At 38.6% G+C, this 72,089-nt stretch overlaps 1 protein-coding gene across 1 annotated transcript; it reads left to right on the top strand.

The window, feature by feature from the left end:
- Nucleotides 1-15,887: 15,887 nt before the first annotated feature.
- Nucleotides 15,888-59,568, top strand: LOC140240008 (uncharacterized). Its single transcript, XM_072319818.1, has 14 exons — nt 15,888-16,236; nt 23,975-24,179; nt 25,402-25,524; nt 28,295-28,414; nt 28,775-28,897; nt 29,483-29,605; nt 30,485-30,693; nt 39,973-40,018; nt 49,498-49,631; nt 50,516-50,641; nt 51,055-51,169; nt 52,605-52,739; nt 56,667-56,792; nt 59,300-59,568. The coding sequence occupies exons 2-14, from the start codon at nt 24,029-24,031 to the stop codon at nt 59,422-59,424; spliced, it is 1,656 nt and encodes a 551-aa protein (XP_072175919.1). The 5' UTR covers nt 15,888-16,236; nt 23,975-24,028; the 3' UTR covers nt 59,425-59,568.
- Nucleotides 59,569-72,089: the final 12,521 nt, after the last annotated feature.

Genomic DNA, 72,089 nt, shown 5'->3' on the forward strand with positions numbered 1-72,089 from the left:
TTGGCTAGTGCTGATGAAATGCATAGAGCTCAGAGAATGTACCCGGTATCTCACTTTCATTATTCATTAATGCTTTTGTGGAAATTTGAAGTTTGAGTTTGAATGTTTGAGTGTATTAGGGTTAGTGATATTCTAAGTATTCTTCAAAGAGAATGCATACATTTCAGATCATTAATATGTTACCAAGGTGATCATATCAATTAAAAAGATATGTGACCCGCTACAACAAAATGATCCTAAAGTCGGGCGAGGTCGATTATTTGAAAATTGAATGACACAATTCCCTATTCTTTCTGCTTTAAATTGATATATAACACATCTTATAAAAATAATCGGCTGCGGAGATATCGATGTTTAAAAGAGAGCATGTCAAGACGTCTGGGAAATCACTGTTTCGAGAAAAGCGCCCTAAAAGTTTTCCTTGCGACGCAATTACGATCAAGGGACACGCAAGTCAGTATTCACCTCCGAACAATAGAAGGTAAGCCCTAGCAACCCCCGAAATGCTCATTCAAACACAGCGTCGGCGGTCTCCTCACCAACCAATCAGTGACCAGGATGTGAGAAGCGGCTGGGCAAAGCGCACCCCGCCAGCACGCACCAGTCGACTAGGCAGTGTGCGAGCTTCACGCTTCGGTTAGCGGCAAGCAGCAAACTGACCAATGAGATCACTCTGGTCGTTGTTAGGGGTGGAGCCTATCTGTGGCGCTCAATCCAAATGTTCGAATCAGTTTCTGCTTCCTTGGAACGCCAAAAAACATGGCCCAGAAAAACGCTATATTTTGGTCTTTCCTTTCATCATTTTGCTTCAAAATTTCGACAGATGATAGAAGACATGTCATACTCTAATAATATGTCAAATTCAGAAAATCGTAAGTTTTGACCAATTTTGATGCTCTGACTTCAAACTCGATTTTCACAGCTTCGACCGTGCGCGACTTTAGGACCATTTTGTTGTAGCAGGTCACATATAACACCAATAATAAGTTCTGGAGTACAACTGGAGCTTTTAACAACAGAAAAAAATATGATAGATGAATAACTGTGGACACACAGATTTACAATAGCATTGTACTGGTTCACAATGTATTATGCACAACGTACGAGTATCGTATACTCACATCAACAACATGCAGTCTATTTGCAGATATATGGTGAGCATCATGTTTCACAAATCTAGGGTTTGTATGACATTGGGATGAGCAGTTTGATTTGTGATCAAGATACGACAGCAATGGATTAAAAATGAAGTATTACATTATACAGCTGTATTGCTATTGAAATGAAAAGTTTGGTGAATTCCTTCATTCTAAGTGGAGATTAGTATTGTAACTACATGTAGTAGTCTCTTTACAGGAGGCAATATTTTGGCAACACTTCAGGCCCATTCTCAGTAAAAGCGTTCAAATACGGAATTTTGGTGTCGCTGACATTCCATGACAGTTTGCGGTTCCCTGAAACCTATTAGATACTATGTTTATAATATATCACGAGGACCTTATTTGTTAAAAATAAACACGATCAAATGCGGTTGTCTGCCTTTTTGTATAAAATTTTGCTGTTAAACTTCGTTAAGACCCCCAAAACGCAGTGTCGCCGGCTATTTTAGAATTATGTTATATTGCTCCTCTCCGTCCACAAACACACTTTCCAATAAATGTCATTTTCATGGACGATGAGCATATCATATGTGCTAATCACAATACTCGAAAAGTTCCAAAATTTTTATTGACTTCTTTTTTATAGCCTTTTGAAACCTGTCGCCAAGTTCACCGCCAGATACGTTACCAGTTTCTTTAGTGTTACAGCATTGCGAAAATAACAAGACTATGCAATGACCCTGTGTATATGAAACCCTGAGGATATACTTCGTACATTGCAAGTACTTGGATTTTTTGTGCAACAGCTATTTATTGAGAATATGGTACAATGTTTGAAATATCGGTTTTCTACATTTTTATTTGGACAGATACGTTACATACATTTCACGCCACCCACTGCGACAGATATTGCAATGTCAGACAAATTGTATGTTATGCATTACTCCTCGGAATGACGCATCGATTCAACATTAAAGTTTAGTACAAGTGAGAAATATTTGGTAGATATCGCTCTCATAATAACATGATCGACCATATACGTTACCACAGATACGTTACCGCAGATACGTGACCGAATTTTGCTCATTGGTCTTGTGCTTTCAGGGGATCAAATCTGGTCAAAATTCATCCTTACACATTACATGCTTCGTTTTTGTTGGACCTCAGGATTATATTCTTACACCAAAAGGACAGAGAGGTGAAAAAGAGCAACGCTTCCACATGATTTTTCTTTCTGCGTCAGTGTCTCACAACTTTGTCAGTGTCTCACAACTTTGTCAGTGTCTCACAACAATGCCAAGTTTTCCGACAGATACGTTACCACATAATCAAAATGCTGAAAAAAAATTGTAAATGTTTTGACAAACAAATCGTTGTGTGCTCACAAACTCAAAAGTTCTATTCTATAAAACCCAGCCACTTTCATATTCTATGCAACAACTTTGAACGTTTATTTTACAAGACGAAGCTATGATTCAGCATATCAGTTTTTTGCTTTTCAGATTTAGCAGATACTTGTACGTTACGTATAATTCAGGGCACCCACGGTGACAAATAATGTTATGTAAAACAACGTGTTCATAAAACAATTCTGCATAGAATGACACTTCCATAAAAAAAATAAAGTTATGTTCAAATGAAGAATATTCAGTAGAAATTGCTCTGTAACTTCACCGACAGATTCATTTACGATACGCCAGATACGTTACCAAACTTTGAAAGAGTAAAAAGTAGTTTATGAAAAGCTTCTGAGAAAATTTTCAGCGTTCTGTTGCATATTTATTCTAGTGTTTTTCAACATATAAAGAACTACTCAAGATTCATTGATAAGTTGAACAATTATTTATTCATTTTCATTAAAAGGGGTGAGCCAAATACGTTACTATAGGCCAAACAACTTTTTAGTATATCGAGTTCATAGAGACTGTACACGTACCTACTTCCTTCTAAGTGCCTGCAAAAATATATTTTTTAAACCTTGTTTGCATTATCCATCAAAACTTAATGAATATTTATAGTCAGATGGATAAATACACAGACGTAAGATGAGAATATTCTGTGAATGAAGAACTCAGCTTTCACATTTAGGCCTCTTTTCCACTACATTTCATAGTTTAAATATTACGTACAATGTTTGAAATGGTTAATTTGGGCTTACATCATTCATTTTTACATCAATTCATAAGGTAAATAATTAAACAGGTGATATTTATTAATTCATACACAACTAAAATTATTACTTATATTTTACCAGATACGTTACCAAAGGCGATTCAATGTTTTTCAATAGTTATTTCCACAGGAAAGTAATTCATATTTGTTTCCTGTGGAAATTCCAGATCGGATCGTTCCCTTTACATGATTTGTGGGATTCGAAACTTAATTTGTAAGCGAAATTTGTTAAAAATACAAAGTGAATCTTAAGATTATATTTCATTTCAGCAAAAAACATATTTCAACCTTCCACATAGAAATGATTTCTACCAATTAGCAAGGGATGACAACATCTTTACCTCTTGAAAAATCCCAATATCTTTAGGGGGGACAGATGTCTTTTCCTGAACAGAAACTGGATCAAAACAATAAATTTAATTCAAACTTAGGAGTCCATTACAACATGTAAATTTGCGGTAACGTATCTGCTTGGTGATCAAGTGGTAGTATATGATGCTCTATTTCAATTCATTTTTACTCAATGAATGGCCATCATTTAACATGTTCCACTTTTTGTTTCGTATTTGACCGGTTTTGAAGTTACCGAAAACACATCTTTGAATGTATTACTTTGTGGTTGATTTTTCGGTTTTACTCACATGGAATTGAACACTTAATCTGAGAATGGCCCTTCAATCTTGCAAATATCAGTTGACTTTACATGTTGTGTACACAGTATGCAATGTAATGCACATTTATTTAGGAAGTATAGACAACTACATGGTTCACTACATTTCAGTTTTTAGTGCTCAGTTTACAATGTGAATTACATCAGTGGAAGATGTGTAAGTACTGTGTAGCTAGTGCCAAGTTTTTTGTGTTACAAACTCACTGATGCATGCAAGTCCAGTGGCAAAGAAATTATATTGCATTTTAATTACCCAATTCTTTTGCACTAGTTTTAGCCATTTTTTCTGCTTTCTTTACACAATATGTGCAATTATTGAAGTATCTTGTGTTCATGTGCTTATAAATATGGGTGGATCACACCAACAGCATTTTATAATGTAACATGAGTTCTGTACTTAAGATGTCATGTTGAAGGCATTAAATAGGAGATATTTCACCTGCTCTTCCAAATGAGTACTCAATCTCAAACATTGGTCCCATTAATGTAGGGAAAGTGGTTATATTCATGATACTTGCCCAGTAATGAAATCTTATTGCCCCTGGCTAGGGGGCTCATGGGTTTTTGCCCCTACCTACTCTGTAAGGCCTACTATTACTCTGAATGTCTCGATCTTGCCAGGTATTTGTGAAAGTGACCTAGAGTTTTGTGTTTAAAAAATGAATAAAAAGTATGTTGGAAGCAAAGAAAGTCTCCCATTGGCATAAATGTTCAGATTGAATGATTTGCCCATTGTATGTTAAAATATGATGCACCAGCTTTGAAAATGTAGGCACGGTATCTTACACTGTACAATATTCAAATCTTCATTGCCTTCTCATGGCACTGCCACAGATCAGTAGTGCAGTTCACATGCACGCATTTCTTTTCCTGGAAACACTTGGTTGAGGTTGTATTGGAAAATCTGATTTCAAAAGTCTTGAAATACACCCGAGGCATAATTTCAGGGATTAATGTATTCTGGATATTCCCAAAGATCTGCAGAGTACAAGGATATACACTGTAACAGTGTTTTAACATCTGTACAGAAACACTGTGTGTATATGAGTGTGTGTATTTCCAATAAGTGTGCATGTACTTGTGAGACAAAGGAGAGAGAGTGAGAGAGAATAGGCAAGGAGCTACAACCTGTATAGTCCCGTAGGGGCGCGTTTAACTCGTCATCCTTCATCTTGCAGTACATCTCATAAGCGTCGCTTCCATAATACGGAACAGTGTGTGCACACACGTAACTTGGGGGATGATGTGAGCGAGTGTATAAATCAGCCAGTGCTAGCTGTGTGTGTGGCCGATGTGTAATACGTAATTGACATTGCATACATGTAGGAGCGTTTGGTCGAAATGTCGCCGCGCCGAACAAAGGCAGCGTGTGGGTGGCATCCGGCAATAGAATGTCCTCATTTACTGGGCCAAGTGCATTGTGTTGCAGTTTGTAAACAAAAGCGTTCCGCTGGCCTGTCTCCGGCAATCGACTTGCACGATGCACGCCTGCAAACTCCACTGAAGTGGAGATGCTGAGGTCCCGTGAATATTAATGATTCTAGGAGATTGTGATGCAGGATTCTAGTGTTAATGATGGCTTCAATGGCTTTATGTGCTGCTGTGCATGCATCATGTGAGTACCACGTACATTATAGACCTGCCTCGTGGTTTTCATTGGTAAATATCATACTTTTCCACCATGCCGCAGTGCTGAAAGCACTTATTAACATGATTTTGTAGACCTTATGGCCTGAATTCACGAAGGCGGTTTAGATTCAGACCATGGTTTATGCAATTTTTTTTTTTTGTGCGTAAATAGCACTGACAGATTGCGTACCCCAAAGACGTCCAATAACCATTACGTGTTAGCACATGTCACTACACCTATTTCAGGCTCATTTTAGACCATGGTACAAGTTTAACCCATGGTCTTAATCTAAACCATTCGGGCTGAAGTGTATGTGAGACGTTCCATGTATAGTGATGGATATTGTGCTGTTCATTATTCAGGAAGAAAATTCAGCTTGCAGTAATAAGCTCTCATATGATACAGGTACACCCATCACAACCTATGGGATAGTGAGATAGCAACATAAAAAGAAGCAGCACTTAAAGGGAAGGTAAACCCAAAGAGCAATGTGGATTGAGTGCAAGCAGCAACATTAGTAGAACACATCAGTGAAAGTTTGAGAAAAATCGGACAATCGATGCAAAAGTTATGAATTTTTAAAGTTTTGGTGTTGGAACCGCTGGATGAGGAGACTACTAGAGGATATGACGTATGAGAGGACAACAATACAAAGAAAATATAAAGGATATTCAACAAAAATTCACTTTTCTAGAATTATGAAAGAGCAGTGGACCAACCGCTTTCAGAAAGCAGGGGGAATAATTGCTACCCTTAACATATGTCAATATCAAGTTGATGGAATTTGTCATTTTCATGAAAAATGGATTTTTGTAGTATTTTCTTTATATTTTCTTGATATTGTAGTCCACTCATACGTCATAACCTCTAGTAGTCTCCTCATCCAGTGGTTCCAACATCAAAACTTTAAAAATTCATAACTTTTGCATCGATTGTCCGATTTTCTTCAAACTTTCACTGATGTGTTCTACTAATGTTGCTGCTTTCACTCAATCCACATTGTTTTTGGGGTTTATCTTCCCCTTAACACTGAACTTGCGTAACTTGAGGTGTCTTTTGAACAATCTATTTCAGATAATTTTCTGACTTCAACACTTTGGGAACCACAGAGGGTGGTGTGAGAGGGAGTTTCATAATTAATGCCATAATTTGCTTTTGTGGCTGAATGGCAATGACAAATAAAATCAAACAGAGATAATGTAGTATCCATACTTTTCAGATAAAAGCTGTAAAATTTTGTTTTTGTGTCTAATACCTGCTAAATCTGCTTTTGTTACTCTGCATATACTTATATTATCTTGATACTGGTGGATTATTTGTATTTTTTTTTCGTTCATCTTCATAGGCATGTTGTCTTTCTGTCCTCAAGTGTACAGATATTTTGTTTGTCAAATGTTTATTTTATTTGTTTATTCATTTATTTGTATTTTTTTTTTTGAGGGGGGGGGGTGAGGGTAATTATACATATAATGCATTTTGAAAGTCAGGTTTTGAAATTCTTTGCTCTTCATTGAATATTTATTTATTTCTTTATTTACTTATTTCTTTCTTTCTATATTTATTTATTTTTACTTATTTTTTTTGGTGGGGGGGGGGATCTAAATGTATGTAGCTGTACTAATGATTTCTCTTAACAGAGCATGTTCAGCAAGTTTGAAGTATTGCCTATTGTGTCATATGGTAAGCAGTACACTGTATTTTGTACTTTGCATCTCTTGGAGCCAAGCAGTACTGTACATCATTGTTCCTCATACCCTTGTATATCTCTGTTTCTCCATTGTCCCCACTGCAGCGTGTGAACTTGTATGATCCCCTCTCCCAGGCTACAGGGAGAAAGAGAAATCTATTTTGTTTTGTTTGTCTCAATGGGTAGCTCAAAGGGGTCCTCTCAGGGCCTTAAAGAATGGCCCATTGTTAGGGAATAGCCTTTGTTGGACTCTCAAAATGCTCATTATGTGTCTGTTGTGAATGTACAAATTTGCATTGTAAGATGCCACCCAAGTTCTGTGTGTTTAAGATGTACTTGTATTGCCATTGTTTGTTGAACCTGACAAAAGAACTCCATACACCTCTCCCCCTCCCCGCTCCCTGCTCCCCCTCCCCTCCTCCTCCCCCCCCCCCAACACACACACACACACACACACACACACACACACACACACACACACACACACATGCACACATGCAGAGCCATACATTTGCTGTGGAATTGTGCACTCATACAGTACCTTCTCATCTCCTGCATACTGAAGCATTTTTGGGCATTGAACACAAAATTTACAGGAGGAAGCAGTATCCATATGAGTGCAGATTTGGTCAGAATCAAGGATTCTGGAATCTTGTCCCAGGTTTGTGAAGTCTTGTCAAGGGCATTGCATTCTATGATGTGCTTTTTGTCTGTATGTGTGTGTGTGTGTGTGTGTGTGTGTGTGTGTGTGTGTGTGTGTGTGTATGTCTGTGTCTGTGTGTTAATTTGTAAGAATTGCTTCAAGGGGGTATTAAACTGGTATTCTTATATGTCTACACCTGTGTGGGTCTAGATAAAGCAGCAGTTAAGCATCTGTTGATGGATGGTTACAATTCTATACCACATACAACATGTATATATACACGGAGTTGTGCAGCTAAAACTTTGCTGTCTACTGCATTGTCATTCCATTGATGAATTCACTGAATGAGATTTGTGCATAATCATATCATCTGTTGTGAACAGTCCATGTGTAAAGAAATGATCACAATGAAATATACTGGTATTACCGCATGTCATGCAGAAGGCGTACCTCATATAGATCTGTATTTAATATTAAATGGATCTGTTAACAGTTTTTGCTTGTATGAAGCTGTGTGTATATTGCAACTGTGTCGTCGAAATTTAAATGTCATATCCTTGGAAAAGAATAATTTTTGTAGTGGAGCAGACTACAAGGAATACTCATTGGCTAATGTGTACATGCTTTGTAGGCCTATAGTTTGCTGCACTATCGTGGTATGCACTAGACATAAAAATGCAAGCTACAGTACATGTAGGTTGTAGACATGGAGAAAAATTGTCAAAGTGCAAAAGACTAGTTTTTGAGTGGACTATTGAAACTTTGGCACAGTTAAGATTCTTTTGTCTGTATTTTATACATGTACATGTACTACAGTCACTTTTTTTCTCTGTAAAAGCGTATTTTCCATATTTTTCCTTGGTGTGATACTTATAAAAAACAATTCGATAACAAAACAAAACAAAACAAAACCTTAAAACTATCCATGTGCTCTTATTTGTACAGGTAATTCGGCTGGATATGATATCTGTGTTGAGTGATGTTTAGGTCTATTATAGTCTTTAAATAGTCATTCCCATGGGGTCATGCATTGTATTATTCATGTTTTTTGTTTTGTTTTGTGTGTGTGTATTTGTTTGTTTGTTAATTGTTTGTTTGTTTGTTTGCTTGTTACATGTCTGCTACATGACACATGTTACATAATGATCCTTAAATGTACCGGTAATTTGCACACAGTATGCCTTATGTGCACTGTGTTGTGTGACAGTGAGATAGTGTGTTTCTCTGTTTACATTCTTTAACTGTTTCCATGCCAATGAGTCAGGCGTGCATAAATTTCACACATAATTTACACATTGTACCTAACAACAGAAAATTCATGTGACAAGCAGAGCGTTAATGTACAGGATCACTCTGTCTCACAGACACAAACACACACACACAGTGTACACATCAGCAAGGATTTTGTGGAATCCTGTTAAACAGTGTAAATTACTGATGCAGCTGCTGCCTCATAGTCTATCATCAGCTGGCGAGCGGTGGGATCGATCAATCGCCACGACGACGATGAACTCTTATTGTCATAATTTGTTTTGCAAACTGCATGACTTGTTTTTAAGTGCCTTTGACGATGAGCACAATATACACGTTGCTGTGGCCCATTTGTTGGCTCATTCAGTGATGATGACATGAAAGTACAGAGTCTGTAATGTGTTGTACAGGGGGTCTTACAGTAGTAGTGCAGTGCTAATTCATTCAAGGCAAGAGGAGAGTCTGAAGCTACAAATTTACATCATAATGTGAATAAACGGTCTTCCAGAAGATCGTCATTTATATCGAACTTTGTTTTATAGTCTTACACGTTTCGTATCCTGCGAGACTGGAAAATGTCTGTCTTTGTTGTTACTTGTGTTATTTCTCGTTTATTTTTTGCAATTAATGGTGAGTGATTAACAAGGATATTCTGCAAAGTTTTGATTTTATTTTGTCCCTGTAGGCTATTCAATGGACCTTCTGCAGATCCTTGTTTAATACACTCAGAAAAGGTGATACAAGGTCAGAGTAAGGTCCGCTATGCACAGCGTAGGTTTCAGACAATGCAGTATATTGTAGTAATGCCTCCATTTCATTTTTCTTCCGGAGGTGGTTGGAGGTTAGCTTATCTTCAGCCTTGCTTACATAAATGTAAGATTTTATGTCTTATTGATACGTAGGCCGCAACTGATGTAATGTCAGTCTTTCAAAGTCTTTGTCGACTAATGAGTGATGTGATTACTAGGAAAAGTCTTAATTTTGTTCCTCTTTCTACATGTTTCGAAAATCAGCTCCGAAATATTGTATTATGTAGACTTTGATCTAGGAATATTTTTGTTTTGTGTTCGTTTTTTAGTTTGTGGAGGAATCAGTAATTTCAGTCATTCTTCCATTTCAGAAATATTCAAAATATTCAGCCTTCACATATTGAAAAGAGAGAGAAAGAAAAAACAAAGTGAAACAGAAAAGCTATTCCCTCCTTTCGTCCTTAGTCCCACACACAGGTAACTTTCAAAAAAAGAAAAAGAAAGAATTTGAACACTAGGAATCATTGCCCCAAGAAGGCAGTAATACAGCACTGGCCATCTACATGTAGATTTATGTGTAAACAACACCACTAAATTCTGATCACTGTAAAACAAGGAATGTTCGCATGCATTTTAATTTCGCGAATTTCGCGAGAGCCAAGATTTGCGAAATTAAAATGCACGCAAAAGTTCGTTTACTTACACTATATATGCATTGAATGTTAGAGGCAACTTGCGAAAATTTCATGCCGCGAAAAAGGCCGTTGACTCCAGGTCGCAAAAATTTCATGCCGCGAAAATATCACGTTTTACAGTATTGGGGGAAGCCCACTGCTTTCAAGAGTCACATCATACTACCATAGTTCACCCGAGTTCACGTGTGAACGGTCCAATGGCTGGCCATGAGCTGCCCAAGAAGATTACAATTGTGAAGCCCGCCTCTTGTGGGTACTTGGCCCTAGCCTACCTTATTAACCCTCCTTATAATCTTTGCTTCTTCTTTAATGCTTCAGTTAATAGGTAATAATGTCAACCTATATCCAAACTTGTGAAGAATGTAAAGTATCTTTAAGACAACAAGGTTGGATGGTTGTTTTAGTGTATAATCAGAGATTTGCCAGTGGTTTCTCTAATGCCTATATGGGCCTATACCTCAACCAGCACCAAAGCACAAAAGGGCCATAATCCATTGAAGCTGTTACACATTGACAGTGCTAGTCTTGTTTCAGGGTGCTTGTTATTATCTTTTAAAATTCAAGTCATGACACACAGATCACATTGCTCTGTGTGGACGACAAAACTTCAACTATCGCAGCCTGGGACACTTTGCCACAACTCTGTACTTTTGACATCGTTTTTCCAACCTGCCTTGTCAATCATGCGGACAGAAATGCAAAGGTCTGGAACTGAGGCTATAATCTATTGTGTGTGTTCCAATGATTGACTAAAGGGCCTTTAACTACTCCTTTGTTTGTGATGGTTTTGTGACAGGCATATTTTTAGTATTTTTGATTATGCAACACCAGTGTCTTTTTGTCCAAAGTTACAACGTTGTATGGAAGCCTTCAATTTATCAATTCTCTTTCTTGTGGTTTAGAGGACACTTTGCCATCTGGTTTATTTTTGTACTGGTTGACTGGTCTGGTGCCTCGTGTGTACAGTGCATGTAAGATATTTCCTTCGTAAAAGTTTTGGAGCTAAAAAGAAAGAAAAAAAAAAAAACGGCATTCCCTTCTAACGAAACCTGGTGTGCTGTACAATTTTGCACATCTTGCTTGAAATGCTCGACAGAGTTGCACTGGACCACATGCAATCTTTGTCTAAATGTCTGCATCGCAAATCTAAAGCCGTCTTAATTATAGTTGATATTGAATACTGTTAGCAAATTATTTTCTACTGGATGCAACTCTTGTCTGTCCACATTCAATTACTTCCAATTTTATCCAGCACAATGTATGAGGATTTTTTTCCCCCTCTGTCTTTGCACAACACTATTGTACTATAATACAAACCCTGCGCACATTCCTGTTAAAGTTATCATGAATATGCATGAGATAAATTCAATTTATAGAGATGGACCTACTGACCCAACCTGAGGTCAAATCGGCAATGTGCACATTGGCCTGTAGGTGTGAAAGAGTAATGAAACTGGTAATTTTTGTATATTCATGTACTAACCAGTTAAACATTTCACATTTTGGGCCACAAATGCGGCATGTCCCATGCCTGTAAACTGATGTATGGTGAAAACACTTCATGGGTCCAGTTCCCTTCTGTAAACCCAATGACATTTGAAGTACAGTGAGGTACCATACATGACCCTGCATCACAAAACCAACAAAAAGTCGCAAAACATGGATTTTTAGTTAAGGGCAGATTCTGAAAGAGCAGACTTTAAACTGATGTATAGCTTAATTGAAATGGACTCTCCTAACCTATCTAAATATTGGAAAGAAAGCACACACTCTGGAAAAGTGTGAACCGAGAAAAAAGGCTCTGAAGTACAGGGTCTATCTGTCTATAAAGCGTTAAATCTTTACCAAACCGTTCTAGCTGTGCGTTGAATGGGACAAAAAACAGGATGTAAACCACTGGAGCAACAACAATGAAGAGATTATCAGATTAAGTTGAAATTAAACATGCTCTATTAACATATTCTGTCCATGATTAATGCCAACTTTCAAAGCAGTAGGATTATCCCTTCAAAAGTTATCAGACTTGAAAGTGAAGAGTGTGCAAAGGATTATCAAGAAATGAAAAGGAGTCTCTAAGACTTAACTGATCTCACTACTCTCCAAAAAGGGTAGTAGAAAAAGTGCTGAAAATGCACTTTCCCATTCTTTTTATGATACCAAACTTAAGAATAATGTAGAAGAAGGGTAGCTTTTTCAAAAAATATGAAAAACCTAATATTGACTGGGTTGACCTGTTTCATCTTTTTTGAGTCCTCACTTAAAATCAAGGGGTGCGACTTTTTGTTCATTTTGTGGTGCACGGTCACGTACAAAATTTATTGTTGGTATGTGATAACACACAATCATTATATTGTAACATCCCTATTCCTGCTATTTAGATTAGCAAGAAGCTAGCCGCCATCTGGAGGCAACTTTTCTTCCTGCTAGCAGATTCTGAATCATTAGCATGAGCAGTCATTTAATCAATCTGCAAATGGCAAATTCAGAGAAATAGATGCTTTGATGAGCCCCCTCCCCCCCCCCTTGAGCTGACGACATGGTATGAACAAGACCTACGATTGTATCAAGTGTATGTACTCTATATTCCCGAATTGTATGTGAATGTGTGTGTGTTTTCTGCTTTAAGACTGTGGAGTGTGCTTGGTTCTCTGAACAATTGAGAAATGTAAAGTAAGAAACATTTGCAGCATGATTTTTTTTTTCCCCAAATTAGAGCCGCCAGCCTTTTTTGCAGCGCTCATGAAATTTTCACCAATTGCTACTGGCAACCAATACATCATAGTGTACACAAGAACTTTGTGAATTTGTGATGGAAAATCATATTTGCAGAATGTCAAAATGAGCATCATCCCTTATTCAAGAGAGAATTTTGTGATTTCCCTCTGAAAAGATACGTATTGCATAAAACATGTTTAATACTGTACGAGCTGAAATTTTCGCGTTCAGATATTTTAGCGAATTGCTACTTGTAGGACATTTTCGCGTGTTGTTAATTTCGCGGTTGCTAGGGTCTAACTGAACTTAGTTATTCGCGCGTTGTTATTTTTGCGAGTTGTTATTTTCGCCGTTCAAAGGCGATTCGCGAAATTCGCGAAAATAAAACCACCGCGAAAATTTCAACTCGTACAGTAGTATGGGAGGCAATATTTTTTGAGAGTCATATGTATTGGAAACTGGCATTAATGCACACATGAAATGTATACATAACATTTCTGTTGAGGGAAGGCAATGTTTTGATGTGCTGTTTATTTTTGCAAATTATCCATCCATCCGGGAACTTTACGCAAATAAAAGCGCTACAAAACTTATTATTGTTTATTGAAAGTACAGTTCTGTACGTGTGCACGGACATATCAACCTTGACTATAAACCAATCAACGTCTCATGGGGGGGGGGGGGGGAGGCGTTGTGAAGAGGCATGGAAAATATGTAGCACTTACACCATATCCTAATCAATTATGGTAATGTGTGGTTCAATTGAATGGTAATGTCAGGGTCGGACACATCCAGCTCAACTGATCATTTAACATATTGTGCAAAGTTTGTGCTGCAGAAAGTGGGTCACTGTGGCGTTAATCGTGTATAATAAAATTGTAAATTAACTCTCCAAGTGCCATGTTCGCATGCCTGCCTCAGTCGACAGCGTGGAAGTTCGCATACTTTGCTGAAACACACATTCCCGCCCAAACCGATAGATAAATCGCCAAATGCCTAGGTACAATGAATGCTTAAAATCACTCATGATTGCATTCAGTGGTGTTTCCTGCAGGCTTTTCATGTAATGTCTAAATTTCAGCTGCGGTTGTGTTTGCAAAAGTCATGCCTCCCAGACCTGAGAAAGCACATTACATGTATAGCATAGCCACTGCTGTACTGGCTGTTTGCAAGACAAGTTATCATAGCTTAATTGTCACACATTTACATTTGCAGCAAAACTTGGAATTTTCTCTCCAACTTTGCTTCATGCATGTCTAGCGTAAACATTTCTACAACAAGAATGTTTAAAAAAAGTGTTCGTAAAAATGCATTGCAATCTCAGAACTATGTGGCACACAGGGGATTTTCACCGTGGCACACGAAGAGTTAATTGCCAGTCACTGTCTGTGGTGACAGTTGGTGCGGGGCATTCACTACGAATATTTAGATGACCAGAGTTAGTGATTGGTTATAACAGGTCTTTATCATTCCGAGAGCAACAAGCATGTAAAGCACATATAAAAAAAAAAAGTAAAAAGTTCAAATATGATATAATACATACAGCAAAAGCTATTCAACAGGTTGAATCTGTTTGCCTGAAAGGGTGGTTGTGTGAAAGAAATGTGTGTATAGAAAGACAGTCCAGATGGTAACAATACCATGCAATGCATCGTTTTCTCACAATTCAGTTTGCGGTATTTACAATGTGCTTGTAGATTGACTTCTTGTGCGATTCTGGCAGTTATGACAGCGCATAATACTAGAACTAATTCCTCATTAGATGTAGATGTAGAATAGAGTGACCACTACACATACTCACACGTAGATATGTGTTCACACTTGCTTGCGTTCATACTATCTGTAGTTATCATTCTGTTTTTAATAGGGAACCTTGGTGCAGACGGATCCTCTTGTGCCGAATTGACACTTTTGTATGCAAAGTTGCCATGCATATTTTGGATATACATTGTAATACATGGCTGAATTAATAGCTTTGAGCTGCCATTTGTGATTGCCTGAAAGATGACTGACGCTCTCCCTGATAGACCCTCCTCTCCTCCTGACCTACATTGTAGATCCAGGTAGTCTGATATTTCAGACTCTAAAATGTACAGATGTCCCCCTCCTTTGCATAGACTGTGTTTTTTTCTCTCTTCTAAATTTCATACACACATTAGACATTTTTGCAATATATTAAATGGCTTCTGTAATTTACATTGAGTGTATTTAAATCTTAAGAGACCTAAAACAAAGTTGGTCCTCATTTATTATTATTATTGTTTTTTTTTGGATCTATTTTGATAGCCATAGTCTTGCACAATATGCAGCATATGGATTACTGTTATCTATTCATTTCATACAAACTTTACAGAGTTGTTGTGGCATGTCACTATTGTTAAATATAAAAGTTTTTTGGTTCCGAATGGCTGCTTGTGCAAAATCTGTTTTCAAAAGGGAATATTATTTGTTTTCAATGGTGCCCAGTTTTTCAAACCCATCCCTATTGCCTGCGTATAGCTAGGGCAAGAGTCCAAAGTAATTACCGCTGTTGGTCTTTTTGTAATTGCAGCTTGAAGCTACTCGGTCCTGTCCTTCTGGCAGCCAGCTTGTACGACTTTGTGTCCGAGGGATCTTACTATTGAAAGACAAGAAAGCCTGGGGTCCCATCTCTCGTTGGTCCAGTTCCCGATTCTGCAAAAATATGGTGAGCAGCCCCAAGTGATGGCCAAGAATTGTGCAGCTGTGATAGCGTCCACCATGAGTGTCTCTAGCCGTACTGTCTGCAGCGAGTGGACTGTCTGACTGCCACATACACAGGTGTGGAAAAACTGGACAATTATTGGCATTTGAAGACATTGCAGAGGAGTAAAGTTTGTTTGAGGAGCTTGGGAAAGTCTACTGAAGAAATTCTACGAGTCGACTGGATTCACTCTATACCTAAGGTAATCATTGTATTTTTGTGCATACATGTACATTGTGCAATGTAAAATTTATTTTGCTATTGTACAATATTGTACATTCTTTAAGAAAATAGAAATGTACTAACACTAATTATAAATTTTCTGTTGACTTCTAAGGTTTCTCCTCTTTGGCGTATGAATTTAATAAAGGATACTGATAGAGTAAGATACTAGTTGTATCTCAATATATATGTTCATTTTCAAAAGATCAATTTTATGTGATCACGATGCTACAAATCCATAAACCTGCACCGCGGGGCAACAAGAATGAATCGAAATTTGCCTATTAAGGTACAGCTGTACGGGGCCTTTGCAGAAATGCCCTTTAAATGTGTATGGCAAGTGCCACATTTTGTCACTGCAGTGTCGTTTTAAGGTTGGCATTCCCGGGTACAAGGAGGATAATAAGAATCCTGTGTCAAAATTTGCACATAAATAAGGTGATTTATCTTAAAGTACGCGTAAAGATGGTATTAAAATTTCAGCAGAACAGATGTATTTTATGACATTATAAGCCTTTCCAATGAAAAGCATGAAATGTCTGAAAAGATGTGACACACAGGGTATCCTGTAGTTATCAACCACAATTTCCTTGGAGGAAAATATTAAAATGCAACTTTGACATAATTTCACTGGTGTATTCATGGACTCAAACAGACACCAATGTGTTTGTAACTGGAGCAAATCACCTACTTTTCATTATTATGATGTTATTTGCACCACATGAAAAACTGTGACATTTAAATCATTGTTTGCATCCTTGGGATTTTCTATGTTACAAAATACAACCATTATCCGACTTGGATCGCTTTGATTATAGAAGAAAAAAAAAGTTCAGATTTTTCAGCGTTTGAAAAATACAGTGTTGCAGATCTCAAGCAAATCATATTGCTGACAGCAGCCAGAATACAATGTGTATCCATTTCAAACTTTGATGTTACATGCTTTGACATCAACACTGACATAGAATACAGAAGAACGATTCCAAGAATCATTCATTCTCAGTAATGTCTATTACGTGATCCACTATTTCCATTTATTGGTAGGTTTTATTATTTGTTTTTTTTTTCCCCTGATTTTTCTGGCCATAGAAAAGAACGTGTACATGATTTATGCAGTTAGCAATTTTTTCTGCACCGTTAGGGAAATGTGCTAATGTGTGTACCTGCATTATAGTCCCAACAAAATGTGCCCATCTGCTATTGTGAGATGGGAGACTCATGAAAAAAAAAGCAGTACAGAGTATTGTTGTCCAGTTGAATGGTTACAGCCCCGGAGAGACATGTACAATGCACTGCTCTCGTCATTATGTAGTGTGTATTAAAGTTGCATTGATTTGGAAAAAAAAGAGGGCATATGTAATAAACTTCAATCGTAATGATTTATTTTTGGCTGGGATGTGATAAGAACAGCTGCTGTGCGAAGAAGAAAATCAATGAATTGTTACAAAACATCTGCGTTTTGTAATAATGACTTTGTGCATATGAAATTGCTACATTAGATCAATATTTTTATCACATCAGCATCATAGGTTTGCCAATACTTCGCAGCACAAATTCAAGCCTACACTTTTGCTGTTAGTGTAAGGGATTTATGCCTTGCACAGTTGAACAGTAAAGAATTATGAAATAGTTATTTTTATTTTAGGGATAAAAATATGGAGAGAATTCTGCAAAATTTGATACTTCTTAAACCTGAAAGTACACATTCCCTCAACTTTGATTACTGACATATAGGGTGAAATTATTCCCCCCTTGCTTTCTGAAAGAGGTAATGCTTTTTTATAATGCTCTTATAATGCTAGAAAATAAGAATAAATTAAATTTTATGTTATATTTCTTTACATTGCTGTGCTTACATGATGTCAAAAATTGTTGTAGTCTTCTCATCTTTTGAACAGATTTTCCAATTTTCCTCAAACTCTTGTATTCTGATATGTGTTCCTTAAAGATATTGAGATGCATTCACTCAATCCACAATTTGGTTCCATTCCCCTTTAAAGACTCGAAGGAAATTTCCAAGCCGAGGCAGACTTTTGTTAATCTTTGTTGCTTTGAAACCACATGCCAGTGAAGTGAAATATGTGTAGCATGGTTATGATTCATATAATTTATACACACATAAAATTTTACTTTAATATACTAGTGTAAAGTGTACTGTGCATAAAACTCTCTTTGTGAGACATTTGGTTTGACCTTGAATTGTAGGATTCTCAAGAAAGAGTAAATAGTAATGGGTGGAGTGGCTTATCAAAAGAGTAGGACTTTTATTCAAGAAAGTAAAGTACTTTTACACCACAGGCTACACAAAAGATTGTTGAACATACAGAAAATAGTCTTCTGATCATTGTACTGCATTAGCATCTATAGAATGATTCCTTTAAAGTTACAAAATTGAATAGCACTAATAGCTGATGGATATAAAATGTACACATACTTTGAACAAATGGTATACAATTCTGTATGAAAAAATTGCTACACAAAGACATTTTGTACCTGCAGTTATGTCGAAAGTGCATAGTAAATTGCTATGCGATACCTTGAAAAATTATTCCCTGGTCAGATAGATCATGCGTAATCTGCAGAGAGTGAAATATGAGCAGCAATGTAAATCTGACACATCTCTACACATGCATGTCTGCCTGGGATGATTTTTATTCCCTGGAGGTTTGAGGAGTTCAAACCAACTTGCTCTCACTACAGTTTAGGGAACAATGTTTGGTTGGCAGCAATCCCAGTTTAGTAGGATGACATTCAGAGTGTGCCCCAAACAATTCTTTTTTCTTTTTTCCCCCCTCTTTCCCCAGGGCTGTCTGAGATTACCAGCTGTTGTCAAAACAGTCTGGCTGAGTCATAGTCCAATCTTTACACATTTCTGATTTCATCTGATATGTTCACAGGGAGTTACGTATAAAATGTACTGTTTTGAGTGACTAAAAAAAAAAGGGTTTATGCAACAATGATAGTGAGATAATGTTATTTGACTGTGTACATCTTCTCTTTACAAGCTCTCTGATTATATCATATAATATTGATAGTGAATAATAACTACAGTGCAGGCTTATAGAATAGTAACCTTATAAATCAGTCATGCAATGCAAACAAAGCCATTTAAACAGTGCAATATTAATTTCTTTTTAAAGACATGTACCATACACATGTGTTTTCCAGGTATACAATGTAATTTACTGTAAAAAAAACTCACAAATTTTGCCAAAAGCCGATATTCGCGTAAATAAAATGCACACACAAGTTTTTGTTTGAAAAAGCGATGCATTAAATGTTTTTAGCCAATTTGCAAAAGTTTAATGCCTTGCTGTTTCTGGTTTTCCAGTAACTATACATACAATATACATTGTACTTGTACATGATACCTTACCCAGCAGACTTGGTCACATTTGCAAAATGTATTTTGTGGATACAGTTAATGCACTGGTTGCTTCACCTGTTCCTTAAAGGGGTGGTATAGTTTTTGGTGAGACCTGGCTTCAGGTTTCTAACTTTTCTGGTGAGATAATGATAAACCTCTAATTGAAATATGAAAGAGCATGCAATTCCAAGAGGAATTTAACATTTATTTGATGAAAATTGGTTTTGAAATGGCTGAGATCCAAAACACTTAAGTGATACTAATAAAAGGTGGGACCCACCTTTTGTTACGTGTAGGATCTCTTTGTTTCACCTTATTTTTGGATAGCTCAACCAATTAAAAACAGAGTTCCATCAAATAAACTTTGAATTCCTCCTAGAATGGCATGCGCTGTAACATTTCATGAGTGGTTTTTCAGTCTCTTGCAAAAAGTTAAAAGCTCAATCGCCGTCCCCACAAATGCTATACTATCCCTTTAAAGTTAACATCGATGCATTGTGATAAAGCAGTGAAGGGACCACTGTTTGATCGCTAAGAATCACAGATTTGACCCATAAGGGTTCCATGTTTGATATTTAAGCTGAGGAAAAGAAATGTTCTCAGTGATGATGTACAAAAGAACTACTGGCCTTGCCCTTGGATAATAGATGAATAGATTTTGTAAGGAGTGTGAAAATGTGTGAATAGCATGTCTTTACCACATGTATGTGAACAGTAAACATCTATGAACAGCTCACATAAATATCTAAAGACAAAAGTGTGTGAATTGTTGCTAGAATAGACTAATGATGCCTTGTGTACCTTCCCATTATTATTCTCTGTGCAAACTGAAATTGTGCTCTGGGTCAAAGTTTGTGCATTAAAGGCATTAGTTACCATTTGCAGTTCATGAAACAAAACCCCAGCTTTTAGTGCATTAGAATAGTTCTAAAACATAAGTTAGGGATAGAAACGGCCAATTTGAAAAAAAAATGTTAATCAGTATTATTAATATTAAGTATGATTAAATATACAAAATGTGAACAATAGTTATAAATAATAAAATTGTTCCTAGAATGAACTTTCTTCAGTTATGGTTTATTGAAAAAAAATAGTGATATCTCCTTATATTTTAGGCTTTATTGCAATTTTTTATTTTATTATTATTTTTTTTAACAATAGGATGTTTTTTTGATACAACTGAACTGCGCATGTATGTATCAAATGAGATAACTCTAAAAGCATTCTTTAAATCACTGCCCAATAGTAAATAGTACCTCTAAGGCCTGGAGCAAAGGCTAAGGTTTCCACTTTTGCAAAGTGTCTCTCCTTTCTGCTCTCTTTTTTTTTTTTTTTTTCTCGATGTGGCACTGATTGCAAAGATTGTGATTTGGATGGCAAAAGATAGAGACGAGAGGTGTGGAAGCAGGTCAGAGGATGACCTGCTGGATTTCCATGACTTTAAAGGCCCAGTAGCTGCATGTAGGAGAGGTTGGCCTGATTGAATCGATGTTCATTTGCTGCCTGTCGAGGTACACTTAGGCCTACATTTGAAAACAACAAGAAACGCACCCCTGCTAGAATAGAGTGTTATGCTCACTGGTAACATTCGATTCTACATGTAGTTGAGATTTTTTGGCTATGTGTGTACTTAAACAGAGATCAGTGGTAAAGCACTTTGTATAGTAATGGATTTTCTCACATATCAGATCTGAATAGGGTACCCTTTTCACTGCATGGAATCCCATACCACCTGGTCTTTAATATGGATGTTGTATTTATTCAAACTCTGCCAGCAATACGGATCTCCGAGGCAGTACAAACTTTAATTTGTAACACGGGGGAAAGATGAACAGGGGAGGTGGAGGGGAGGTGGGCGAGGGATGGAAGGGGTGGGGGTGGGGAAGGAGGAAATGGAGAAGGGGTAAGAGAATGGGAGGCGGTTGGGAAGAGGGGGAGGAAGAGGGCACAGAAAGGGGAGGGAAGAGAATGTATGAGATGGAGAAGAGATATCAGCAGAGTAGGTTGGAAGTATGGTCAAAATGGAAGAGGTGATAAGGAAACAGAAGAGAAACAGCCTCATACAAAAACTAGCTTGATTAAAAGTGGGCTGAATATGGTGATTTATAATATAACTGACTCTGAATATTAACATTGTGGTCAATATGAAATATAAGAACTGTCTTTAGATCCCTTTTCTTTTTAAAAATACCAACTCATATTTATTCTTTCATATATTTTGGCTGCCATTTTAACGTTTGATGTATAATATCCAAGAATATTTAAAGTTGATTATATGATTCAGAATGGCCATTGATTGCCGGTCAAGAGGGCAGTGCGTTCAAAGTTAAGATCTTCAGTAGACCATGCAAGAGCCATGTACAGCTTCTCAAAATAGGAAAGAAAAGATAGAAATCTAATGGTGGGTTCACCCCGGGTAATAAGGGAAAATGTAAACAGCGACGACCATTGTGTGCGATGGCTGTTTTGTCTGTATTCAAGTCAACCAGACAAGTTCCAGTGCATTCCTGGCCATTGATGTCCATTGGACTGGAGTTCATTTCAATTGGTCTTGCACTGTGTCTAACAAATGACAAAACGGTCATTTAGCTAATGGCTATGAAATTGTGAAATTGTGGACACATGTATCATTGAGAGGTGTTACAGTGGTATAAGTTGTAGAACTGGAGTGAATTGAAATGGAGCATGCAGTTTGACCCTCATTGTTGTATGCACACACGAAAACAAACAAAAACACCAGAAAGCAATATTACACACACAAAAAAAAACCAACCCTCAGAAGGGTTAATCAGGTATAATATCAAGGTCCTGCCCCTCCCCCATTGTCATTTCATTTGAAGCAAAATTTTGCAGCCAGTTACTGCATGTATAGTATTAGTAACGTACAGACCTTGCCATCTATAGCCAGAATTGTCAATTCTGCCTGTTTAGTTTGGGCTACAAGCTACGACTTAATCTTTGTCGATTGGTTTAAAAGCATATTTATGGACATTATTGGTCTTGATGCTTCAGAAGGTATAAAAGAGAATTAGTATCTTTCGGTTCTTCTAGATGAAAAAGAATATTAAAAGATAGCTGTCTTTATAAACAGGTCCATGGTCAAACAGTAATAGACATTGCAGGGATGTACAAAGCAAAGCAATGCAACCCCAACACTGGATCGAACCAAATTTTGTTACTCCAGTGTTTTTAAGCATGCGAATCAACATGTGCTGTTCATTCAAATGATTGTGTTTTATTAAGCTCTGACGTGCAAATGAATTTCTATATCATTTTCTTATCTCTTTGGACTTTATTTTTGAGCAAGTAAAATTCATGTTCGCACACGTGGATCATGCAACAATAAGAAAATCTGCCTGCCTTACTGAGCAAGGGGTAAAAAAAAAAAAAAATATGTAGTGCTCACCCTGATATTGCACTATATTCTTTTTGCATATCAGGAGAGCTGTTATTCCAGTGTTTACCAGAAAACTATTGTTAAATGTGCCACGTTATTTCATATAACCTTGCCTAGTACATCCTTGATATATAATTGGAACATATGTGTGCATTGCTGTGTGGCTGTAGTGTAGGAACAAAGGGACCTTAAATGTCATGGTCACCGTGACCCTGACTATGATAACAAGAGAAAAGGATTGGTTCTTAATACACTGTAGACATCAAGCTGAACTTTTGGCTCATGTTGTGATGTTCATGATGGAAAGGTTAAAGGGATGATATAGTTTTGGGGAAGGATGGAGCTTCAGGTTTCCAACTGTTTAAATCTTTTATGAAATATGAAAGAGCATACAATTCTAAGAGGAATTCAAAGTTTATTTGATGAAAATTGGTTTTTAAAATGGCTATACATATATCCAAAACAAAGCAATCCTGATAAAAGGTGGGATGTACCTTTTTTCAGGATCGCTTCGTTTTACTTTGTTCTTGGATGTCCCAGCCATTTCAAAACCGATTTTCATCAGACAAACTTTGAATTTCTCTTAGAATTGTATGCTCTTTAATATCTCATAGGTGGTTTTATGATTATCTATTCATCCCTTTAATTTGAATTTGTTTGTGTGTTATGTACAGTATGTGCTTCAATGAAACAATGCCAACAATGTTCATGTCAGAGTGTTATGACATGCTCAAGTTCCATCCTGACAATTACAGACTTTTTTTTAAAATCACCTAATGTATTGAAGTCCTTCATCTATTGTGATGCATGTTATGCATCAGTTATATTATTGCTAACTTTGGCAATCCTCTAGATAGCAAACGTTTATAAAGTAATTATGAAATAGCCTTTGCTTCAGAAATTATGGGTGGGATTTGAATACATTATGAAAGAGGTTTGTCCTTGGTGTTCCAGATTTTCTCATTGCCAGGAAGGCATCATCGCCGTGGTAACCAGCCATTGGACGAGATGGAGAACTGTTTGGACTACCTGCTCTCCCTGTGCTGCTGCTGTGGATGCTACAGCGCGTACCGTCACTATGACGACGACCTCTACGAGCCCCTCCTCCTGGATACGGAGAGGGAGGCGGTCAAGGACCTGTTAAATTACCTGAACAGAGGTTAGTGACATCATGTTTCTATGGGAGGAAGACCTTGTTTGTGATGACCTTAAAGGGGATGGCTAGTAACTGATCAGTGGGAATCAGTGGGAATGCTGGAGGATGATTGTTCCAATCCTTGTGGGATTCATTTAAGAGTACATTTTGTGTGAAAATTATTTGCTTCAGAATGGTCTCATAATCAAATAGTGTGCAATTTAATGTTTCCAGGTTAGGGTGCCTGGTCAGTGACGGGGCATTAATCTGCACATTACTTGAATATGAGACCGTTCTGAAGCAAATGATTTTCACACAACAGTAGATATATAATGTACTCTTAAATGAATCCCACAAGGATTGGAACAATCATCCCTCAGCATTCCCACTGATTCCCACTGATCGGTTACTAGCCATCCCCTTTAAGCATGGTTGCTCTTTAATTGGTTATGATCCTGCATACACTCTACACTGTATATTGATTACGATTAAGATGCGGGGGACATGGGAAAGTGTGTAAGGAGTGAGGAAAAGGAGGATGTAGAATAGGAGGATGAAGAAGATGATGAACAGGAAGTAGAGGAGGAGGAGGAGGAGGAGGAGGAGGAGGAGGAGGAGGAGGAGGAGGAGGAAGATCAGATGTGGGAACATACATGTACACTGTGTACCTTAGTTGCACAACACAATGGTGTGAACCCACAACGTCAGAATTCTTTGTCAAGCATCTTGCCACCACTCCCGACTTCAGGGATGTCCAATCACAAGTGCTTTCTGTGTTCATTCATGTTACTGTTGAAATTTGAAGGGCTAGTGCAATGTTAATAAACATTTCTTCAGGTATGTGTACATACATTGTGTGTGGGTAATTGTGTGAGGCATTATTAATCTCTTCCATTTCTCATGGCATGCCACACATTTCCAAAGCCTGACCGTTTCTTCAATCTATCTTCTGTTCTGTGACTTGTAGAGTATGAGGTTAGTTCCTTGACCTCACATATTATTTTAGCTACACCTGTAATCCCCGCCCCAGACTTTATGGACGACCAAATACAAGTGATTTCTGCATTCCTCATAGTATTTAAAGTCATGCTGCACTAATTATACATGATTAAGAGTTTGGGGGCAATCGCGCGAAGCATTTAATCTCAACCATTTCACAGTGGCATGCCTCGTGCTTCCAAAGCCTGGCTTATTTTGTTGTTGTTTTTTCCGCGCTGTGACTGATCTGTGATCTGTCAACCTGCAGAATGCGAGGAAAAACCAACGATATCGGAAGAGAGGCTGGAGGCGCTGTGCACGCTGACGTACTCGGAGAATGCCGACCTGCAACGGTCTGCTGCCCTCTGTCTTGCGGAGATCAGCGAGAGATGTGAGTCTTACATAACCATGTGTACACTAGTATATACATGTGTGTGTGCATGTGTGTATGTGTTTGTGTGTGTTTTTTTCACCTGTATTCTGGATTATGTGGACCAACAAAGTTAAGATACATAAATTTAGAGAAGAGACACAATTTACTACCCGTGCTGAAACTTGCATCCCAGCAGTTGGCACTATGAATCCGCATGGAGTAGTTGAATAGCTCATGGGGAATGCTGAGAATATGACTTCTAGTGCATGGCTCAAAGTCATTTTATTGCACAAACTTTAATGATGATAATGATATTAAATGACAGTTATCAATTGATGTCTATAAAGCGCCTTTTCCAATGGGTGCAGAAACCTTGCTGTGATGCAAATGATTAAAGATAATATAAAGTTTAGATACCTCAAAAGTTTCCCTGAATTTCCTTGTCTTAGTTTATGTTTCAGGTTAAAGTACCTTTCATATAACTAACACTGTGAGACTTACTCACCCCAAAGTGCTCTCATGTCTTAGTAATCATGCAATAATGGTTTCGTACCAGAGCCGCCGCCGTATGGCGGCGAGGTAGTACACGTATTGTACGAAACCATTATTGCATGATAACTGCGACCAGCAGCCTGCAGCCCCATACACATAGCTAACTGCCACCAGCAGCCCCATACGCATAGCTAAATGGGGCTTCGCATTGTAGCTTACAAGATCGTGACAGATTTAATATCGCGGGTAAATATCAACTTAAAATCCAAAAATTTATTCAATTTGAAGACTTGCCAGTTAGGTTGAAGTATTGGAAACAGGCTTCGGGCAACGTTTGGTTTTGCCAATAGTCCCTTCTGTTCGAATTGATGACTGAATGTGACTCGGTCGAGAGGACCTTGGGAGAGCTACACTGAATTGACGGCCAACCCATGTGCACACAAACATCTTATCCGTTCATGGATTTGAAATTTGTTCGCATGTGATGTGTGCGTATGCGCTGGCCGTAGTAATCAGTGTATGTACGTGTAGCTCTCCCAAGGTCCTCTCGACCGAGTCACATTCAGTCATCAATTCGAACAGAAAGGGGCTATTGGCAGAACCAAACGTTGCCCGAAGCCTGTTTTCAATACTTCAACTTAATTGGTAAGTCTTCAAATTGAAGAATTTTTTGGATTTTAAGTTGATATTTACCCGCAATACTAAATCTGTCATGATCCTGAATGCTACAATGCGAAGCCCCATTACGCTATGCGTATGGGGCTGCTGGTCGCAGTTAATTGCATGATTACTAAGAAATGAGAGCACTTTAGGGCGAGTAAGTCTCACAGTGTTAGTTACAGTGTATATGAAAGGTACTTTAACCTGAAACACGGAAATTCAGGGAAACTTTTGAGGTACCAAAACTTTTTATTATCTTTAACTACAGAGCAATAGACTGGCATACATGTGTATTCAAACTTCATGCATACCTTCATAACAAACTAAGGTTGTTCCTGACTACCTGGCAGCTTGCTGGAGCCTTGCCTGACGTAGCATCAACTATTTAAAGCATGCAAAATGGATGCCTGCCAAACTTTGACCTGCATTTAGTATGAATACTGCATTTAGGGGATGAAATAGATTGCTGCTAGGTGAAATATATCCATGAATTTGAATGAATCAGTGAACAGATCTATTTTGATTTGGAGTGCATTGAGTACTCAAAGCAGTGATTCATGATACTGTAAAAGTGGAAATTTTTCACACATTTCGTGCTACCATAAACTACCGTAGCACAAAAATAAAAGCATGCAAATATTTTTGCTTGCCATACCCTTGATTCCATGGTATTAAAACATGCAAAATTCATCTTAGCCAGCTGAGCACAAAAAAATTACTCGCACAAAAATATTCAGTTAGTACAAAGTTGACAGCGTATTCAAGGAGGTATCACACAGCATCTGATACGTCTCTGGGTGTATTTGACCCCGTTTACAGTGCGAGGCTCGGCCGCGGCCGAGCCCACCTTCATTTCAGTGTAAACGCGCAAAAGGCCAAATGCGAGGCCAAAATTGGCCATGCTCTGGAGGTGTTCACAAAAGTTGCCCTTAATATCCACAAAGCTTGCCCTCAGTAGCAAGAACTTCAGTTTGTTATTGAATTTCTGCCAATGGAATGTAATGGGGGGGGGGGGGGAGCAGGTGAATGGAATGCTTCGTTACTAGCCTGTAGGAAAAAGAAACATCCATAATTGTAATTTATTACAGAAATGGTTTATGTGACCGATATGTTAAATATGGGTCACATAGTACTGTACTACCTCCTTGTCTTGTACGGTAATTATTTAGATCCATTCTTGCCTGTGAATATGATTAATTTCATTCAGCTATTCTTTTCATTGATGTAGATATCAGGAACCATAAAAAAATGAAACTGTAAAGCTACATGTACATTGTACTTTTACGAGTAGTTCAACCTCACATCTTACCATTCATTGAAATCTACGGTATGTAGGATTCCTGTGTATAAAGTGAAGCCTGGAGCTATGGCCATGTATTGAGTTAAGATATTTCTTCCTCCTTCATTTTCTCACAGTGTTCCACTTTCATTTCATGCTCACATCCATCCTGTGTGTAATCATGCTTTAAACTCGCTTCATTGGATCTCAGTCTTAAGATTACTGTACAATCGATATTACAATACAACTGGCAAGTTATTATATGTATGCTAATCATATTCTGTAGACATATTACAATGTTGTTATAGCATGTTACCAAGGCAACTCGTTCTTTCTTTTGTCGTTTTTGTTTGTCAGTAATGCAGCCAATCACAACAAAGGTTATGGAGCCAATCCTGGTCCTCATGGAGTCACACGACGTGGAGACGCAGAAGGCTGCATCTCTTGCTCTCAGTAACTTTGCCCTGTGTGGCCATGGTGAGAGACAGAAAGATACATGTAGATATTACTTAATTTTTGGTAGATTCTGGAAAGAGGCACATGTTGGTAAAAATCGCAGTAGAAATGAAACGGGCGCATGGGATTCATGCACATAAATGTAGCATGATTTGAAAAAAAAACAACAACATGTGCAACATGTGTACAGTGTATATTTGTTAGAGTGTGTGTTTGTGTGTTGCCTGATTATGAAAATATACATATCATTTTTAGAACAATTCCTGAGGACTTTGATGTAATGGGAGTCCATTGTACTTTAAAATGTTTGTTTTTGTATTCTAAATTGTATTTTTACACTACCCCCCTCTCGTCCTTTCATGCCCTTTTCAAACTGACCAGAGTCCAACAAGAGTTTGATCGTCAAGTGTGGAGCTCTACCCGTTCTCATCAAGCTCCTTTCCTCCAAGAATGTGGAGATTCAGTGCAATGCTTGCGGCTGTATCACGACGCTGGCTACCTCAAGTAAGTATGGATTTCTGTACAGTTTGAAAAAAAAAATGATGGGAAAAACCCCCAAACCAACTCCCTTTTATATCTTGTTCAGTTGTGATGGAAATGTTATTTTTCATTGTCAAAGCAGTGCCCCCATATTTCTGAGTCCTGATTAAAGGGTGGTGACTAGTTTCTGTTTCCACTTCGCCTTTTCCTCTTACCCTCTTTTTTATTCATTGTTTTATTTTTTAAAAATCTTTTTTATGCAAACTGTATGTAGGCTCGAGGTCCAGGAGTTTCTCTGAGAAATGTGACCATATTCAGCCAAATCGGCAAAAGATTAAAAAAAAAAGACAGTCTAATAGAGCAGTCTGCTCTCTTTGAAAGTGATAGCAACTTCTTCGTTGTTTTCCTCTCTCGTTCCTCAGATTGAACCCCCCCCCCCCCAAAAAAAAAAAGAAGAAGTACACCGGCATTAATCATCTGAACTAGGAAGAAGAACCAAAGATCAGTTTGTAAGCCTCTTAGGTTGAGCTGCTGATAATGATAATCTGTTCTCTATCATTCTCTCTCTCTGTTTTTTTTTTTCCTTCCTCCATTTCTTGTCCTCCCCAGATACCAACAAAATGGCAATTGTCTCGTGCAATGGTGTCCCTCCGCTCATCTCCCTGACGTCATCCCCAGACATTAGGGTGCAACGCAACGCGGCGGGCGCCCTCCTCAATCTCACTCACATAGGTCAGTATGTATACTGATTTTATTCCGAAATTGTAGTCAAACCTGTCTATAGCGGCCACCCAAGGGAGACAGAAAAAGTGGCCACTATAGACAGGTGGCCGCTATAGACAGGTTCTTTAACATGCATTTTATCTTGGGGGAATTGTTTTCATGGCCATACATGGCAGATGGCTGCTTTAGACAGGTGACCTGTAGGGCAAGTTTGACTGTATACTTCAAGACCTCAGTTCTTTCATTATACACATAATAAACAAAAAGTAACCGCCTCTTCAAAGTGGCATAACTTTAGACAAAAAAGTGTTGAGCAAGATGATTAAATAGAAGTAATCCTACACTTGAGAGTGATCTCATGAGTCATGCATGAGTGAGCACATATAAAAGATAAAATGGTCACTTTTAGAAAGTCCAAAGAGTCATTTTTTGAGGTCCATGAAACATTCTGTTTCTGGTGAATGTTTGAGTGCTGTTATTGTTTTATCATCCATTGCTTAACCTGCTCACACCTATCCTGACACTTTCACGTTTTTTTGACAATTGGATGAACCCAATATTTTGGAAAAATGGCTATTTTCATCCCTTCTGTAATAGCATAATCCATACAGTTTATTGAAAGAATTGACGTAGGGTATTGTTACCAGCATGGAACAGCACATGTTGTGTGAATGTAAAAGAGGGAGTCGTGTTGTGATTGAGTGAGCACACTCCAGATGGAGCAAGAAATACTGAAATGTACTGTTGATATGACTTACACAGGGTCAAATAATGCAGAATAGCTAATGGAAAAGGGCTCTGTGTGCTCATTTAAAGTAGATCAAATGTACAGATGCTTATATTTTTTTTCACACTCTAATATCAGAACCCTGTTTTATGGATTTGCAGATTCCAACAGGACAGTGTTAGTCAATCACGGTGCAGTGTCGACCTTCATGACCCTGCTCCAGTCTCGTGACACCGACATCCAATACTACTGTGCGGCGGCGCTGAGCAACCTGGCAGTGGACGCCAAGCACCGCGTCGCCGTGGTGAGGGAGGGGAACCACCAGGTCATCCGGTTACTCATCAATCTTCTCAGCTCACCTGCCGACAAGGTAACAGACTCTTCTGTCTTCACTGCCACCCATATGAGGATGGGGATCCGGGTGGGGAGGTAGAGGGTGAGGGATGGGAAGAGAAGTGGGGATGGGAGGAGAGGGTGGGGGATGAGAAGGTGGGGGATGGGGGATGGGAGATGGGAGGAGAGGGTGGGGGTTGGTGGGGAATAGGAGAGGAGGGTGCAGATAGGTGGAGAATGGGAAGCCTGAGGGTAGGAATACTGGAAGGGGAGGGTGGGGGTGGGAGGGAGAAGGTTGGAAATTGAGAAGAGGGAGAGTGAGGAATGGGAAGTGGGAGGGTAGGGATCAGAAGGGGATGGGAATAGGTGATAGGGTGGGGATGGGAAGGGGAGGGGTGGTGGGGAGAGGAATGGGGGATGGGAAGGGGGAGGGTTGGGAATGGGAGAGGTGAGGATTGGAAGAGGGATGGTTATAGGAGAGGAAAGTGGGGATTGGGGGGGGGTTGAAAGAGAGGATGGGGGTGGGATAGGGGTGGGAAGGGGGAGGGTAAGTGATGGGAAGGGGAGGATGGGGATGGAAAAGAAAAAGTGGGATATGAAAATAGAGAGGGTGGGGGATGTGAATAGGGCAAGTTTGGAATTGAGAGCAAAAGGGGAGTCTTGGGAAGGGGAGGATGGGGGATGGGATGGGGGATGGGAAGAGGGAAGGTTGGGAATTGGAAGAGGGACAGTTATTAGGGCTGAGAAGGGGGAATGTGGGATGGGGAGGGAAGGGTGGTGGGATGGAAGGGGAGAGTTGTACAAAACAAAACACAAAACAAGATAGGTGTCCATGAGATCTTTGGGAAAAACAAACAGAATGCATTGGTATTTAACTTTGTTTGCCCACAGGATTGCACAGCAGTAAAATGTGTCCTTGAAATAAAGCAATAAAGCCGTCAGAAATATTTCAGTGATCTACTATTGTATTTAGCAGTGGAATGAATAATATTAGATTGAATGACTTCATGAGTGTTGATACTCATTTTTTTTTTTTTAAATTCTCGATTATGCTGAAGTATGCACAGAAGCTCAAACAGTATGGTATGTAGTGTCACAATATGCCAGCATTACAGACTTTGTGTACTTTGTAGTTTTGCATCAACATTTTTCCATGCGTGTGTTTAGCAGCATGTATGTAAATGTGAAATTTGTGATGGAAATCAGCAAGCAAGCACCCTCCTCATAAAGAATATATTGGCTGTGCTATTAGGGTATAAAAAGCACACCTATGGAGATGAGAAAGCTTTGGAATTTTGACCCGTTGAGGACGGGCTGATTTTGCTACAACACGCATTTCCCATAGACACCTGCACGAGTATACTCGGGACTCGTCCTCAACGGATTAAAAGACCCAGTAGCCCGGAGAAACATGGGTAGTCCGATTGAATCGATCTTAATTCACTGCCCACTGAGTTACATTCGACAACCGTGAATAGCACCCGTCAGCCATGTGTCAGCAAATACGTGCATCGAAGCGTATGCGCATCGGTAACGCTCGACTCCAGTCAAAATTCTTCAACTCTGTGTGTAATTCCAAAGAGATCAGTGAAAACGCTGTACGCAATTTGTTACAGGGATTCTTGAATATATCCGTGTCGGGCCAGCCTTCCTACTCTGTGGTGTTTCCACAACACCAAGTCTTTAGAGTCCTGCATGCTTTCACTTACTAGTGATTTTGTCAGCACCATTATTTGCAAATTAAGGGATGGGGGTTGATGATGTCATTAGCTCTGAACTCTCCTATTGGTTCTTGCAGAAAGCATGATGAAAATTGTGTTTTTAGTTGATAACTTTGATTATAGCAACTACAAAAGTCATCATTGGCCAGGTTATTACAATACAGGAAAGATGTTATAGAATGGAAATAGATTTTCTTTTTGTATTCAAATCATAAAGAGAGAAATTTACATGTAAAGGTAAAAGCTGTGAGGCCGTGGCATTATCAGTTTTTCACATTATATGCTTGCTGCATGACTGTACTATTTAGTAATTGCTTCATGTAAAACTCCAGAATTCCATTTTTTTTTTTTGGGGGGGGGGGGGGTCAGAATTTGATGAAACCTACACAAGCCTGTTTATTTCACTTTGTTTATTTCAACTTTAGCATGGTATTGAATTGGGCTTCAAGTATCTCAATTGTGGGAGTTAAGTGGGAAGTTTTAAAGGCACCTGGAATGTTCATGACCAGAGTTTTTCACATGTACACAGCTTGAATGATATGTCTAGGTAAGAATTAGAGATCAAACAAATAACAGATTCAATCAATTGCTGTTCCTTTGGGTGTGACAGCTTGTTAAAGGGTCACGGTAGAGCAATAGAGGCAGAAATGCCATATTTGTTTCCCCCAAAATTGTCTGCGGTTGTGATACAGTCTAACGGTTTTTAGGGTGTTTGTTTGAATTCATACTTTATTAATTCAACTTGCCATCGCAGAGTTTTTTTTTTTTTTTTTTTTTCATAAGGGGCATCTTTAACCCTTTTACTTTTTGTTGTTTTGCGTTGAAATAGATTGGAGTTTGTATCACTTATAGCGAGTACAATCCCAATGAACCGTGCAGTTTTGTAGGGCGAGTTGATATTGGATGTCTGGATTTAATGGACTGTACATGCTGAACCCAGATGTTGTTAACCCGTTCAGGACGGGCTAATTTTCTACAACACTCATTTACCGTAGATACAGAGTACCTGCATGAGTATACTCGGGACTTGTCTTCAACGGGTTAAGCATGCACTTTAAAATTTGTTGTACCTAGGCCATATGCACGAGTATCGAAGATGAAAACAAAAAAGGGGGGGGGGGGAATGGGGAGAAGTCGTGTCTGAAACAGATGTGCAGCAATGTGGCTATTAAAAAGTCACCTCAGAAGCAAGTTACACAGGGCCAAGTTGTGCCAGACATTGCAGGTGACACTGTTATGTAAGATTCATGAATCCAGCTGTGTGATTAAGTTAAATCAGATTCTCGTGCATATGCTTACATACATACACGTGTATGTACAGCTGATTATTCTCTCGCGGAATGCATTGACATGCCCAAGCCTGTGTGTGTGTGTGCGCGTGTGCACGCGCGTGTGCACATGCACAAGTGTGTGTGTACAAAATATATTTGAAAAGCCTGTAACACTTTTGTTGCCTTCATACAGTAAATGCAGCGTGCATGCTACCAGATCCGAACTATAGTCTTTACGTGTCGCGGTATTGTTCTCATGGTCTGGGTTTGTTCTGGTCTAGTTAACAACTACCGTCCATGTGCCATGTGCTCGAATGAGTGATATGTGCTCCCATGCTTGGTGCAACCATCGTGTCGCTTGACATGCCAAAGAAGTTTCAAAAACTAACTCATTTGCTACCAACTTTTTAATGGGTTATCTACAATTTTCTGGGTTTGTTCTGGTCTAGTTAACAACTACCGTCCATGTGCCATGTGCTCGAATGAGTGATATGTGCTCCCATGCTTGGTGCAACCATCGTGTCGCTTGACATGCCAAAGAAGTTTCAAAAACTAACTCATTTGCTACCAACTTTTTAATGGGTTATCTACAATTTGTAAAACATAAAAAAGCCCCAAACCAACAAAATACAAACTGTACTGTACAGTTTGTTTTTTATTTCAATCATTAGAGATCACTAGTCTTAAAGGTGTTGCTGTTCCATTTTGCATCCTCCTTTCACATGATTATGAAAGAAAAGCAATGATATTTGAAGTCATTATTTTTTCTGATAGTTTCCCCAATTCATTCAAGTCTTCCAGACATATGTCCTTCTGGTCCAAACACAGTGTTGGTTCCTTTACTAATCAAGACAAAACAAAACAAAAATCCTTGATAAAGTTCTTTGGATTCTAGAAGCTTTTCATGTGTGCATGTTCCCTTTTGCAAGTCTTCCCTGGTTACAAGGGAAATCAAAAAGAGTTTACAGGTGATGTTTAGATGAGCCCCTTTGATTGTAGAAAATTAAAAGTCTTTTGAAGATGGTCATTATCACAGCGTCTAATAAAATTGAGATTTAAAGATTTGAAATTTTCCTTCTATTAGATGCAATGGATTTTGTTCTGAATAACCCAGTGTTGCTAGATTTGATTTGTTAGAATTTGTTACTGCATTGTTTTAGAGATTTCTCGATTAAGTGATGACGATCCTTCAAGCAAACTATGTTATAGAGTCACCTTAACACAGTTTTTGGCCCCAACAAGAATGCTACCTTTAACATTTTCCCCTTAACACCTCCGTAATTAGTCAGCAAAGGGTTCTGAACTATTTCTTGAAGACTTTATTTAAAAAAAAAAAAAAAAAATCTTGGTTTTTAAGTGGAATGGCTGCCAGCTAGGTGATTTTTATTTCCTCCTTTTTTTTTTTTGTCACGTAGCCAACCGTTGTCACCAGCGATCGTCACCTCGGCAGGCTAAGTGTCGCCAGCTGACAGCTGGTCAGCCGTTAACCCCTCTCCTACCAGCTTCTCTCATCTCTAAGACCTTATATTTGACAATGCACCATGTTCTAGTAGACAAAGGGGTAATGAAGTGGTGGGCACAAATTTGGCAACCACATCTCGATCTCAGTTATCCGGGCCCCTCTTCTTGACAGTACTGTGGTTCAGAACGCAGACATTGCAGTTTGTCCATGCTTCAAATATTAATCCGTCAATTCCAGGGGGATTTTTTTATTTTTTTATTTTTTTTTTTACTGCAGAAGTGATCATCTTTGTAATCCTCAAATTGGCACCTTTGAATTTTCGCAGCATATCTTACGCTGGAGATGGAGTGGGTTACATTTTACATATCTTTTTATTTGTGGTACCAATTTAAAATTCAGTTGAAAATCTAGCAAGAGATCTTTGAAAATTCTGCACCCAAAAGCAATTAATGTGTACTGCTTCAGTGAAAGAGATTATTTATTTATTATTTTTTTTTTTTTTTTGTATTTTACCTTGTGAAAGACTAAAATAGAATAGTACAAATCATGATGAAATGATACAGCACCAAACAACAGAAATTTGGTTTCTCGGGCTTAAGTAATGTGTAAATAAGTGATGCAATTTGTTAACTTGAATTAGAGGAAGCGTGTGAAATATAAACAAGTATCACCATTTATCTGAAAGCATCACAATTAAGAGCGACAATTTCCACAGTAACTGGTGAATGTCATGGTTGATTTGATTCTCATAACTGTCAAAAAACTATCCTTTCTGTTCATTGTGTTTTATCCAAATTTTCAGTTAGCTGCACAGCTCAGCATGCCTTACCATACAAATATTTTATAGGAGTGTATTTCTTTTGACTGGTGGTATTTACTTATGCTAACTGTCTTTTATCATGAACAGATGCATTAAAATTGTATTTAGTGCTGTTTTTTATTTGTGCCACTTGGGGCTTGATACGAGTGTTGCGGACTGGTGGCTTATGTACACAGTATTGTGTGTAGAATGCTATTGTGAGCAGGTTGTGTGTTTACACTGTATACATGGAGTGTTATATCAGATGCTCTACTAGCTGAATCTGAGTCTGTAATCATTGAATTACATGTGTTTGCTTGTAGTATGTAATATTTTATTATTTTAATCTGCAAAATTAAGGTACATTTTACCTACTTGAGTGCAAAAAATTACTCATGTGAAAATTTCAACTTTTTATAGTATGTGATCTGGAATGATGTTTGTTTTGTTTTGGTTTGGTTTTTTTTTTAGTTGTGAAGGGATTTTTCTGGTGTGTGTATGACAGTTTCATGATAGAATTCAATGTGACATCATGTTGCATACTGTTTTTATTTGAGCTTACTAGAGTACAGTTACAGTGGATATGATTAAAGATGAAATGGCTTCATCATATTGCTTGGAAAAATCTAAATATTCTCTCTATTCAAGAACCAGTCCTGGGTTGTAGAAGACTGTTACGTCAATTTCCGCAGAGTACAGAGATGACTTAGCATCATCTTCCTCATGGGTGTGTACACACGACCCATGTCTTTTGAGATTTATGTGGCCACTAAAGAAGCACTGAACTTTTATGAGAAAGTTATCTCATTTACTAGTTGCTGTAATTCCCCTCTGATGGACTAGTCAATGGGGACAAAATTCCTCTCCTGGGGGCACAACCGCTGCTGCCAGCTGACTCGAACCAGGGACATAGAAATTTAGAGACCGTGGCCTTATACCCACTGTCCTGCGACGGCTCCACTACAGGACTGTTTTCAGCCATATTCCTCCCATTTTGGCCTCCTCACCAGCCTGAGATAGACAAACTGTGTATCATACTATTGTTATTAGTGTATTGTGTAAATGCTGTTGGGGTCATACTTGAGAATGCAATGCAGAAGCTGTATTGTATTTTTGTGATTCAGGGAGAATGGCGCATCACCCATAGGTGGCTGCACAAATATTCTCACATCATATATTGGTTGCTGTTGTGAAGTTTTTTCTATGCTTAATTGAACTGTATCATCAATGACCATATTTCCATTTTTATATCAATATTGTGGTACTCTAGGGAAGGCTTCAATTGAAATTTCTGACCAGTTAGATATAACAAATGTGAAGTCTTATAAGAAAGAGTAATATTTTTATTAGCAGAATAATAAGAATTTAATCAAAATCAGACAAAAATTTAGTATTAAAGTTACGAAATTTCGAAATCTGGGTAATTCATACAAAATACTTCCTGAACAGTCAGTATGAAGTCATTCAGCCAGGAATGACATGATACTTAATACTTTTATAGCAGAAAATTCACTTTTTGTCTTTTCTTTTTTGTACCCGATCATACTGGTGGAAAATCATGAGGTGATAGCAACATCAGCACAACTACTTGCATATTATCAAATGTCTGAGAAATGCTTTGCACAATTTCATAACTTCCCTAATTTTTATCAGGTGTTAATCCAATTTTTGTCAGACATTCTCATAATATTTAATTCTTTCTTTTTTACGACTTAATTGTAAGTGGTGGGAAATTTTCCTTTAAATTTTACAAATTCACGAGTATTGTATTTAATTCTTTGTGTGTGTGTGTGTGTGTGTTCAGATAAAGTCACTCTAACAACTTTGCCTCAGACAATATTGTAATTTTTCATATATTTAGTACACCTTTAGAACAACCTGCATTCATGTGCAATAGGTTTTGAAAATCAAGATATCCACACATATTTCAGTTATAGCTGAGTAATTCGCAAATGTATTCACAAACAGCCGGGATTTTACAATACATTGCACCTAATCCTGTCCAAGAATTTTATGTATCCATACTTTATCATGGGCTCTCTCTTGTCTTTGTGACAGAAAAGTATGTTTATGAATGATATACAGACCAATGCTACAAATAAATGAAGTCATGTCCGTTTGAATAGAGAGTGTGTTTGAGATTTGCGACGTTCCACACGGCATATATTTAGAATCGTACTGATTTACGCACATTTAGATTGAAGCGGACTTTGCTTGTCTATGGACAGACACGTTGTCAACGATCGTTACGTGTCGAGAGCAAGATTCAGTCAGTTTATGCATTGCAGTTTTGAAACACATGCAATATGCCTCAGTTGTGCAATGAATGATTTGCAATCGCTGTCAGAGATTCGATGGGAGATAAAATCTCTCTCTCGTACTGTGCATCAAATTTCTGGCGGTTGCAAAATGGGGATTACTTGCAGTGGGAAAAGGGGATTTCCTGTGGCTCATTAATTACTGCTTGCATCAGCGTCTTCAATTCCACGGCGACGACAACCGCCGCGATGTTGGAAGGCGGCCAGAACGAGCATGGAGGACGATCGGCGGCAGACATGGCAGTTGTCTGTGCCCGGATGATAGCACTCCGAAGCGAGCCATCTGTCTCGTTTTAGCGCCTTCTATCATGATGAAAAGTGACAAGTGTGACTCAGCAGATGATTTGTCTGTGGTTTAATGCAGACTTTAAATGTGACTGAAATAAATTCATCTCTTTTTCACATTCACATCAAATTCCAAGTTACAATTTACACCTGTCCTTTTATGAGTGGAATTTAACAAAGTACAAGATAACTTGCTGTCAAATTCTGGGTAATTTGCTCCTCAGACTGAATAAAGTAAAAAATTAACAAACACCAAAATATGGCAATTATAACATACTTTCATTATTCATTATTTCACTTTGTAGGGATGAAACTTTACTGAAAGGGAAGTTATCATCCAGATAGATTGAGAATATCAAACTCCCGTCATTATTGTGAATAGGTGTAGAGCGCTATTCCACACTACTTGTTCAAGGTTCCTTTAATGAATAAAATCTTCTTTGTTATTTAAATTACTTAGTTTGATAGAGTAATACCTTATTTCTATGGGAAATCAGCATGGCTGAAAATCAAAGAATTAGACAAAGTACGCACGTTAAACAAACTTTCGAGTGAATCACAGGATAATGTGCTGCATCTGTACCACAGTCACTTTATCTATACCTGGTAACTAGAAGATCAAACTGCAATTTTGAAAATCACATTTTTCCATCTTTTTTGTTTTCATCCCCTTTTGTGATTTGAGAAGACTCTTTCACTGTCTTAAATAAGTCATACCTGTACGTAAAAGAGGGTATTTTCGTGTGACAAATTTTGCGCGCTTTTGCATGTTTTTAATTCCGCGGAATAAAGACGATAAACTACTAGAATGTATGGCAAGCAAAAATGTTCGTGTGCTTTTATTTTCGCACTAGATTCTGCTTGCGCGAAATGCGCAAAAAATTTCAACACCGTGGAAATTTCAACTTTTACAGTAGTGTACAGTATTCCTGACATTATTTGTGGTCAACTGATTGAATTGGTATCATGCAATTCATTCTTTGTTGTGATAGTGGGTGGTCATGCAGTGTGACTGCAAATTTGTTCATGGGATATTACCTCCAATGTACTTTGTTATTCATATTGTACAATAGCATGTGGTGTGTGCTTTGTCCCGTACCATTCTAGACTATTAAGAGTAAAATTTGTACTGCAAATGCTTAAGTAGCCCTCTTGATATTCCATTTCACTTCAGCCTGAGGCCAAGGTGAGCAAGTAGAATTGCAATAGCCGTAATTATAATCCTTCTGGAGCTTTCGTGACCATTCACTATCACTGTATGATCTTAATACACATGGAGACAACTGTACCCACACACATGGATGCTCATATGTGCAAAATACAAACATACATGACGGAAACTTACGCCAATGTATGATCATTTTTTTTTTTTTTTTGGGGGGGGGGGTTGAATTTTCAGCAAATATGTCTTCATTAATAACTCTCTTTTTTTTACCATTCCTTCATCTTTTCTTTTTTAGGTCAAGTGTCAAGCATGTTTTGCTCTACGCAACTTGGCTTCAGATGGTAAGTCCTTTCTCTGAACTCAAATTAATGATTGGAGGTGGTGGTGGTGGTGGAAGTGGTAGTAGTAGAAGTAGTAGTACTACTACTATAGTGTTAATAGTATGATTAGAAGTGGTGTAGTTAGTGGTTGTAGTTAGTAGTCCTAGTAGTGATAGTAGTAGTGGTTATAGTAGGAGTAGTAGGCTTTAAAGTAGTTAAGTAGTAGTAATAGTACTGTTGGTGGTAGTAGTAGAAGTAGAAGTGGTAGTGATAGTATTAATGATGTTAGTAGTAGTAGTGGTGGTAGTGGTGGTGGTAAGTAGTAGTGGTAGTAGTAGTTAGTAGTAGTAGTAGTAGTAGTAGTAGTAGTAGTAGTAGTAGTAGTAGTAGTAGTAGTAGTAGTAGTAGTAGTAGTAGTGGTAGCAGTAGTAGTAGTATTGGTAGCCGCCCAAGCAGTCCGTGATCAACAGCAACAGGAGAAGTTGCAGTTACATATCGTCGCTGGGGTGACAAGACCTCGTATCTCAAAAATGTCAAAATTTTTTTTTTTTAGCTTAATGGTCAAATAATGGGTCAAGTGATGTCTTGGCCAAATCCTAACTGTCTTACTCCAAAAATGAAGCCACCATGACATGTCAAAGAGAAGGCTTTCCTATTCACTATTTTAATAGTGCTTTGGCTGCCATGTTTTTTCGCTCTCCTGAACATTTGACAATTTTGAGATACGAGGTTTTGTCACCCCAGCGACGATATGTATATGTGTGCATAACAAGAATAGCAGCAATAAGTTTTGTAGTAGTATTAATAGATACATACATGTGCTATATGTGCAGAATGTAGCATCTGAAGAGTGGTCAGTGTTATTGTGACAGTAAAGATGCTGTGATGTTCAGGTCTTTCAGCCACCATGAAAATGAAAACATGTTGGGCCAGCTAGGTCTGAATTGTAGACTACTATGACGCTGAAAGTCCAACGAACTGAAGGGCACTTTACTATACTCTGCGTTAGAGTATACCACTAATTATTACATGTGCACTACTCCGCCCATTCAATCCCCATACACACTCTTAGCACACCACTGAATGGTAGAATCTCGCACACTCAATAATGTGTGGTCACTGCTGCTGTAAATCCAATTAATTAATGAATGTTCGAGGGCAGTGACAACCTTCACTTCACTTTGCGGAGTTTTCAGCTTAATTTATTTTTCTCTTCATTGTCCGTGTATTTTGTTATGCTGTTACCAGGATGGAAATATCCTGAGGACATTCTGATACTAAGATAAAAACAAAACACCCCCCCCAAAAAACAAAAAACAGAAACAACCAAACCCCCCCCCCCAAAAAAAAAAAATAAAATAAAACAACCAAAAACCAACAACCAACAACATTGCTACATTTGACATACTGGTATTCATGTTCATACCATGAAAAGCTGGAAGACAAAAACTGCAATTTTTAAAGGGACTGTACAGTACTGGTTGAGGTGGGGATTCATTTTTTTAACATAAAAAAAAGTGAGATAATGAGAAACCTCTTATGAAATATGAAAGAGCATGTAATTTTAAGAAGGATTCAACGTTTATTTGATGAAAATTGGTTTTCAAATGGCTGAAATATCAAAAAAAGTGAAAATAATAAAAGGCGACAGGCCACGCCTTTATTAGGATCTCTTTTTTTCACCTTGTTTTTGGATATCTCAGCCATTTCAAAACCGATTTTCATCAAATAAACTTTTGATTTCCCTTAGAATTGCATGCTCTTTGACATCACGTAGAGTGGTTTATGAATATCTCGCAAAACGTTAAAAGCGAAATCCTCACCTCGACTAGAACTGTACACACCCTTTAAACCTAAAACCATGAGAATTTACCTCTTTATGAAATGTTATGGAAATGTTTTGTCATCATGTCACTCCTAAAGACCATTATGTGACTATCCGACTCAAAACCCACAAAAAAGTCGCAGATTAGAATTCTCTGTAATAGACCAAAACAGTAATTTGGGTTGACCAAATCAAGTTGTTAAAGGGATGGTACAGTATTGGTGGAGATGAGAATTGGGCTTTAAACTTTTTGCGAGATACTAAGAAAACACTTCTGATATACAGAGCACAGAGCATACCATTTTAAGAGGAATTCAAAGTTTATTTGATGAAAATCGGGTTTGGAATGACTGAAACATCCAAAAATAAAGTAAAAGCGATCGTAAGAAAGTGTGGGTCCCGCACTTTATTATAATCGCTCTTTTTTATGCCTCCGCCACGAAGTGGTGCCGGAGGCATTATGTTTTCGGGTTGTCCGTCCGTCCGTCCGTCCGTCCGTCCGTCCGTCCGTCCGTCCTTCCGTCCGTCCGTCCTTCCGTCCGTCCGTAATGAATTTTGTGGACAAGGTAACTATCGAAACCTGTTGAGGTATCCTAATGAAACTTGGCATGTATGTGTATTAGGGGGTGAAGTTGTGCCTATCAACTTTTGGGTGCACATGCTCAAGGTCAAAGGTCAAAAGGTCAAGGTCAAATACATAAAATTTCACTATTTCCACCATATCTATTGAATGCCTGAAGATATTTTCTTGAAACTTAGCGTATACATGTATTACCCAATTAAGATTCTCTGGTGAAAGTTTGGGTCATGAGGTCAAAGGTCAAAGGTCAAAAGTTCAGGGTCAAATACATAAAATTTCACTATTTCCACCATATCTATTGAATGCCTGAAGATATTTTCTTGAAACTTAGTGTATACATGTATTACCCAATTAAGATTCTCTGGTGAAAGTTTGGGTCATGAGGTCAAAGGTCAAAGGTCAAAAGGTCAAGTAAAAATATTAAAACTTCTTTTTTTTCTCCGTACCTTGGAAAATTGTTCAAGGTATCGTCATGGAACATAGTATATACATGTACTGACTGGAAGTGATTATCTAGAGAATCAGTGGCGTACCGTGGGTCAAGACATTGGGGGGGCACCTCATGGCAGCAACATCAGAATTGCATAACGTAATAATTAAATGCGAGCGAGCGGAGCGAGCGAGCTTGAAAATTTTGACATTTTACAGTCCCCAAACTGCCGTTTGTAGCTATATATAATAATATATGTATGTATATATATACATATATAATATATATATATATTTGCTTTGGAAATTAAGGGGGTTGCACCGGGCGCAACTGCTGGCAGTTGCTGGCAGTAACATCACGAGAATGGCATAACGATTAAATGCGAGCGAGCGAAGCGAGCGAGCTTGAAAATTTTGACATTTTACAGTCCCCAAACTGCCGTTTGTAGCTATATTTTTCCGCTTTGGAAATTCAGGGGGGGGGGGGCGCACCGGGTGCAATTGCTGGCAATTACTGGCAGTAATATCAGGAGAATGGCATATAACGGTTAAATGCGAGCGAGCGAAGCGAGCGAGCTTGAAAATTTTGAAATTTTATGTTCCCAAAACTGCCGTTTTTAGGTATATTTTTTCGCTTTGGAAATTACGGGGAGGGGGTGCATCGGGCGCAACTGCTGGCAATTACTGACAGCAACATCAGGAGAGTTGCATAACAATTAAATTCGAGCGAGCGAAGCGAGCGAGCTTCAAAATTTTGACATTTTACACTCCCAAAACTGCCGTTTGTAGCTATATTTTTTTCGCTTTGGAAATTAAGGGGAGGGGGCGCACCGGGCGCAACTGCTGGCAATTACTTACAGCAACATCAGGAGAATTGCATAACGATTAAATGCGAGCGAGCGAGCTTGAAAATTTTGACATTTTACAGTCCCCAAACTGCCGTTTGTAGCTATATTTTTTCGCTTCGGAAATTAAGGGGAGGGGACGTACCGGGCGCAACTGCTGGCAATTACTGACAGCAGCATCAGAAGAATTGCATAACGATTAAATGCGAGCGAGCGAAGCGAGCGAGCTTGAAAATTTTGACATTTTACAGTCCAAATTGTAGCTACATATATATTTTTTTCGCTTTGGAGGGAGGGGGCGCCCGGTGCGCCCCCTGGATCCGCCACTGGTAGTCAAGGGTGTCGGTTTATGTTTATGATTGGGGGAGGTATGACCAGCGAGCGAGCGTCGAAGTGACCAAGCGGGAGAAGGATGTCCAAAATCTGCACTTTATATAGAGCATCTGGTGTTTGTGAGTGTGTGTGTTTCATACAGATGGAAAAGTTAGGAAATAGCCAAGGTCAAGTTTTATTATTGGCAATGCAAGGCATTTTAATATAGACTAGTATGTAAAGCAACACTGCAAAATCAATGATCAAGCTTAATGTGTACAACCTATCAAACATCATTGCGCAACATTGCAGCGACTCTTTTTACCATTCCGATGTTCTGAGTACACTGCGCACATCCATGCTTGTATTCAAAATGCCAACCAGGAATCACCCTGAATCACAATCTTTTGTCGTCTCCGGGCTTTTTGAACAATGTTTCACTATAATACCTCTTTAATTATATGGTTAAAAGAAATCTTAGAAAAATATCTTTTTTCTTGATCATCCTTTCATGTCGATTTCAAAAGCAGTTTACTTAACCCTTGAATTACCATTTTGGTAGGGTTTTTTTTTCTTTTTTCCTTCTTTTTTTTTTCTTCTTCTTTTTTTTTTTTTTTACCAGCGGATTGGGGGGGGGGGGGGCACGTGCCCCCCCATGCCCCCCCGTAGTTACGCCACTGTAGAGAATGTAGGGTTCATGGGGTCAAAGGTCAGGGGTCAAAGGTCAAGTGCAAGACTTCAAAATTTTACTATTACCCTCATATTTATGCAATGCGAGCAAGGTTATTTTTTTTACACTTGGTGTATGCGTGTGTAACCTAATAGAAATTCTCTGGAAAGTTTTTTTTTTTTCTTTTTTTGCCTCAAAGGTCAAAAGGTCAAAGATCAAGTGAAAGTGCTGAACTAACTTTTTCCTCCATATCTCGGAAGTGGCTCAAGTTACCTTGAAACTTAGTACATATTATGCATGTTCTACCTGAAAGTAATTATCTTATGAATTTTAGGGTCAAGGGCCAGATGAAAATGGTAACAATTTACTATTCAATTCAGAAATTGCACTTTTTCTCCACACTTGTACCTTGAAAATTACTCAATGCCTAAATGTATGAATGGGTCAAAGTCAAGTTAAAGTCCTTAAATCCCTAGATACATGCTCTCCTATTCATCCAATTAAACCTAGGTCAAGGAAGGTAAACATTCAACACATTTGTGACAAACTTGTCATTCCAATATTTTGCCAATTTTGTGAAAATGTAATCACACAGTGTCCACATGTACTATCTAGACCTATTGGGAAAATCATGCATTATGGCGGAGGCATACCAGTCGCCAAAGCGACATTTCTAGTTGGATATTTTAGCCATTTCAAAACCAATTTTCATCAAATAAACGTTGAATTCCTCATAGAATTATATGCTCTTTCATATTTCAAAAGAGGTTTCTCATTATCTCCCTAGAACTGTTAGAAACCTGATATTAGGTCTCAACCAAAACTATATGATCCCTTTAAAGTTATCTTATCTGCAAGAGTAATCTCTTCACCACCTACTGTCAAAATTTGGCGGCTTAAACAAAACCAAATCCACATATTAGCACTTTTTCTGGACCATATTTTTTGGACAGGCACCACTTTTGCTGGGATTTTCATTGACACTTCTGTACAGCATGCCTGATTGACCATTATCTTTAAATCCTCTTTTCTTCCTTTTCCATGAAACTGCACTTCGTAGGTCTCTCTTATTTCAGTCACTTTTTGAATTGGTTAGGAAGTTCCAATTTTCACAAGTTACATTTTGTATATATCATTTTAAAGCCTACAGCTTACTCTTTTAAACTATGTGGAAAAGGGAAAAGTCATCTTGGCCCACATTTTGTGGCTTTTGAGCCGATCAGTCATATATGGCATTAGAATAATCTTGAAATGGAATACAGGCCCTGGCCTGAATTTAGAATTTGACATTTGCACAAAAAAGAATGAAAAAGATCCAAACAAACAATGTGGTTACAATGTGAGATAAAAGTTGAAAATAGAATATACCCCTTTAGGCTTTGGAGCTACCCTCTTACAGTAGATTTGGAAAGTAGCTGTGCAAACACAGCTCTGTTCACAGGTGTGTGTCCGGATGATTAAGGTAGATGACTTCACTTCTCTTCTCTTGATATCAATATCCTGACTGTTTTTGATTCAGAACTTAAAAGTTATTCCTTCTCGTTTCCACTGTCAAAGAAAGCCCCCCCCCCCCCCCAGCAAAATCATATCCCCCCCCCCCAAAAAAAAAGAAAGAAAGAAAGAAAGAAAAGAAACAAGAACAAACAAACAAACTGTACAAGGTTATTGAGTATCATAAGTGTGTAGTCGGTTTGAATTCCCATTACAGCATAGTGTTTAAAAATCACATCCAATGTCCAATATAATTTTTACCTTGATCGCATACAAGCACAAGAACCCAAACAAATCCCCCAGCTCGGGGCAATAAGTACTACACCATGTACATGCATACAACAGCCAATGCTACACACTGGCACTGGTCCTTCAGTCCTGGACCAGTAACAACCGCTGTTGGGACCAGTAACTTTTTCAGGAATGGACCAGTAAAAAATGGAAAAACTGGGTACCTAATAGTCCGACAAACAGGTTGGACCAGTAGAAAAAATGTGTAAGTGTGCAGCTGTGCAATAGCAGTGTTATTTTTTAGACTTGTCCTCCCAGGAGGATGAAGATGCCCAAAGCCTAGCTAAAATCACTCAATGCCAATAGAAAATCACATGTGTCCTTGTCTTAGGTTTCCACCCATGGGATTATGTGTACAGCAACAAAGAGCCACTCCTGAAATCCAGCCCATTTTTTTTTTTTTGTCATCCTGATTCTAGCCCAGAAATACAACCTAACAAACCATGTTCCTTTTCTTTTCATGCTTTTCTTTGTCTCCTGCCCTCTAATATCAAGTGAAGTGTAATCCTTGAAATTCTTGTCTTCCTCGCATTGTAGTGAACACCTCCTTCTCCCTAAATCCCATGAGCTGATGTCTGTTCAAGAAAGCTGTAAAGTGAAAAGGAGCGGCAAATCATATTGGAATGTCCTTTCAGTCTTCATTTGTACAATTGTACCATTCATGCTTGAATGGTTCCCCATAGAATGATCTGTGTTCAGAAAACAAAATGATCAAGGTCTTCATTCGTGCTCAGTACCAATTAATGAACAAAAATCTAAGATGACTTCTGATAGCAGCAATACATATTACACAACATACTACAACATTTATTTATTTATCATGAGCTAACCAATATGTGAGTGGGTTAATTAAAAATAGTCACCTTTCCTAAAAAGCACGTGGGGTGTTAAACAAAAGCACTGTTTCGTGAAAACACAACAGACTGTGCCTCATTCTTATTTCTTGATCATTTCATAAAGTAAAACCTTTGTATTTCTTTATTTGTATGACTCTATGCTTACCTATCTATTAGAAAGTCTACTTTGTCAAGGAGTAGAGTTTTCCTTAAACCCTTTCTGTGCCATGGACTTTGGACAGTGTTTAAAATGCCATGGGATTTATCTTTGCCACTCAGTGTTTGAAGTACACAAAAGGTTAAACTTCCATCCAATGATCATGAACCAGAGCTTTTGTTTAGACGAAATTCTGATTGGTGGGTCATGGCAAGAGGAAAAAAAAAGGACCCTTGTGTGAACATCCAGATTTACTAAAGTACAGATGGCACAATTTTGGAATTGCAATTATCTTTATGTGTTATAGATTACAGCTGTGATTGCACTACATGGGTTAATTGGCCCCATAGGAGCATGGGGGAGTGAGCAGAGGGCTCTATGGAGCATCATTTGTGATGATGCACAGTTTCATCTGACGTGCAGCGATCACGAGCATTGTGTCTTCGTGTCTGTGGGACGCATTGTAGGGTTCGATCTGGGGTGACTGGAGAAAGCGTGGATATTTGGTACTGATATCGCAGTGACTCATGGGCTTTTATTAAATCAACTCTTTAGACGGCGTATCAATGCCAGACTTCACAGTAATTACATTGAGCAAGGTAGCCTGCGATCAAGACCTAATCATAAATTGCTTTACCTGTTTCTAAAAACCAGGACATGATAATTAGCCGTAATTCAACAACTGCTTTTTGATCTAAATGTCTGTCATGAGTTCATATTGCCTTCTCCGTGTGCTCAAGCTAGCATGTATATCTTGACTATCTTGACTCATTATAACGCATCTTGGCAAATTGGTGCTAATTGAAATAACTTGATAGCAGTGTCAGATGACACATGGGGATGACTTTCGTTGGATTCCTTGCGATTCCTTACGGGAAAAGACTACAGTTTGCACGTAGCGTAGCGCTTTCAGGGAAATTGACTCACCGATACTATCGTGGGCGCGTGAGACTCCCGGTACAAGAATCACTGATATGGATCTTGAGTAGCCAAGTGACCTTCCTTCCAAGCCAGACTCACAGCTAACTGAGACCTGATGATATGTGATGAAAGAGTTTGAAAAAACCAACTGCAGTTTCACAAAGAAACTGATGTATTATGTGAATTTCTGCCATAAATCATATACACTTTGTTTTACAATATATATCATAGTGTATTTGTTCTCATATTGAAAATGAAGTTTTTGTATGTTTTGTTTTGTTCCATTCAGCTCTGTTAGTCTGCCTTTCAGGCAGTTGTGTGAGACATTGTGATGTTTATTGATATCAGAAGTTCAAAAGCCCCAGTGATGTTTTTTCTTGACAAAACTTGTACAGTATCATGAAAAATTGATGAACTTTTGTTCTAATTAATTAATTATACAAATTTCCATATATATGTATTCAATCAAAAGCAGCAGCAGACTCAAGACGAGTTTAGAAACACAACTTATACCTGGTAGTAAAATTTAACAAAACAACACAATAAAACTGAATGATTAACCTGTAAAGACTCCACATGTTCGTTGGATGTGTCTGTTTGTTTGTTTGAATACATAAAAAGACAAGTCTGTAGAAGAAAATAAAAAAACTTGTTGAAATGTTGGTCAACAAGCAGGTGATGTGATGTGAGAAGCTAGGATGTAGTGTGCTCTTGAAGTCTTCAGTTTAGTGTTAGAGGGCATGATTTCTGGAGCAGATTCTTGGAAAATCTTATCGATTTACTCATTAACTTATTAAATAAGGGCATGTTGGTAATAAGTGTATAAAGATATAAGCAATCAATGTCACAGTCATATGACAGGCCAAGACACAGACAACTCATTCGTGGACCCCAAGAGGACAGTCATGTCTAGGTGACTCACAGTACTGTCGCTCTGCTCCCTGTATTTTAGCGTCTGTCCCAGTTGTGCAAATTTGCCTAAAAATTTTACGCTGGTGTTTGGTTTGTGTTTCACTTACTTTCATTGAAGTAACTCTCATCTGGGTTTACTTTCCCAACTGTATTGAAACACAGATTGTTTGTGCAGGAAAATTATGGTTAAACAACAATGTTTCATTAATATGTTTTTTTTCTCTCTGACAGACGAGAATCAGGTAGCCATTGTGAAGCTGAACGGATTACCCCCTCTACTGTCCATCATCAGGAACAGCTCGAAGGAGACACTGTCAGCTGCCATCGCCGCGTTACGCAACTTGTCCATCCACAGACTCAACGAGGTAATGGCATTCTCTCAACTGGCGGTCATGTGACTCAAAGTTCATTAACCTCTTCATTCATAACCGTATGAAGCAGCATATAATTCATGTGTTATTTATTAGCATTGTTATTTTGTCATTTTTGTGACAATAGGGAAAATGTTGGTTGTAGCATTGTGAAAGAGTGTTCGGGGAGTAGTTATGTTGTGATAAAAATAGACAAGGAAGGATTTGTTAGGAACCCTCAAGTCTAAGTACAGGAAAGTGTGTGCACAGAGATTCCAACTCTCCCGCTTTTGACGGGAAATCTCCGGCCGAAAGCCCATTTTTGCAAAATCTCCCGTTCTCCCGCTTGAGATTTAATTTCTCCTGCCCTGGCTCTGTGTCCCCCGCTTGAAATGATTTCTTATTTAGTGTGATCGTATGTTGAAAAATAAGCCTCAGAGAGCACAAGAAGAGAGCAGCTTCAGGGCCCTGGACCCTGGCCACAAGGAACTTTGCGCTCGTGATGTGCGCGAAGCGCACATCAAGTTAGAGTCTCCCGTTTGCTAGGGGTTTCAGGTGGGAGAATCTCCAGATAAGAAGGTGTTTGGGGTTGGAGTCTCTGTGTGCATGCTAGCCTACTTTTAAGTGAGTTAAAAGTAACATTAATGGTCGGAATGGTTGTTGACAGCAGGCAGACGTTTGATTGGTTTTCATTTGCTGGGTGGTCCCTGAAGACACAATGGAGCAAGCAGGCTCGTTTGGCATTTAGCAAATTTTGCTGTTACCATGGATGCATCTCACTAGAAGAGACTCCCAGCGTTAGAAGCAAAATTCTGATTCAGCAAAAAATAAAAAAAGATAATTTTTAGGATGAGGAGGATGATCCGCTTTTTTTGTGCACCTCCTCCCTCTGATCCCAGATCCCCATCTTGGAGCACGGATTCCTGGAGGAGATCGCGGTGGTGCTGAGGCAGCCGATGCTGTGGGACGCTCACTGCCACGCCGCCGGAACGTTACGCAACCTGGCAGCCGGGAGTAAGACATCGGTAAGGTTGCAGGGCCTTGAGCAGAACATGCACTTTAGTGCTTGTACACAAACCTCAAATACGAGCAGCTTGAACTCCCTAGTTCATCGACGGTATATGCCCAAAAATAAAAAGTCCCTTTAAAATTCATGAAAATTCTTGAAGCACTGGCAAAAATTTAATCATCTATTCCTTGTGTCATTATCAACTTTTCTTGCAGGTTTCATCTAAATCCGCTCTCATCTCTTTGAGCTATTTTGCATCCAGACGAACAAACAAACCAACTCTGGCAAAAACATAACCTGCTTGGAGGAGGTAATAAAAGAAGGGTCATACAAAACTCTGAGGCATACATAATGTGTGTCGCATACCTTAAGGATACAGATGTCGTAAATGGTGTTGAATGTTTATGTATGTATTTGTTTGGATGCTAGATGATTCTCACTTCGGGCGCCCTTGACGGACTAATCACCGTGTTCCTGGAGTCCACCTCTCCAGCCAGCGTCCAGACGGAAGTGACCGCAGCCCTGGCCATCATTGCAGGACACGGTAAGGTGGCTGGTGAAGGCCAATGCAACTCCATGATTGTTGACCCATCCCCCCTTCCCCCCCACCCACAATTTCCTGAGAGCCTCCAATGCCCCCAAACAAGATTCTTTTTCTGGTGTGAGTTTCTTTAAATTGTCTCCCTCTACAACTTAAATTCGTTATTTAAGATCACAACTGCTGATCTGTGAATTAACAAACATATCAGAAAAAAAGGAACCAGTGGGACTCGAACCTGTCATCTACCGCTTTCCGGGCAGTGACACTGCCACCAGGCTGTCCCTGGTTGCCGACAGTGACATGATGAACATGGAACAAATTTAGTTTGTAGAGGGAGACAAATTGAAGAAACTCACACGTGAACCTTCACCCCTCTGAATGATATCTTTCTTCAAAGATTCTTTTTGCCTGTCGGCAGAGAACGGACAGGTTGGTAATCCACCTGTGCGAAAGCAGTCAAGTGGTATATCAGAGATTTTCAAATAAACTCTGCCTCACAGGACAAAATTCTTTCAGTTCTGTACTGTTGGATCTTGAGGCAGAAGAAGAATCTGTAACAGTAATACCTCTCTTTCCTGTAACTTTGACTTCAGTTTTAGGTCTTTTCTTAAGAGATGAAAGTCTAGTAGGATTTGGTGAAAATTTAGTCAGTAACAAGTCAATCCATGGACATCTTTGCACTTTGCTCTGCTGTGGGCATTGTGTGGTACATAGTTGTCACACAATTGCAAATTGTGCAAATGAATAGATCCTTACAGTTTGTGCCATATGCACAATAGTTGTTTATTGTTTAAAGAAGAAAGTTATGCTACAGCAAATTCGTTTTGGATCATAGCATTGAGTTTGCCATGAGACCCGTTGAAATGAGTCGGTTTGACTGACTGTGTACTTGTGTCACCGTGTCAATTTATGTACATATTACATTCCTGATTATTTATCTACATGCTTGCCATTTTTGTAAATCTTGGGATCCCTGTTCAAATGTGCCTCTTTATTGATATGTATTTAAGTTGCTTTTTTAAAATTTATGATCAAAGGTATGTATGACCATGTACAATTGTGATTACAGACTATGTAATTTCTGATGATGCTGCGATTTTGCAATGTTGTGCAGTAAACTGTTCTAATTTCGAATTACCGGTAGTAATTCTTGCGTCGAGTTCTTCTTATTGGAGCTGATTGACAAATTGCCCTACATTGATGTAAATGAACACCGATTATTCAGTGTTTGAGCCGTAATGAAATATCATGGGCATACATACTCTTGTTGGTGTGAGTCTTAACCAAGTATGTGTGTTCATGATTTCTTTATCATGGCTCCTACTCAAACACCCAATAATTGGTGTTTATTTATGTCGACGTGGGGCAATTTGCCAATCAGTTGCAATAAACCGTCCTGATTATAAAAATTTTCAATTGTTTGCGCTGTGTGTTCCAGATGAGGCTAAGCGAGTGCTCCTAGGGATCGGCGATGGTCGGGTCTTCAGCCGTCTGGTCAACCTGGCCGCATGCTCGCCCAGTCGGGATGTGCAGTACAACAGCGCTGGAACAATTGGGCAGCTGGCGTTATTCAGTGAGTGACCGAAAGGGGGCGCCACACTCGGACTGTGACGTCACAGAAGTTCAAATGAATTGTCACCCTCACTCTTCTAGGGCCAATGCACTTAGTTTCAATTTGTCGTGTTATATCTGTGACATCAGGCCAGTATCTCCCTAAACTCTGTCTATCCCATGGAAGACTACTGTAAAACATGATATATTCGCGGCATGAATTTTTCGCGAATTGGAGCCGACAGCCTTTTTCGTGGCATGAAATTTTCGCGAAGTGCCACTGGTGTTCAATGCATATAATGTAAACATGGACTTTCGTGTGCATTTTAATTTCGCAAATCTTGGCGCTCGCGAAATTCGCGAAATTAAAGTGCACGCGAAAATTCCTTGTTTTACAGTAGTCCCGAGTATACTTGGGCCTGTGTCTACGGCAAATGCGGGTTATAACCAAAGTCAACTCGTCCTCAACGGGTTAATATCATGTAACATTGAGTAGACAAACACACTGAAGTTTCATTAAAAATGTAACATTCCCACATCAAGACTATTGTGATGCCACAGGGTTTAACAATTGGATATAAATTAGTACAAGAATGTAGCCAACCGAAAGTGCTGACATGAGTCAAGTGTGAATTCTTGAATTTTTTTTTTTTTTTTTTGTGCCAAAATGCACTTAAGTGCAAAGGCACAGCAAAAAGAGCATATCTGCACTATACATTATCCTGTGGCAGATTATCAAGTAGTTGCTTTGATTCATGTGGTCATCTGCACGGTCAATCAAGAGTGGCCCCATTGTATTGAAACACAAATTTTTATCAGCTGACATTATACATCATAGTTCATAGACCTATTTGTATAAAACAAATATTGCACAGGTTTAAGTTTGTGACATTAGTGGAGATACAGCATACTTTCGGGTATTCACAGTATCATGCAACATGCACTCAGCTGCACCACCTCACGCATGTTGCTCCATTGTAAATACCCTCCAGTGCACTGCAAATCCACTAAAAGACACTCTCATCCGTGCATCATTTATATAGTGCCATTCTCTCACATTGCAGCGAGTTTCGTCCTTTAGCAGATATGAAAACAGCAAACAACATACATTTTTATTTTAAACGCAGGGGCTAGGTAAAAACCCGAGTATTAAATAATTATGGTGTATATTGAACCCCTGTTACAAGGTCTTATTCTAGACTTTGATTTCACATTTCACACCCTTGACTATCTGATTCAATTGGTAGACATTATCAAACATTTTTTTTTTGTTTGTTCTTAAAGTGAAAAAAAAAAACCCACAGACAGTGCCAATGACGTGCAGACATACGTGTATGATAAGAGATGAGAATCAGAAAATGGAATAAAATGGGTCATCAAAGTATGTAGCCTTGACTGGCAGGTTATGATGAGCTAGTTTCTTGTGCCGCACCCAGTCTTTGCTTGCGTGCCCCTTTCATTCTTTGTTTTCAGCCATGGTTCATGGACAGTTTACATCTTAGTTGCCAACTTCTGACTCAAACTCTCTGGATGGGCTAAGTGGTTAGGAATGGCAACACTTCCAAATGTGTAGTTCTAGATATATGCACTGGACAAGGGAATACTGTTCAATTCAATTCAAATGAAATTTTATTTCCAATAACACATGTTTGTTATGGATACAGATTCTAAAAAACAAAACGTACAATGTATTACAACAAGAGAATAACAGTTATTATGCATATATGGAATTGATTGTTCAAAATAATTGGATTAATGGAGAAGAGGGACCCACGTAGAAGACAAGCTTGTAGGTATGTTGGCCACTCATTACATCAAACTTACAATAGAATAGTTTGGTACCACACAGAGACAGAGAGAGTTACAGGAGTCTCAAACAAGAAGAGATCCCAACTTTAATTTCTGCCCTATGCATACATCACTGGATTTGTGGCTTTACTTGCAATCCTCATACTGACCACGGTGTTGGTTTGATTGTAGCAGCGCAGAGCTTCAAGCAAGACTCTACACTAACCCAGTTTTTCCATTTTTTTACTGGTCGGAATCTAGAATTTACCGGTCCCGTTCTTAATGTTCTTTTTTTTTCTTTTTTTTTGACTGGCCCTGATACAATGTTATTATTTTTTTTTTTTACCAGTCATGTCGGACCAGTAAAATTGGCAATTTCTGAAAAGTTACCGGCCCGTCAGTGTTTTTTCCCAGTCTGTGACCATCGCCAGTGTTAAGCGTTGGTTTAACAATCCATTGAGGATGGGCTGATTTTGCTGTAACGCACATTTCCCATAGACACCTGCCCGAGTATATTCGGGACTCGTCCTCAACGGGTTAAAGGAAGAGTACGAATAATGGCAGCTGCCTGCAGGGAGGGGAACTGATAGCACCAGAGGGAGGCTACCCTGGGTAAATAAGGCCAAACCATCCTTCAGGCAAACCACAAGATGATGATGTTGGTTACCCTGTCAAGTGAACAGGTGATTGTGGTGATGATGAACTGACTATGATGTCTTTACCTCAAAACATGCCCTCTCTAGCTGTCTTGTGGTGAGCCGGTGTTTGTGTTAGCCTTCTCCCCCATCTGCCAGATCATTTCTGGCAGTTAATGTCTTTAAAGTTACCTTGATCCTGGATGTTAAATGAGGCCTTTATCTGTTAAACCTCACCCTCTCCCATTGTCCCAACCTCCACGAGATCAACCTGATCCAGTCCAATTCAACTGTTTGTCAACTCATTACCAATCCCTAAACTCACTTTATTATCCATTTACCACCTCGCCCAATCACCATTGTCCCCAACCACCACCACCCTGCTCGGTCATGGCATTACCCATCCCCCTTAACAACCCCAACATCTGTTTAGTCCTCTGCAACCACATTCACCCACCCTCACCAAACCCAAATTCCACCCAACCTTTTAACCAAGCTCACTACCACCCAAACTGGCCACTACTTAGCCCAAACACGACACTACCCAACCACCTCCGAACTCAAATCCAACCACCATCCACTTGCTAATTTTACAGTTATGACAAATAGAAAGCTTGGGAAGTTAAGATAGAGCACACACTGTTGAAGAAATGACTAGAATTTCGAGAAACAATAAGAACCAAAAAAATATTCTTCTGACCTTTGTGACATTGACATGCCTTCTTCAACAACCAAGATGATTCAGTCGGCATAGCCTTTCCCACGTTCATGGACATTATCATTCTGAATAGGGACCCATTTGCCTTCATGGTGTCATAAAAACACAAAGATATTCCCCTCACCTTCGAGACATTCACACACTTTGTTTAAACAACCAAGATGATTCAGTCGGCTTTATCAACCTTGCCCATGTTCATGGACATTATCATTCTAAACAGAGACTCTTTTCCTCTCATGGTGTCATGCAACTTTAAACAAGAACAATGACACTTTTGTCACTTTTGTTCTCAAAAGAATACTGCAAACAGTGACTGAAGCGAGCACACTGAGTTCTTCAACACAGTCCAAGTGCACTATACTATTTTTATACAAAGGTCATTTCCGTGTAATTACTTTTATTGTTTCACGCGCTTCCATTTCCATAAATAGCACTTCCCATATTGTTCATTGTCCCATTTTGTGTATTTTTGTGTAATGCATATCCATGAGAGAGGAGGTCAATAGGTCATGCACTTTAGACCTCTTGTTCAGTGCGTAAAGCTTCTGACAATAAAACAGTTCATTGATTCTTCTTCTCGAGTCACTGCAAACTGGCATCAGCGGTCCGCGCGTGTTCTTCTGTTCTTCTTCTATAGTAATAATATAGTGATAATGACTTGAGGATGATGATAGTAATGTATGATGATGTGTGTATTTAACACAGTCCCTTTCTAGCCTTGTTGAGACACTTATGATGCTTCATAACATACCATTGAAACCTTTTCATTGACAGCTTTTGTTTGTTTCGTTTTGTGTGTTTTTGCCAGGCCTGCCTCCCGAGCTGATATCAGCCAACATCTCCATGCTCCAGAAGTACCTGACCCGTTTCCTCCGCAGCTCGGATGCCGGCTTCATCCACATCTCTCTCTGGACTATCGTCCACCTCCTCAAGTGTAAGACACTCATACATGTATTGCTCAGAGGTGATAGAGAGAGTGATGATGGTGATGATAATGATGATGGTGATGGTGATGGTGATGGTGATTGCTGATGGTGACAATCATTATGGTAATGACGTTGGTGATGATGGTGATGGCGACGGTGGTGATGGTGATGATGATGTTGGTGATGATGATGGTGGTGGTGATGATGGTGGTGATGACAACAGTGGTGATATGATGATGATGGTGAAGGTGATGATGGTGATGTGATGATGATGATCTTGGTGATGGTGATTGTGATGATGGCAGCGGTGATGATGTTGATGATGGTGATGATGGTGATGGTGATGTTGATGATGGTGATGATGGTGATGGTGAGGTTGATGATGATGGCGATGGTGATGGTGATGATGATAATGATGATGGTGATGTGATGGTGATGATGGTGAGAAGGATATGGTGATAGTGATTATGGAGATGATGATTGTGATGGTGATGATGATAGTTGCAACTGATGTATCCAGTCTGCACTTGTCTCATTGATAGGAAAGGCTGTGTTTCTGGTGACAGTGATGACAATGATGGTGAAGACAGAATGTCAATGTTAATAGTTGATGATTGTTGTAGCTTCTCCAACGTAAATAAGCTACAGGGAGGTTGATTCGAACGCACTCCTTCAATAACAAACAATCACAACAACAAGTGTGGTTCCAATCCGTTTAATCGTCGTTGAACGTAAACGTTGATCATCGTATGAAACATGAAATATACACGTGCTTGTTAGAAGTCATACATGGAATGAAAGGCGGAGTGTAAACGTTGCGTAAAGTGTCATATGGCGTGGAGCGTAATGGAAAGTAAACACGGAACGTAGTAGAGTGTATTGGAGTGGTTCGCTGAAATGCAATAAAGAAGTTAAACATAATTAATGCAAGTTCAGCGCGTAATATACACTATATACAACATCTTGTACTAACATAAGTGGATGTTTACGACCGCTTAATATGTAACGTACATATTAACCATGAAGTTACTAATTATAACTAATAAATGAAATAGTATCACAGCATTGATACATGCCTGAGGTATACGACACTAATTTATACAATGTTACTTACAATTAACTATGCACCTTGCACTCAAGTGCTTAATCCTGAAATTAACACGCACCTAAAAACGAGACTAAATTTAATCCCGATTAAGCTACTGTGCGAACAACCCTCACTGCGGAGGAGAACTGTTCCTATGGCAACAGTATCTTTCTTGGACTTTCTACCACAGCGCAGTGCACCGAACAACGAACCCCTGTGTGTGTGTACTCCTTCCTGAATACATGCACCTAATTTCACTACGCACACAAATACACTGACATACACAGTTAGGTTCATAGAAAGCTACAGACAAACTTTGAAACTTCTTAAAACTACTTCAAACTCTCATAAACATGGGATATAAGATTGGTATATATCTACAATGAACATAATAATGTATTCTATTATTCACATATATCATTATGCACTACTAACCCTAACTTAGGCAACAAACAAAGTCCTGCACTGGCCTATTCTCCTTCCGCCTCTCTCTCTCTCTCTCTCTCTCCACACTGGAGAGTATATACCAACACAGTGCAGGCATAATATTTACACACACAGAGTGCACTGACCGTCCGTGCACACATAACTAATGCAAACTTTCTTATGTCCCGATGAAATCTTACCAACTTTTTGAGGACGAATTCTCATTAATTACACTCAACATAATGCTACAATTAACATCAATAATGAAGATGACATATATTAAATTCAATGTTTGACTCACCAATTGTTTGGCCTCTTGGTTTCCACCAATTCTTGGTGTAAAAGTTCCTAAACATGAAAGATGATGTTGGCCGTTGGACTTTCCTTTGTCTTAGTGATGTGGCTATGGTGAGGAGTTGGCATCTCCTACCTGCCTTGGGCTAATTTGCATGTTTGCCTAAGGTGTTATCCAATGAGCAAACTGTTGCTATGTGGACTTGGCCTTGCTAGGATTGGGCTTGACCAACTGTATGCTTATTTCACTTTGAGGGGACTGTTACCAGGGGAGAAAAATGGGTCTTCTTTGCATAAATTTGCATAAACTCATAGTTTTAGTCTTGTCATTACAGACCCATCTCATTCATGCCGCAACAGTTGTGATGGTGACAATGAATATGATGATGTGATAATGATGAGATGTGATGATGGACATGCTGGGGAGGATGATGATAATTATGGCAATAGATATTATCAAGGTGATAGTTATGAGAATGATGTTGCTGATGGTTAACATAAATTGTGGTGATGCTGGTAAGACAGTGATGATCATGCCAGACACGGTGGTGCTTATAGTTTGTAATAAGATTGATAAATGGTGATAAGCATGATAATGATGAAGAATGCAACTGATGAATCCACTCTACATTTGTCTCTTTGATTGCAAAATGGTTTTTGTTTCATGTGTTTTATTTCAATTTCCTTCTCGTTATCCCCTCCCTACAGCGGAAGCTTTCAGGACCGCGTTTGGGGAGTCATCTCTCCCCAAGCTGGTGGACACCATTCTGACCTCTTCTCACTCAGCCCAGCTCAAGCAGCTTGCGCAGACCGTCCTGGACAACATGGGATAACCGGTCTCCATCCTGGACAGTTGTTGCAGGGTGCGCGATCCCATCTCTCAACCATGCTGACTTGACTTGACTACCTGGCACGGATCATGATGGAAGACAAGATAGTGGTACCAGTCTAACTATTAACAAGCAGCAGTGATTTTTATGAAAGCCACATGCTAATGTTAAAAAGTGAAAAGGTAGATGCTCACATCTAGAGGTACTCGTATGATGAAGACTCTCTTGGCTACGCATGGATCATCAACAAGCGGAGGTCAGTTGTCCAAGACCTTTGCACAAACATTTCTTTCTTTTCCAAGGAAAAGGAAAGTCAGTAGCGGAGAAGGGAGTGGACTTTGGACAGACAGGCACTGACTCTTCTACCCTTGTGCAGATTGTAAATCATATCTGTGTTGGTATCGCTCACACAAATGCACTGATAATTGTCCAGAGTTTGTGGTTGTTCACCAGTCTGCGTGTTGATTGCTTTTTTTTTTTTTTTTTTTTTTTTTTTTACTCTCACCTCCAACTGGTTGAGTGTGACAGTCATATGAGCACAACATGAGGAACACTGGTTTAGAGTTGGCGGATAGGGAGAGGGAGGAGAGGAGGGGTTGGGGGGAGGGGGATGAGAATGGTGAACCTTTCTCTGGTGTGTGTTCGTGCAGCCCTAAGTTGCGTTCAGCTGCAACAAAAACGACACCCGTCTCTGCCTCCTAGGATTGGAAATGGGAAGATGAGGAGGAGGAGGAACTGATTAGGGAGAAGATTGAGAAAAAAATGATGGGCTGCACTTGCATCTGGTATTTATTCCCCCAGCAGGAATTTGAGGGGGAAAAAACAGTTTGTTGGTTTGTTTGTTTTTCGCCATTTATAAAGTTATCTGATGAGATATCTTGCCCCCTTGGAATAGTTTGACATTTGTGTGGGTATCACGATAAAGTTACAAAGTTTGTAACAGTGTGATGCTTTGCAAGTTGAAGTATGACATTATCAGGATTTTTTTTTTTTTTTTTTTTTTTTTTTTGCCATGCACAGTGGAATGAAACCAAATATTTATATCAAATTTTTTTTTCTACCTGCTTTTTCAAGCAAGTTTGTAAGTGTTAAAAGCAGAAAGGCATTGCCAGTATCAAACTTAGACGAGATCTTTGTATGCACAGTCACATTTTCTGTGGCCAAACAAATGGAATCCTTTTGATTCTTAAAGACAAATGCAAGGTCAGCCATCTTATTTCGCAGAAGGTGATGAACAGCAAATCTGAATCAAGACACAGCCCATCCCCCAATGTTTCGGCTAAGCACCTGACATGTGTGAACGGATACAAATAAAATTACAAAGGATGTTACTTACAGAACCTTTGAATCTCTCTCAGCCTGGAGTGTATTTTGTGTCCCAAGCATCACATCTGCTGGTGCGGTGTCCTCGCCAATTGGCTGTAGACTTACCCAAAACTGACCATCTTGTCAAAATGGACCTCATAATCCGGCTACTCTATATTCTACAAAGAACACTGTTACACAGTATATATTTCTGCTGTGCTGTTTGGCCGGTGGATCCATCTGACTTATATTATAGCCAAAACAAATTTGTTTGAGATGTTTGTTTTCAAGGGGATGGAATCGGCCAAAACTAATGCAGCAATGTACATGGCAATTTGTTGCCATTTACTAGAGTAAATGAGGAACTACTTTCTTTATCTTAATAGAATCCTGGGGTTTGGGTTATTGTTTTTAAAATTCTGCAAAATGGAATATAAGGTATAAAGGTTCATCAAGCAGTGTTTTGGGTTTTTTTTCCACTACATCATTTTGGATTTATGAACATGTAGGGGCCAGAATGTATTCAAGTTGAGGACACATAAAACAATGATGGTCATCTTTGAGGCATACCTTGTTGTTATCTGGCCAGGGTTGGTTGCTTCATAGTGCTTCAAGAGATGTTATATCCAAAAACATTGCCATAAATCTATCGCTTCTGTTTGTAGATCAAGATGTGTTCACCTTTGTGTCATCCAATTAAAGATATGGATTTTTATGCAGTGTTACTTTCAAATTTGGAAATTTTCACCTTGCTTCAATTCGTTCCACTTGCTACTTAATCCTGCACATGACGTTTTCTTGGTAACGCATCTCATTGTGCTGGAATAATGTCAAATACTGAAGGGAGAGTGCTCTTTCTGTCACGTCAAGGGTAGATGTTAGCTTGTTGCAGACTGAAATCTTGTCCTAGGGCACTGCAAAGCCACATGTCACTTGCCCCTGGGGCTACTACAAGTCACTGTTGGGCTAGTGAAAAAAAAATGAATGGGCACCTTGCCTGTTGAGTGTGTGTTGTGGGGCTCTTGCTCAAATGCTTGTTCTGGCCCTGATGCAGTCAAACATAAAGTCAGATAATCAACCATAAGTCTGGTATCAGCCAATCAGAGTTGAGTATTTAGAGACTTATAATATGATTTCCTGACTTCTGTTCGATCTCAACTTTTATGCAACAGGGCCTGGCTGGCAGCTTATTTGGTCAGAAGTCATAGACTGCACTATTGCTTTTCATCTGCTCAAATTGTCCAAAGATACATGTTGCTTCTAGCCTCTCTAACTTCCATGGTACTATAACCCTTCTTGTGGATAAATTCATGCATCTCTGAGGCCATATCATTCTTTCTGGGTCGTATTTTAGGTATGAAGTACTCATGCTGCCATAACGATTGTGTGCTTGATCTATAGATATACTAAAATCATTTTGAAAAAGAAACTCCTATGCTAAGAAGAGAATGTGTATGATTCTGAAGTTTATGCTAATTTGGTATTGCATATTCATGGTGTATAGGGAGGGGTGAGTAGTCAAAGCGAACTCGGCATTAACCACTCTAGGAAAAGCCAGCCGGAATAGAAAGTGTATAAAACAGACTTTAAAGTTTTGGTGTCTGAGATCAACAGTGTGCTATTAATAACTTGTTTCATTGATCATGACCATGGTAAAACTTTATTTTCCTGACCTATAAGGGATTACCTTAGCCTCTCACTTTTGTGTCGTGATTCTGTACTTATGAAAAAAATCAACAGACAAACAGCGCGTGTTGTCATGGTAATCATGATTCTGCATGAGACAGTTTTAGTTGTATTGTCAAAGTATGTATGACAGAATTGTACAAAATGACGAGGTCACAATTTGGCATTCCATACTTTAGAGGACCAACCTCAATGTGAATTTATAAAGTCTGGTCTGTAAAATAGCTTCGACTTTGTGGTGGTCGGGGCTCTCTTTTTATTGTGTTTGTACTTATGATACTTTATATTTGCCAAAAACCTTTGATAGGTGTGTCTCCACCCTATGCTTAACTTGAATAGAAAATGAAATGGTGCCATTTTGATAGTGTGTCTTCACACGTACTTACAGTTTCCACTCAAAAGGAATTCTTTTCTTTTCTTTTTTTTTCCTTCTGTCAGGCGTACTTAAAAATGCATACGGACACGTCATGCGGAGTTGATGTCACACTGCAAGTCTTATTAGCTTATAAGAGTATGTATTCTTATTACTGATGCTACACACTTCATATTTGTGGAAGATTTACAGGTTAAGCTACAGAGATTTATACCTGTTATCTCCATTCAACTGATTTTGTATTCTCATATATGGCAGAAGATACTCATATTAAGAAGATGTATAGATTCCTACATGTGATCTACATTTATCCATTTTATATTCTCAATTGACAAAAAAAGTACAGGTAAATATGGAAAGAAATCATACTGTTGTTCACGAGTCTCGACATTTCTGGAATTTTACCCCATCCCACCCCCCATGACCTAGTTTTTATAATCATCACCAAACCAAACCCATACTCAGAAAGAATTTAGGCCAATGAGGATGTGATTGATTGTGCATCAGATTTGGTTATAGTCTGCCATTGTTTCTAAGTCCTACATTTATTGAGATAATCTGCGTGTTTGTTCTTTCAAGCGTGTTTGATATGTATCGTGAAAGTTACATTTTGTATGAATGATTCTTTCTAAAGTCTGCTGACAGGCTTGTTGGAGTGTTGCGTTTATTGACATCGTGATACAGATATAATGCACATTTTTTTGGGTAATACTCTGTGATAATTGTCATCAGAGATAAAATACTCAATGCTCGTTCTAGAACATGAGCTTTTACTGTCAACATGTGGTAAAAAAAAAGATGATTTTTTTTTTTTCTTAAATAGCAAAACTAATATGCTTGTTTGGAGCTCTGTGTAATATGTATATCTCTAGCAGATGGTGATTAAAACTGCTGATTAATCGCCTCTCACAGACAATTTCTCTCTGATAGCCAAATTTGGCTTTGAATTTTAAGTTTGTGTGTCCCTTTTGCAACCCTGAAAGTTGGCATCCTTACATAATAGAGGTAGCTAATTCAGGCCTCCCCCCCAAAAAAAAAAAAAAAAAAAAGAATGATAAAATAAAATAAAATAAAACAATTAATAAATAAAACTGGAAACCTTGAGTATGATGTAAGGGGAAACAAGATTTCCAGTGAATTTATGCAGATCCGGAAAAAATGTCGATGATTTATCTCGGTACTAAATGGGAGCGTATTCTCGAGTGACATGGGGTTGGTTTTTCATTTCTTTTTCCAAAACTCTGAGGTGTATTCCTGTAAGATTTCATACATGATATTGGCAGACATTATTCTTCAAACATGCAAAATTTTGTGATGTTTGCAAAAGGGGCACACAACCTTTAAAAGTCACAACTTCTGCTTTTAGTTGGTTTTTAGTTTGTTATTAAAACCATGTTTATTAAAACAATGACAGTGGACCAATCAATGATTCCAAATGGAGACATTCCATGCCAACTTCCAACCAGTCAAATGCAGGTCGAAATTGTAGAAGAGGAGGACCACTGGTAGACCTAAAAAGAGCTATCCATCACCAGAAGCTTTCACTACTAGCATGCTTGTCTGTGTGCCATATGTCGTAGATATCATGTTGCCCTTGTTGATAATTTACTGTGTTTCACTTTCTGCTAATGGCATGCTGCCTCCAGATGACACCCTTGAACAACTGTGTATTCATTTCTCGTTTTTCCTGCCTCTATTTATTTCTATTCAGCATATTTGTATTTCTGTGTAGTGGATTCCGTGTAGTATATTTATCATTGTAGTGTTATTATCCGGGGTTTGGTAGAGTGTTTGAATTTCAGTTGTTCTTCATTTCATTTCATTTCTTTGGTTTTTTTGTGAGATACATTATTTTCCATCTTGACTATTGAGAGTATTCTTGCATTGTTGCACTCAAATGATTTCACATGAAGGATTATCACTTCTTTATTAGTTAGAGAATGTTGCCGATGACTTTTGAAAAATGTTTATATAAATGTGTGTGTGTGTGTGTGTGTGTGTTAATGCAATGCATTGTTCATGATCTTTACTCTGTTGCACTTGACTATGATGATTTGAATGTCACAATCTAGAAAAGCAAACAAACAAACAAACAGACAAACAAACGAACAATATTCAAGCCCAGGCTGTCAGCCAATAGCAGCTGTGTATTCGTAGACTAGTACAAGGTTGTGATCCAATCGTTCCTTTTGTCTGAAAAAAACCCGTAATGTGCCATGCTGCGGGATAAACATCACAAGTGATCTAACATTGTTTCAAAAGTCATCCTTTTAACTCACACTGATGGAAAATTATAACATGTTTATGGGTCTCTCCAGAACAAAATGAAGCCAATTGAGACATTCTATAAAAAAAAGAGAAGATAATTAAACAAATGAAATGCTGTCTTTGCAGGAAAGACTTCAGTGTGATAATGAAGTCTTTGTTTGTTTGGGACACATCACCACACATACCTTTGATTTTTCTCAAAACTTTTCTGTGATCACATGTACCTTTCATTTATCTCAAAACTTTTCTAATTTCTCTCGTAGAAGTAGCAGGCCGAGGACAATGTACAATTGTATTATTGGTACAAAACAAAGCAGATGGAACAGAATTATGATGAAAAAGAAGAACAATATATTTGTGATATGATGGTTTTTGTTGCTCACTATAGCTGTGACTGGAAAATCATGTCTGATGTCCATACATTCACCTATTTGTTCATGCTTTCACATCATGAAAGAAATTGGAAGGGAAATCTAGAGAATGAAGTGAATGAGAGGGTGGGGTGAGATTACCTAACATTTTTAATATATTTGCAATAATGGTAAGAGATTGATGTTGTGATGTCTTCATATTTCCCATGAGGGTGCAGTGTGAAGGGGACCAGTGAACAGTTATGGATTTGTGTTTTCAATCTTCTCCCGTCCAGATGAGGGGATGCGCTGGTCTCGAGAATTTGTCAAGTGCAATTGTGGCTGTGGGAACTTTAAAACCCAATGCCTTTTGGGGAATCGGCTGTGCCCAGTGTTGGGCCCCATGAGAAATTACAACTTTTCGGTTGCCAAGGGGTTATTAGAATTATGGTTGTGAAAGTCATGTGGCTTTGCACTCTTCATTGTAGCCCCGCCATGTTTGTGGAAGGGGGGGGGGGGGGGAGAAACAATAGAGGAATTTCTGTTTTTTGTTTTATTCAAGTGATATTGGTGTTTTTCTCTGGTGACCATCTGTGAGGTTTGGGTACCACATAGATCATTTGTGGTGGTACGTTTCATGAAATGTGTAAGATATGTTGAAAAGTTTTACAAGAAAGTTCATGTACAGCTCAGAATTGCGTCCATTATGATTTTGAACTAACTGCAATAAATCATGTGATCTCATGCGGGAGAGAGAGAGAGAGAGAGAGAGAGAAGAAAAGTCACTGTTTTTTTCTTTTTTTTTAAAACAAAAAACTTGCCTGCAAGAAGGTCACCAAAAACTGGATGTACATAGTTGTGTACACTGTGACACCTGTAGTTTGTTATGAGGGTCTTCTGCAACGCAAACTGTATATATTGTCTGATGTGCATTATGCTGAAAGGGAGATTTACTGTGTGTATTGAAGGCATCTGTTGTTGTAATGTAGTGTGTCACACGTACAATCTACTGCTAAAAAACAAGATGAAAAAAGTGAGAAACATGAAAAAAAGAAGAAGAAGATGTGCTTGTGAGTGTGCTGTGCATCAAAGTAAGTTTGGTATTATTTGGTTTTGGCACCATCTTTGTGGTTTGTTCATATTGTTTTGGCCAGTTGGGATGTGCAGCGTCCAGTCTGGACGAGTTCATGCTGTACGGAGCACAAGAGCATGTTGGTGTCACTTCCACGAGCAAAGTACGCATTAGTATCTCTTAGCTTCACTTAACTGGAAGACCAAAAAGAAAAGCAAATAGTCAATATTTCCATCCATCACAATTTGAAAAGAAATGGCATGTTTATGTGTGCTGTGGAAAGTAGTAAATGGATAGAGTTAACTTTTTAGGAGCTTGTTGCAATGAATTGGACCAGAGCATACCAAGGTTTTTCCACTCCCTCCTCTCATACGAAATGCTGTTGCTGCAAATGTATGTACAGAAAAATACCAGGGCCCTATTGCATAAAAACATGCAATCAAAGATAGTAAGTATGAAAATCAAACACAAGTTAGGTATGAGCCAATCAGAATGGAGTATTCAGAGACTTGTGTTTGATTTCTGACTTGTTTATGATCTTGACTATTTATGCAGCATGACCCAGGAGTATGCTGCTCCATGCAGAACTTTCTTGCCTTATACTTTAGAAAATTAATTAGTATACAAGCATAATTAATAATATGCTGTGTTAAGTGTATGTCTTGTAGATCGCACCAGAGCCCTACAGAGAAATATACATGTACATTGTGCTCCCAACATTGCCCAAATGCTTCAAAGTTGGATCATCCAGTAGACAGGTTCACTTATGCATTCAAAGTCATGGAATACTTTTGTCGTTGTTTTGTGAGGAAGTAGTAACTCACTACTTCTACTACCTGTACATTCTCAGTGCATTTCAATACATGGAATCCAATTTACATATGTCAGTTATTGTTTTTATTTGTTGTTTTTTCTGTCGATCAAGCTTTGTGCGTATAGTTGAACACACACTTTGGATGAATGATGTACATCCCTGTGTCTTCTTATAGGAACATTTATTCAAAACAAGACAGGACAAATGGCCCACTACGTGTATGTCGGTCCAAAATCAGTGTCCCAAAGTTTCTGCCTTTTGTATTTGTGTTGATTTAAAACTTCAATATACTGTAGTAAAATGTTTCACTGGGCCGAAGAGGTACTCTAAAACCAAAAACACTCACAGCATTAAACTTTCACGAGTAGGTGCCAACGGCCTTATTGGTGGCGTGAAACTTCCGTGAATTGGTGAGTGGCACTCACTGAATTGTGTTGACAAAGACTTTTGCATGCATTTTAATTTCACTAATCTTGGCTCCTCATAAAATTTGCAACAATTTCATGCACTTGTATGTAAATTTGTGGTTTCTCAAGCTACGTTGTCAAGAGAGTAAGGTAGATTTTTATTTATCCCAAATGCAATTAAGATCATTCCTTTTGTAAAAAAAAAAAAAAAAAAATCACTATAAAGCATTCAGAATTCGCTAGTACTGAACAATTTCCTTCTTCGTTCTGTGGTCTAAAACGGAGTGTTACAAAACTTGGAGTTGTTTGGAGGTTTACGCAGCAAAAACCATCCAAAGATGTTTTCCTCTTTGATCGTAAAGTATAGTCTGAAGGTTTTTGGTAGTGTGTGCTTTCTTTACCACTGATATTCTTCAGGCTGTGTGTTCCCACTTACTGGTAGCCACATGTTGAAAGTGGGTCAATTGTTGTGGTGAAATTGTGGTGTTGTGAATTTGAAGGTTGTGCAGAATGTAAGCAGTGTTGTGCCATCACCCATTACCCCCAGATCAAGACATGTAAAACTTATGAGCAGCAGTCTTACAACCTAGCTTATTAATAGGACGATAATACAGCAACATCTACCCATTGATATAGTGCCAATAGTGGTGCCATTGGTGTATTTCTGTATTGATTCATTGTGACGAGAGTGAAAAATCCTCTGTTACTCACATTGTGTTAAACACCCCTGTCGACAAGTATGCAGCATTTTGTACTTACACATCTTCTAGTTTTTGTTGTGACGTGATGGTTTATAATGACGTGTTGTCATGGCATATTCACCATAATTATACAGCGCATATCATGAAAAGTAAAAGAAAAAAAATATTAGTTTGGAAAGACTACTGATATCTCGTTCTTGTCACCAAGTTTCCTGCAGGGAAACATTGCATCATACCTGTGTGATGCTTTAATTGTGTTATGAAAATATTAGATATTAATTTATTTGTAAACCCTGTATAGGTGTGTGTATAAAGTTGCCTTTGTAATGTAGTATTTTGCATCACAAGTGAAGAAAAAAAAAACCTGTTACAATGCATTCTTGTATTCATTGTATTTGGAGTTGTTTATGAGGAGGCAGTATTAAAAATAGTCCGTCGTGAAAAGGAATTGTGTTGCGCACTTGTCTTTGTCATTCTCTTCAAAAGCACTTAATATTATGCTGTATTTTATTAGTTGATGATTACAGACCCCTTTGTTGCTTGAAAACAGATGGATTACAAAAAGATAAAGAATTACACAGTGCATGTTATATAAAGTGTGTGTGTCCCTTTTGCAACCCTGAAAATCAAGATTCCTTTCATAAGCTGGTATATTGTAGAGGAAGGTATACAGTCAACCTCATCTCAGTCGAATCTATTTGGACTGAAGAAATGGCTTCGACTTTGAGAAAATTTGACTTATGAGGGATTAAAATCAATAGAATATAAAGAGAAGAGGGCTTGAAAAGACCTTCGACTTAGACGATTATTCGACTTATGCAAGGTCGACTTAAAGCAAGGTTGACTGTAATTCAGACTTTTCCTTAGAATGATCAAACTGGAAACTTCTCTATGATGGAGGGGGAAACAAAACTATAGATTTCCAGTAAATTTATTCGGATCCCCCAAAAAATTCCAGCTGTTATTCTTGGTACAAAAGGGGAGCATATTCTTAAGTGACATGGGGTTAGTTTTTCAATTCTATTTAAAAAAAAAAAAAAAAACTCCCGAGGTGCATTTACCATTCACTTTCATACTGAAGTTGGGAAATATTCTTCAACCATACGAAATTTCAAAATATTTGCAAAAGGAATCCATACGACCTTAAAAACCTCTCTTAATTCCCTTCTTTCTCATGACTTTAAAAAATACTTATTGTATGAACAGGAGAATCCTGCTTTAGCAACGTCACTAGGACCACAAACTTTACCTCGTTATACCCAGTACCTCATATAAGACCTTGCTATAAAAAAGAGACTAGTTAGATACCACAACGGAAAATCTGCCAAATTCTCTTTGTTAAAAGCATTATACAGGGTTGCCAACTTTCACGCATTGAGCTGAGACTCGCGCATTTTGGTCCTTTCTCACTCTAAAACTTATTTCATATGCATGCATTTCTATTGATCTCACTCATTTTGACTCCTAAATGATGTAGCATTGGCCTATGGGAGTCTCACTCTCAACTAGTTTCCAGTGTTGGCAGCCCTGATTATATGTCATAGTACATGAGCTCATCATAGCAATGTTTCCCTGAATTGTGAAGCATTAACGTCTCTCCAAGGGATAAGTTTTCCTTTTCCCCAAAAAGCAAGAGTTCACTTCATGGGGGACTCGTGTGTGTGTGTGTGTGACAGGAGCAGTAATACATTGCAATGAATCACAGTTGAAAACTCACAAGAAAGGGATGGAGGCCTGCTGCATGACAATGTATATGTGACCGTGCATCACAAAACGAACAAAAAGTCGCACACACTGATTTTGTGCGAGGACTGAAAATAGATGAAATTGGTCAACCTAGCTGATCTTGACTTTTTCATATTTTCTGAAAGAGCAAGCCTTCTTCTACATCATGCTAAAATTTGGGATCATAAAATGGGCAGGAAAGTGTTTTTTAGCAGTATATCTCGAAGTTTTTTGGTAGAATAGTGTGATTAGGTGTGTCTTTAGAGTCCCCTTTTCATTTCTTAAAAACCTTGTACACACTCTTCACTTTCAACTCTAATAACCTTTGAAAGGATAATGCTACTGCTTTGAAAGTTGGCATTAATTATGGACAGAATGTGTTAATAAGGCATGCTTAATTTCAGTTTAATCTGATAATCCCTTCATTGTTGTTACCCTGGTGGTTTACTTCCTGTTTTTTGTCCCATTCATCGCACAGCCAGCATGGCTTGGTAAAGATTAAGCGCTTGAATGAACACCGTACTTCAGAGCCTCTTTTCTCAGTTCGCACTCCCCTTCCCCCCCCCCCCACCCCCCCCCCCCCCCCCCCCGACTGTGTGCTTTCTTTCCAATATTTAGATAGGTTAGGAGAATCCATACTGATTTGAGTTATACATCATTTTAAAGCTTAAAGTCTGCTCTTTCAGAATATGCTCTTAACTAAAATTTCATGTCTGGCGACTTTGTGTTTGTTTTGTGATGCAGGGTCACATATCAATGCAGTCTATTTTTCACATTTATTTTGTAGACACACATGTAAGTACACACAATTGTATCCACATCTATGTATGTATCCATCTGTATGTATCTATCTCCTGTAATACCAGAAACATTCACGGCATGAAACTTTCGCAAATTGGAGCTGAATTGAATTGCCACTGGTATTCAATGCATTGTGCAGACAAAACCCATCTTGTTCATTTAATTTTCGCAAATTTTGGCTTCTCGCGAAATTCGAGGAAGTTTCATGCATGCGACAATTTCTGGTTTTGCAGTATGTATTTATCCATCTATGTATGTATGTATGTATGTATGTATCTATCTATCTACATATGTATATCCACCTACCTACCTATCTATCTATCTATCTATCTATCTATCTATCTATCTATATGTATGTATATATACATAAGTTTTTGGTAAGATACGCTCCCTCTCGTAATCTAAGATCAACTCAGAAAAATCTTCTCCAATGTCCTGCTATCACAACAAAGTTTTATGGTGAGCGATCTTTTGCTCATGCTGCTCCCACACTGTGGAACGCTGTTCCATCTTATATAAAAGAAGCTCCCACAGTGCTTAAGTTTAAAACTGCTCTCAAAACATTTCTGTTCAAAAAAAGTATTATGAATGAGTTTGGTTTTGCATCTATGGTACATAAATTGTACACTACATATCCTCTTTCTATTTTCATCCCTCTCCCTTAACCCTAAAAGGGCCGGGGGGGGGCGGAATCCGCCCCCCCCTCGACGTTTCGCGCTATAATTCTGTTACGCGAGAAGGCCTCGTCGCGAGGATTCTTGACTTTGTCTCGCGCAACTTTTGAGACCAAATTTGCGACGTCCGCGCGTACTTTTGCGAAGCCACGCCCATTTTTGTAACGGAATGTCGCCCCAAAACGGGCACGATTTTGTGATTTTGTGTACATTTCCTATGGAAAACAGTGCTCTGTCTTGAAAGTCATAAAAACCTGATTATTTTTACAATTAATCACTTTCATTGATTAGTTTTGTGCTAATTATGGTAGAAAAGTGGTCAGTGACAATTTCCAATGAAAAAACAAGGAAAAGACAAAAGTTGAAAAACAAAGAAATACATAAGAAATTCTGAAAACAATAAAATACATAAGAATTGAAATGAATTTTGGAAGTTTTTGTGATATACAATCATTGAATATGCTGCAACAGATTCACAGACCAAAAATTAGA

Source organism: Diadema setosum, chromosome 16 (assembly GCF_964275005.1).
Source record: "Diadema setosum chromosome 16, eeDiaSeto1, whole genome shotgun sequence".
Classification (NCBI taxonomy): Eukaryota; Metazoa; Echinodermata; class Echinoidea; order Diadematoida; family Diadematidae; genus Diadema; species Diadema setosum.

Coding starts and splice junctions, on each gene's coding strand:
- LOC140240008 (XM_072319818.1), top strand. CDS start 24,029: ATGGAGAACTGTTTGGACTACCTGCTCTCCCTGTGCTGCTGCTGTGGA. Junction 25,525..28,294: donor TGCGGAGATCAGCGAGAGAT/GTGAGTCTTACA, acceptor TTTGTTTGTCAG/TAATGCAGCCAATCACAACA. Junction 50,642..51,054: donor CAGCCGGGAGTAAGACATCG/GTAAGGTTGCAG, acceptor TTTGGATGCTAG/ATGATTCTCACTTCGGGCGC.